The sequence below is a fragment of the Lygodium microphyllum genome, chromosome 18, assembly GCF_053477565.2.
Source record: "Lygodium microphyllum isolate KBCC chromosome 18, Lygodium_microphyllum_v1.1.10, whole genome shotgun sequence".
Classification (NCBI taxonomy): Eukaryota; Viridiplantae; Streptophyta; class Polypodiopsida; order Schizaeales; family Lygodiaceae; genus Lygodium; species Lygodium microphyllum.
Genome location: NC_141152.1, coordinates 53,251,128 through 53,323,216, shown reverse-complemented (window position 1 = coordinate 53,323,216; position 72,089 = coordinate 53,251,128). Strand labels below are relative to the sequence as shown.

The 72,089-nt window shown below is 40.5% G+C and overlaps 1 protein-coding gene across 2 annotated transcripts; it reads left to right on the top strand.

Moving 5' to 3' along the window:
- Positions 1-24,990: 24,990 nt before the first annotated feature.
- On the top strand, positions 24,991-33,964 carry LOC148020890 (glucomannan 4-beta-mannosyltransferase 9-like). Of its 2 annotated transcripts, XM_087698700.1 has the most exons (10): positions 24,991-25,372; positions 25,488-26,176; positions 26,716-26,814; positions 27,354-27,606; positions 30,122-30,232; positions 31,569-31,705; positions 32,026-32,139; positions 32,971-33,170; positions 33,431-33,622; positions 33,734-33,964. In XM_087698700.1, exons 2-10 carry the CDS (start codon positions 25,835-25,837, stop codon positions 33,891-33,893), a joined length of 1,608 nt encoding a protein of 535 aa, XP_087554826.1. In that variant the 5' UTR covers positions 24,991-25,372; positions 25,488-25,834; the 3' UTR covers positions 33,894-33,964. The 2 variants fall into 2 exon arrangements, with proteins under 2 accessions (XP_087554826.1, XP_087554825.1); XM_087698699.1 differs by having other exon boundaries at positions 24,991-26,176.
- Positions 33,965-72,089: the final 38,125 nt, after the last annotated feature.

The window sequence follows — 72,089 nt, the reverse complement described above, 5'->3', positions numbered from 1 at the left end:
TACAATTCAATCACACTCCTCACCTCTTTTTTTTATGAGTACCGCAATCTCCTACCTTGTGAGACAATGTAGAGAGTCCAAATGGATGGATCTAGTGTAGATCAAATGCACTATTTGAAAATGAATGTCTTGGGGATGACCTAAGAAAGGATTGGATGGGTGGGTGGATGAGCATCTGTGACCAATGCAACCTACAATTGACAAGTAGGCATATATTTTGATCATATGAAAAAACTATATATATTCCTCAAATGAAAGAGAATAGACAACCATTTTGCTTTACCCTATCCAAGCTTTCCTTGAGACAATCTCCTTGTTGGCTTGCATACTAGCCTTAAATGGGTGATTTCTCCATCAATTTATATGTTTGGTATCCTTTTAGCACAAAACATGCATGGTAAATATTCACAAGTGTGACAGTTGGGTCATGTGTAGGGTTTTGGGTACCTCATACATTTTCCTACATTGGATGTGTCAAATACTTGTTTACATGATAAATCCAAAATATTGTACTTTGAGATGTGAAAAAGTAATCGATTTGTAGCTTTCATCTTATGGCTCTGTGTGTGTGTGTGTGTGTGTGTGTGTGTGTGTGTGTGTGTGTGTGTGTGAACAAGTGGCTATTGAGAGGGAAGCAATGGTGAAATGCGAGGTAGAAGTTATGGAGTGCACAAAGGTTGAGAGAGAGAACATAAGAGAGTTATGTGGTTACAAAATGAATAGTACCCTTATTCTTTATTATCTTGACTTATATATGATTGTACAGTGTTTACATATACAAGGGATGCCTACCCGGCTATTGGCCACCATTGGCCTTTACCCCAACAACCTCCCAGTTAAAGGCCAATGTGCCTTTATGAGAGTATAAGAGGAAAGTGAATCTACTATCCAATGCCCATCAATACTCTATAATATGCAAAGTGCTTAGAAGGTAAACTCTTCATGAGAATTTCTATAGGGTTATCATCTATATGGATCTTGAGAAGCTCAATTTGCTTGTCCTCAAGCATCTCCCTAATGAAGTGATACTTCATCTCAATGTGCTTTGTCTTTGCATGAAATACAAGGTTCCTTGCCAGCTAACTGGTACTCTAATTATCACAATGTAAGGTAGATGCCTCTTTTCCAATGTCCAAGTATCCCACTAGATGAGTAAGTCATATAGCTTCCTTGCATACCTCAATGGCTACAACATATTCTAGCACAATGGTAGATAAAGCCGTACATGGCTGCAATTGAGAGATCCAAGATCTTGACAAGCTCAATTCGCTTAGCCTCAAGCATCTCCCTAATGAAGTAATACTTCACCTCAATATGCTTTGTCTTTGCATGAAAGACAAGGTTCCGTGCCAACTGAATGGCACTCTAACTATCACAATGTAAGGTAGGTGCCTCTTTTGCAATGTCCAAGTATCCCACTAGATGAGTAAGCCATATAGATTCCTTTCAGACCTCAATGGCTACAACATACTCTAGCTCAATGGTAGATAAAGATGTACATGGCTGCAATTGAGAGATCCAAGAGACTATACCACCTATGAAAGTAAAGACAAAACCTATAGTAAACCTCCTAGAGATAGTCCCTGCAAAATCAGCATTTACATGTACAAAGACAAATGCATCCTTCCTTTCAAAGTATATCCACATAGACAAAGTTCCATTCAAGTATCTCATGATCCTTTTGATAGCCTCCTAATGCTTCTTGCTACTTGTTAACTACTCCCACTACATAAGCAATGTCTGGATGTGTAATAATCATGGCATACATCAAGCTACTAACTGCAAATGCATAAGAAACCTTGGCCATTTCAGCCTTTGCTCATTTGACTTGGAGCTATTCTCTTGTCTGAGTTTCAAATATGGAGGCAATAGGACACTTATAGCCTTCCTTCTCTCCATATTGAAAAGCTCTAATACCTTCCCAATGTATTCTTTCTAAGACAAATAGAGTATTTTTTAATCTTGATTTCACATAATGCATATACCAAGAATGTGACTAGTGTTCCCCAAGTACTTTATGTCAAAGGTCTCATTCAATCTTTTCTTTAAAGATCTACATCCATACCTAACTTTCTAACAATCAACATGTCATCCACATAAAGAATCAATATCATAAGGCTATCATTCCTAGACTTCTTGGAGTATAGGTAGTAATCGATCTTACTCCTAGTGTACCCTTGATACTGCATAAAGGAATTGAACTTATGACATCATTCCCTAGGAGCCTATTTCAAACCATATAAGCTCTTATACATCTTACATATCAATTGCTCCTTGCCTTCCACAACAACAAACTCCTTAGATTGTTGCATGTAAACATCCTCATGCAAACCATCTTGACTACTGGTGGGAATATCTCATCAAAGTTAAATCCCTTCTCTTGCTTGAATCATTTGGCCACCAATCTCACATTATACTTAAACAATATGTCAGATAGAGATACCTTCTCGATACCTTTAACTTGTAAACCTAGTTGCATAGCAATTGATGTTTACCCTTAGGCAAAGAAACTAACTCCAAGTAGCATTCTTTCCAAAGAATCTATCTTTGACTACATAGCCTCTTTTAGTTACAACTTTTATCCCTAGTCATAGTATGTGTATAACAAGAAGGCTCAAGATAATTTGTGACCACGACATAGTCTATAGACAAAGTATATCCGCGTAAAATTGGCTCAACTAGAGCCTTGGGTTGTCCCATCTATCTATCTTGTAAAACATGAGACTATCCACCATATTGTGGCACTCCCACCTCAGCATTTGTTGGCTCTCCAAGCACTACATCATGTGAAACAAGTCATACAATCTATTCATGTATTGGCTGCCCATCCTCCTGAAATACCACTTTATGAATCTCAACCATTTTGATAGGTTTCTTATGCATCTTATCCTTGTTAAAGGTAACATCATGGCTACATACCATCTTCTTTGATTCAAGATCCCATAAGCTATAGGCCATTTCACTTGGCTCTCCATACCCAAAGAAAATACATTTCTTAGACTTATGATTAAGCTTATTTTACTTGTCCCTAGGTATATGCATAAATGCCTCATAGCGGTCAAAAACACGCAAGTGATCATAACTAGGTCTCTTGCTAGACCATAACTCCTCTAGTATCTTGCTATCCAGTGGCTCGCTAGTGAAGAGAAAAGCCTAAATTGGAGCATGAGCAAGTGGAAGAAAGGGAGATGCAAGCTATGGAGTAAGAGAGCAAGAGAGAGAGATTCAAGATGTGGGAACTTCAACAATCATAATGTGTGACCAGTCTTTTCTTATTCCATTAGTCACTAAAAAATAAAGAATGAAGTAATAGTGATAGGCACCTACCACCTATAGTATATAAGTGTGCAAGTATTATAAGCGTAGTGAATATACGATAACATAGGCACATGCACCTTTACCTCTAACAACCTCCCGCTTAAAGGTAAATATACCTTTAGTGATAATGAGAGAATAAGGAGAAAGTGACAAAGTACAAATGTACATAAAGTGCAATAGGATGAGAAAAGACATCATCTCATCCAATGCCCATCATCCATCTAAGAAAGGCAAAACACTTAGATGAGTCTTTTAATGAGCAAATTGACATGATTTTGAGATCTTAACAAGCTCAATGAATGTGTCATCAATGACCTCTATGATAAAGTGGTAATGTACCTCAATGTACTTTAGCTTCGTATACGGAAGACTAAATTCTTGGTCAACTAAATAGCACTCATAGAATCCGAATGCAGTATATAGACTACATCAGTAATACAAGGTCTACCACAGATGGCCTAACCAAAGAGCCTCCTTACAAGTCTTAGTATGGTTGTAATATGTTTTGCCTCTATAGTAGATAGGCCATGCATTTTTGCACCCTGGGCTTCCAAGAAATAGTACTTCTAGCAAATGTGAAGGCATAGCTAGAGGTGGACTTTCTACTATCTACATATCCTATAGAATCAAAGTTAGTGTATCCCGCAACTCCTATATCTTGGCCACCATAATATATACACATATCTATAGAACCCTTAAGGTACCTCATGATACCCTTCATGGTATCCCAATGCCACCTGCTAGGTATAGCCATATGGCATGCCATAACTCCCACTACAAATGTTGTGTCATGATGAGTGGCCAAGATATGGAGTTGCGCGGGATACACTAACTTTGATTCTAGGATATGTAGATAGTAGAAAGTCCACACTACAAATGCTATGTCAGGATGAGTGGCTATTGTGGCATACATCAAAGTATCCACTACAGATGTATAAGGGATCTTGGTCATCTCGGCCTTCTACTCATCAAACTACAGACAATCAACCTGACTAACCTTCACATGAAGATAAAGAATAGCCAATAGCTTAACATCATGCATAAAAATTGCTCAAGGATGTTCTAGATGTACTCCTTCTATGACAAGTAAAGAAACCCCTTAGAGCAATTGCACGTGCAGCCTACCTGGCTAAAGCATACTATAGACTCTCTCTTAAATCATCATGTTAATGTGCTCCGCCATACCATTCTTGCATGGGATGTACATGGCGGTAAATTGACACTTAATGTCCTTATCATCACAAAACTCCTCAAAGGCTTTAGATACATACTCAACCCCCATTGTCAAATAGGCATTGCCTAGTGTTGGAGGAGCCTTGCTTATGAAGGGAGTGAGCCCTAATATGGAAGCACAGTGAAACCAAGAGCTATGGTGGAAGGAACAAGGGTAAGAGAGAGAGATCCACAAGATGTGGAAACTCCAATAGTCATAATGTGTGACCAGCCTTCCCTTTATTCAAATGTCACTAAAATAATAAATAATAAATAATGAAGTGATAGTGATGGATGCTCGCTATGTGCGATGTATAGGTGTGCGAATATGCGGGTACTATTAGTGTAACTATTACATGGGCAACTAGGCATGGACACCTATACCCCTCCCCCCCCAATAACCTCTTACTTAAAGGTGAATGTGCCCCTAATAAGAAGAGAATAAGAAAAAATGACAAATTATAGTAGGATAAAGCAAGATGTCATCTCATTCAATGCCCATCAACTTTCTAAGGAAGGAAAAATGCTTCGTTGAGAGACTTTTAGTGAGCAGATCTATAGGATTCTGGTCAATTGGGATCTTAATAAGCTTAATGGACTTGTCCTCAATGACCCCTCGAATGAAGTGGTAGTGCACCTCAATATACTTTGTCTTCGCATGGAAGACCGGATTCTTGGCCAACTAAATAGCACTCATAGAATTCAATGTAGTGTAGGGACCACATCAATAAGGCAAAGGTATACCACTAGATGGCCTAACCAAAGAGCCTCCTTGTAATCCTCAATAGTGGTTGCAACATACTCTACCTCTATAGTACACATGGCCATGTATTTCTACACCCTCGACATCCAAGAAACAATACCTCTAGCAAAGCTCAAGACATAGCCAAAGGTGAAATTTCTCTATTGTCTACATGTCCTACATAATCAGAGTCGGTGTATCCCACAACTTCTATATCCTAGCCACCATAACAAATTTACATAGCTATTGTGTCTTTCAGGTACCTCATGATACCCTTGATGGCATCCTAATGCCATCGATCAAGAATAGCCATATAGCATGCCATAACTCCCATTGTAAATGTTATGTTAGGATGAGTGGCTATCATGGCATACATTAAGTTATACACTACGGATATATAGGGGATCTTTGCCATCTCGGCCTTGTGCTCATCAAGCTGCGGACAATCGACTTGACTAACCTTCACATGAGAAGGTAAAGGATAGCCAATAGGCTTAATATCCTGTAGATGAAGCCACTAAAGGATCCTCTAGATGTACTCCTTCTATTATGATAAGTAGAGGAGCCCCTTAGAGAGCTCACATGTAATGTGCATCCCAAGAATATGTGAGGCATGTTCTATGTCCTTCATCCCAAAGCTCTTCTTGAGCTGGCCTTTCAAGGCATCCAGCACATCATAAGCATTCCTAGCACAATCAACATATCATCCACATAGAGGATCAAAATCATAAGGCTGCCATCACGAGCCTTCTTCATGTATAAACACAGATCCATATCACTGTGGAAATATCCTTGTGAATGCATAAAGGCATCAAACTTATGATACCATTCCTTGGTGCCTAGTTAAGACCATGAAGGCTCTCTCTCAATTTGTACACTATGTATTTCCTACCATGTTTTGCAAAGCCCTTAGGCTGCTCCATGTAAATCTCATTAGAAAGTCCCCATGAAGAAAAGTCATCTTGACATCCATCTGAGAAAAATCCAAGTCAAGCTAAGCAACCAAAGCCAATGTGGGAACTCTCCCTTAACCGCCAAGACCCACGGACCGCTTATTGTTTCAAGCGTTCCAAGCCAATAAGCACTAATGGCTACCTCTCACATAGCCGATGTGCTACCTATCCATGAGTGTAGTGAGCTTACCTCCATGCTAATTGAGTTACCTCCTCTCTCGCGCACTTGGGTAGCTCCACGATCCAAGTGCAAGCTTCAAGCAAGCTCCATCCTCAAGCTCCATGCTCCAAGCTCCATTGCCGCAAGCAAGAGAAGAGAAGAGAAGAGAAGAGAAGAGAAGAGAAGAGAAGAAGAGAGGAGAAGATGGAGAGCTTCTCCTCCCCGATCCCTCACCCTCACACACTCACTCCCTCACACTCTCACACTCTCACTCTCAAGCACAAGCTCAAGCTAGCAAGAAGAAGAAGAAGAAGAAGAAGAAGAGGAGAGCCACTTTTGGCCACACACAAGAATGAGCTTCTCATTCACTTTTCAACTTTATATACAAAACCCTAAATCCCTTTTGGGCAGTCATCCCCTTATCCCCTTTTTTACATGGCCAGTCGTGACCTAGGCCCTTTTTCCCATTGTCCTCCTATCTTCCTAGCTTCCTTCCTACCGCCCATCTACCTTTACAAATTGCACCGGTGAGATCCCGGTACTCTTAAAATCATGGTGCACCTTGCGCTTTTTTTAAAAAGTATAGACTCACACTTTTTCTCATACTCATTTTTCCTTGATTTAGGACTTTTTTGCACTTCTTGTGTTTTCAGATTCTTCTTGGCATGCCTTCGTCTTCTGTTTCACTTTTTCCTTGGCCTTGTCTTCTGCTTTAGATTTTCCAGCTTTTCCACCTTGTTCATTTGAGGGTTAACAGCCAATACCAAGTAGTGTAGGGTAGTCATTTTCACAACAAGAGAAAAGACTTCATTGAAGTCCACACCATGTTTCTACTCGAAACTGTTAGTAACCAATCTGCCTTGTATCCAAACTTGGGGTGTCTATGGGGTACTTTTCAGCTTATACACCCATTTTCATAGCAAAACATGCTTGCCACTAAGCAAAGGAACCAAATCCCACGTATGATTTTTTTGCCGTGAGTCATACTCTGACTGCATGGCCCTCTCCCAAGAGTAACTATCACTTTTTCCCATGGCCTCATCATAAGTAAGAGACTCACTAACATCTGTCACTATAACATAATCCATAGAGGACTCAAACTGCACATGCTACCATCTATCTCTAGTAAATCGACTCAAAGTTGGCTATGGGGCTTGTACATCCTGTGGAGCATTAGGGACCTGGGCCACTGGGGCCTCAACTACAGTTGCAAGCTGTCTAGCTAGTTGTATAGTAACAAGAGGCTCCTCCTGAAATATCACCCTACGTACCTCAACAACATACTCATGCCGCTTATCCATTTTCTTCTCATGGAAAACAACATCATGGCTACATATAATCTTTTGAGCCTGCAGGTCTCATAAGCGATAGCCCGTCTCACCTACATTCCCATAACCAAGAAAGATGCATTCCTAAACTTAGGATCCAAAATATTGCACTTGTCCTTGGCTACATGGTAGAAAGCCACACAACTAAAGACATGAAAATGAGCATATGAGGAAGGTTTTCCATATCATACCTCCTTTGCAACCTGATAGTCAACAATAGTATATGGGGATCAATTGATCAAATGTACGTTAGTAGTAAAACTGCCTCAATCCAAAAATGCTATGGTAAGTCTATCTAACTAAGAATACTACGAACTCACTCCTGAATTGTCCTATTCATGCGCTTAGCCATACCATTCTAGAGTGAGGTGTATAGGGTGATCAACTAATAATTAATACCCCTCTTGTCACAAAACTACTCAAAGGCTTTAGAGACATACTCACCTCCATTATCTGACCTTAGGCATTACAGCCTATACCCAAACTCATTCTCATCCAAAGTAAGCCAACATTGAGATGTAGCCAAGACTTTCAGTTTTTTCTTTATAGGATATGCCCAAACCTTATGCGTATAGTCATAAATGAAAGTAACAAAATACTTCACTCCACCTAATGACTTGCAGGGCATGGGACCACATACATACAAATGAACAAGAGCTAATGGCTCATCCATGTGTGTCATACCAGACTTTTTATGTGTATTATGTGTCTTCATGCCATATAAACAATGATCACAAGACTCAAAGCGCTTATAGTCAAGAGGCGGAAGATACTACAAATGAGTAAGCATTTTCATTCCTTTCAAGGACATGTGCCCAAGGCAATGATGCATAGATATACATGTGGAATTGCATCCATTGCCAAAATATGTTTAACTGATCCAAATAAATGCAAGGAATAGAGACTATTAGACTTAACACCACGTGCAATGACAAGATTCCCACTAATAATCTTTCATGAGGAATCACCAAAGGAAACCAAATAACCTGTATCATCCAAAGTGCTAGCAAAGATATGGCTCTTCATAAGAGCCGGTACATTACATACATCATGAAGAGTAAACATGCAACCTGAACCAAACTGCAATTGGGCATCACTAATACCAGCTATCACCCAAACATACAGATCTAGTCAAGTGGTGATAGGAGTGAAACCACTCTCTATGAGGGGTCACATGGAAAGAAGCCTTTGAATCTATCAACCAACATTGAGTATACCTTGACAAAGTATCAATCAGCTATGATATATCAAGAGAAGAAGTTGCAAGTATGAAATCATCATCAAAATCAGTCCTGCACAATATTAATCTCTTCAATCTTAACACTAGACCTTTTCTTTGTGCTTGTCCTTGTGCATCTTATAGAACCGTGGCTAAATATGCCCTACTTTTCCACAATAATGACAAGTCAATGAGGACTCATGACCAAGGAACTTACTGCAAGTCCATATGACTGAGAGTGAGACTTCAGAAAGTTGGCCAATATAGGACCTAAGAGGGTACCTCTTAAGAGTTCAAGAGTTAAGATGGAGAGAGTGTGTGCAATGGATTTGTATGTGCATGTGAATGAGTGAATGGATGTGTATACGCATGTGCATCTGCTTACATATGCACAAAGGAAGAGCAACTCTACCAAGAACATGATGATACATGTGTTGCCCCAAAATTTTCCAACAAGTAGTCCTCACATAGCTAGGAGTGAGCACCAACGATGTGGATTGCATAGTGAGTGCCTTCTCTTAGGCCACAAATATATGAGATATGGAATTTGGATTGATATGAGAGCCAAGAGGGTTGGTCACATATATTGCACCAAATGCATCCCTAGAGGAGGACAAGAGAATCATGTATGAATGCCTCCCCAAAAATGCCCCTAAAGCACTCTTATGAGAAGCATGAATATTTCTAGCATGCCTACTTGATGTTGTGAGGACTTTTCCTAAGGGCCTAAGCTAGAAGGATGGATAGTGTCACATGGTTTTGCTATAATGAATTATGAAAATATTGATTTTGTGCCTTTTGGTAGGATGAATAAGTTATTATATTTTGGTAGTGATGTGTATGAACACACTTAGGACTATCGTGGCACCTTTTTTCCTTTTTAGGAGGTTTTTTTTCCTAGCCTTATATATGCCAATCCACTTTTAGGGCATACTTAGTATTGTAGCTCTTCTTTATTAACACCACTCAATACACTTTGAGTTATGCACTATCAAGCTTCTTCTTCTCCAAGCTGTATACTTGCATTCCTACAACCCTAAAACCAACAAAGTGGGATTTGATCTCTTGGGCAGAGTCATCAATAGCCTCCACTTGATTTCCTCAAATTGGAATGAGATTTGATGAGTGTTCACATGTAAACAAATATTGTGGATAATCCAATAAGGACTTGGCATCCTCATATTTTTTTATTTTGGTTCATTTTGGCCTCCATTTGCACTATTGCCTATGCTACGCAGTCCATTTTATCCTTTTGTGTAGAAATTTTGACATCGGTCATTTCTGTAGATAAGAACCCATACAATCTCCTTTATATTGTGGTGTACACCTCAACCAAGCCACCCATGCATTTCTTGGTCCAACTCGATCGTTGTGATCTTGGCACAGCATATCGGGTCACTCTACTTAAGCAGCCCTCATGCAAATGTGAAGGGGGGGTTCAGTCCACAGAGCCAACCTATTCTGTAGCACCATACTCTCTTGTTTCATCTTGTACGCTATACATTTAGGTACATTACATTGGTGGATACGGCGGGCTTCTTCCCTCTCCACAAACATCAGCGAGCCGCCCTTTCATCATGAGTTGTCCTACATCCCCACGTCAAGCACCTGGGTCTCCTCTTTATGAGGATGCAAACATGCAGCCCGATTTCATAGCTCCTCCCGACCCCCTAGAACACATGTTCTCTACTATTTCACATATTCTTTAGCAAGTTAATCAGACAAAATCAAACCCTCATAGGCTACTTATCCTTAGTACACAATTTCGAGCACCAATCAGACGCTAAAGTTAGGCCACTCTCATTCTCTAGTTTGCCCTCTTAGAAGATGTCCTCACATGGCTTGATCATCTTGAGAATGTTTCTGAATACCGTCTATGGGATGACAGATGCAAAGCCTCAAAAATCGAAACTTTACTGGATGGGGTCGCAACTACATGGTTCACACAACCACCTCCGAAACTCAAAGGTAACTAGTCTGAAATAAAGCAACATCTGGTACAAAGTTTCTCACACTAGAGTATTACACAATCCGCATTACAACAACTAAGTTCACTCAAACAACATCAGAATGAGCCGATTGCACATTTCCCTTGTCAAATTGAATCAGTTATTGCTTCATGCAGACCCTTCGATGTCGGAGGACATGAAGCTTTATTTTCTCTGGCCATGGATGTAGCATGACATTTCACGCTGGGCTAAAGATCAAGGTCCAACAAGTTTCCATGAAGCAATTCAGGTAGCTCAGCGCATTGAAGGTAGCTCACTTAGTGAACTACTTCATACTTCAGTTCCTCCTCCACCAAACACCCAATCCCATCCCCATCTTGACCATCCAACACTAATGGAGATTGATGTGCAGAACACCCAATTTCAATCCCAACGAACCCTACTAGAGAACATGATAGCCAGGGTCGTCCCAAATGTTTTTATTGTAACAATTATGGGCACGTGCAAAAACACTGCAAAAAACTCAAAGCTTACAATAGCTAGTGGCAAATCCAACAAGCTCAAGTACCAATTCATGAAGTGGCCAATCTCGTCGAACTGTCAAAAAACATATGAGTGAATGATTGGTGGAAGGGCACCATTCACAACACTTTCAAGCCGTCACCTCTTCCGACCACATGGTGTGCTCAACACTAGTCCATTTTCAACACACATCTCAAGAAGCTCTTTTAGATTCTGGTAGCACGATTTCTTTTATTAGCGAGCACATAGTTAAAAATTTTCAAATTCCCACGATCCCGGCACCTCCTATATATGTACTTTTTGGGGATAGTCAAAAACTCTATCACTCCACTCATGTAGTCACTTTAAATTTTTCAATTGCACCTCAAAAATTTTAGCACAAATTCTACGTCTTACATTGTCAACTGTTTCCTCTTACTTTGGGATGTGATTGGTTTGTTCACATTAGGGCACATTTGAATTTTGATAACTAGGCCTTCCGAATAGCTTACCGATTCCTTTCATTTCATCATGTAAAGGTCCTAATTTTTCACAAGCACAACACGAGATAGCCACCACACAACACTGCATGCAAGATCTTAGGAATCTTTTGATGCAATTTCAGCATTTTCTCACACATATAGGGACTCCATCCGTCATTAGCCTACCCATTTCCCATTCCATCAAAACAGGGGATGCCTCTCCAATTCAAGATGCCAATAAGACAATTGTGGGAAGTAGAAAAAATCAATCAAGTTGTCAAGGAAATGCTTCAAAAAGGGGTCATTACACATTCTCATAGTGATTGGGTTTCCAAACCACATCTAGTCAAAAAGGACGATGGCTCCTATCGATTTTGCATTGATTTTCGCCCACTCAATAAGGTCATGCAACATGACGTATACCCCTTACCACAACTGGATGACCTACTTGACCAATTAGGAAAGCCAACTTGGATTTAAATGCAGGTTATTGGCAGGTCCCCCCAACCCAAAAGATGCTCACAAAACCGCATTCCACACACCCAAATACCTATTTCAATTTTCTCACATGACGTTTGGCCTCTCAAATGCATGTAGTACCTTCGAGAGAATGGCCATTCATATTTTTCAAGACCTCATCAACCAAAAAGTCTCGGTAGTCTACCTTGATGACATCCTGATTCACACACAATCTTGGGAAGCACACCTCACAGTATTACATGAAGTGTTGTACAGGATATAGAAATATAACCTCCAACTTCAACTGCGCAAATGCAAGTGTGGAGCAACAAAGCTAAAATTCTTGGGGTACATCATTTATGCCTTAGGAGTACAAATGGACCCAACAAAGATATTAGCCATATCAGCTTATCCATCTCTAGCCAATGTGAAGGCCCTCCAAAGCTTCTTAGGCATGGCCACATTCTCTCTACGATTTGTCCCAAATTTGGCCCAGATAGCCTAGCCGCTCCGAACACTCCTAAAAAAAGGCACCAAATTCCATTGGACTACTGAATGTCAAATCAGTTTTAGCCAAATCAAGAACACTATCCAAACTGCCACCATGCTCGCACACCAAGATTTTCAAAAGCCTTTTCTACTCTATAGACTGATGCTCCCAATTTAGGATTAGGCGCAACTCTGTTACAAAAAGATACATCTGGCCTGGCACCCAATTTTCTTCATCAGTCGGTCTCTCACAAAATCTGAGCTCAACTATTCCACAATAGAAAATGGGCTATTAGATGTGGTATGGGCATTTGCAGAATTCCATCATTACCTACATGGCACTCAAGTCAGGGTCGAAACAGACCACCAATCAATCATCCCTCTACTACACAAGGCCCATCCCCCAGGCTGCCTTCTCTGATGGGCACTTGCACTTCAGGAACATCAATTCACCATCTAGTATAGAAAAGGATCAACCAATTACCTTGTAGATGGATTGTCCCATTCCCTTCCATCCCCACACATGCAGCAAATGCAGGTAATTCCCCAACCCTTAGATATCCAATCCCTTCGACCCCTTCAACAATAAGACCTATCCATGCAAAGCATCATTCACCATCTTCGATCCTCCCAATTCCACACAAATCACAAGGTATTCATCATCATTGATGACCTCTTGTACTACATACATCAAGGTCAAAAACCCCGAATTTACACTCCCAAAGCCCTCCAATATCACTTTGTGGAATACATTCACAATCATCCACTTTTTGGGCATCTTGGATTCCACAAAGCTCTAACTAACCTTCACTTAAAATACTATTGGCCTCGCATGCGTCAAACAGTTTCAGAACAGTTGTAGCAATGTCAAACATGCCAGAGCATGAAGTCGCCTAATCAGAAGATGGGTCACTTACCTCCAATACACGTCAACACTCCATTCGAGCTCATTGAATGGGACATAATGGGTCCTTTTCCATCAACAATTGATGGCAGCTGATACATCATTCTTATCCACTGATTACCTAACAAGGCGGTGTGAGGCTCAAGCCCTTCCTAATGCAACTACATAGAATGGGGGACCCTAGGATTGTTAGAGTCAATCACTTGCACAACTTGCATAGAATGGGGGACCCTAGGATCCATTGCTTGTGTGATTTGTGGATGGACAAGACTATGGCAAGTTTATCTAATTGCATGCACAAGTTGCATGTGTTAGTAATCATTCGAGGTCATTAACATGCAAAATCCCTATAGTGTAAAGGGGCCAATTGTAGAACAACTAACTAGTTGTAAGATTGAGCGACTTTTGGCATGAAGAAAACTCTGAGTTTTGTCTCGTCCTATAGCTATTGTGGTATGCCTCCTAGGTTGCATGCAATCCAAGCATGGTGAAGAGGAAGTTGCAACTAGGGAGCCTTCCAAGGTTTAGAAGGTAGGAAGAGATGGGGGTATGGAGGTAGACTCATACACCTTTCATGCAAAGGAGAAGGGCCCCAATCCACAAGCAATAGCAAATATGTTTGCTTTTGATATGCTTAAGATCAACAATATAGGAAGCAAGCTCTCTCTACCGATGCTAAGAAAGTGCATAAGGTTGAAACAGAGCTTCCAATGGAGAGTCTACACCAAAGATAGTTTGGTTTTGCTTCTTCTAGTTTATTCCTATACTTCATGGGTCAATCAATTCTCTTGCTAATTTGTTAGCACTTACCAGGCACATTGCAACCCCATCTATTTCAAGTCCATCAACAAGGGCTTTTATCAAGTCCTTGTTGGATCCCACACCTAAAGGAACTAGATCTTAGCTTGTTCTATTGGTTTTTGAGGAAATTTGGTTCACCACGTCTCATTCAATGCTTTCACCTAGGGATGTGTTATTAATTGAATTGCCTAGTATGGGTTCCCTTCCCTCATTTGCATACAATATTTGAAATTAAGGTGCAAACTATTGCATCTACCCTTGGCAAAGGCACTCAATGTCCATCCCCTACCCTCTAACCCTAAGGGTGAAAGTCCTGCATGTATTCTAAGAGATAGGAGGGTTGAGCCTTTTGATGTCCTTGAAGTACATGACAAAAGGGACTTTGACCCATATGTGAAGTTACATTCTCAAACGTCCCAAATGTTTTCTATATGTCATTAATTTGGGCACTTTGCATAGGTACCCATAGAGTTCTAATGAAGAGAATGGCTTTGAGGATCTCATATCTATCAAGGACATAAGCTCAAATGATTCCAAGACTTAGAATGAAGCTCAAAAGGTTTATGAGAAGCGAGTTGCTAGTAAACCTACTCAAGTTTTTTCTCCTAGCTTAGATAAGACAAGGAATCCCTTCACCTCAACATTAGGGGAGAAAGCTAAAACTATTGATTCAATGTCTAATAATAGGGTATTACAGGATTTGGATTCTCACAAAGAGAAGCACGTTAGGACTAATAAAGCTAGTGGTGGTAAGGAGAATCAAGCGAACAATTTTGCATTGGATGCTAAGTATGAGAATGCTAAGATAAAGGTGTCTCTTAAGACACTTGCAAGGGGAAGGCAACCTATTACTACTCTTTATGTTTCCCTTACTTCTAGTCAATAAGAGATATATGGATCGAATCTTATGAGGGTATCAATTCTTACCCGGCATGCTTGTGGCCTTTATTCTAAAGACATGCAATGTGCACTTTGTGCATTGGTACAAATGTGCAAGCTCGATGTGGTCTATGTCTAGGAAGTTAAGTTGGATGAACATGATGCTTCTACAATTAGTATTCTTGGCTATCTGTGCATTTTGAATGTGTGTCCCCACCCTAGTGTACCTTGGGAAGAAATATTTTGAAGAGAAAGCATCTATGTGGGATGCTTGTGTTCTAAAAGGCCCAATGGTTTTACTATCGGGTTTTTTATTGTTATGTGGGATGCTTATGTAGATGATGCATATAGTATGCTTAATCATTTTAGAACATTTGAGTCTATATCCTCCTTACGAATGAAGGTATTATTGATGCCAGGAGGCATATTCCACGGTGGATTCCATGAGGTTTTTCGGTGGATTCCGTAAAACTATTTATTTGTCAGGACTCATATACAAGGTGGATTCCTTGTGTGAGAAGTTGACGGGGACACCTATCCTTTTTGGGCATCAAATTAATTTAATGTGCATGTGGGTGATTTCACAACAGGTGATTCCGCAAAATACATATCAAATTAATAGACATTTATGAGTTTAGAGTGCGCACTCGAATTAAATTAAGGTTAGGACATAGTTCCAACCTATTTAATTATTTTGTTAGCTGAAGACTGCTAGGTATTCACTTTTGTTGGGTTTTATCTTATTATTTTCTAACAATTGTGAATGCTTCAATTGATGTGTAGAGCAGACGACGAAGGCGTTGGATAGCACACCAGACGATGACATGAATCCAAGTGCCTAGAAGAATTACTATTTTTTAGGGGTGTGCATCTTATCACTAAAGGCATGGCGCCAATATTTATTTAAGCGCACTTATTTATTAAAGCGCTTGACAAAACACTTATTATCTTGTATGTGCATAGGCGTTTGGTTAAATATTTCATTATCTGATATTTGTATTTGGGCACAGCCGCCCAAACACCTTACTCTATATTTGGGCAAAAGCAAACACAAAAGCCAAAAAACATGCTATTTGTAAAGTGGCTATTTTTTAGCTTAAATATAAATAAATCTATAGATACATGTCTTCTCACACAAGGCATGGGGGGAGATTGCACCCACTTTGTCTTTTTGGTCTCATGTCGTGCAAATCCTCTTTTTCTTTTATGAAAGTTTTGTATAGTTCTTTGTTCTTGGGGACCTTCCGGCATTCACTACGCACGCATACAACATCCGATCTGCGCATTAGTGGTATTCAGAGCGAAGCTGAGATCAAGAGCTTCCAATCACTTACCATCTTGCACGAAGGCGAAGCTCTTGGAACGAACGGGCTCTAGCGGAGAATTGACAATACAGGCGTGTTCCTGGCGGTGAAGAACCCCCTACTATACAAAGGACCTCTCCCAGGAGGCGGAGGACCATTTTTGAAGTTCCTTTGCAAGTCATTTTTGTTGGCAGAGAAACAGACAAGGAGTTTTATGAAGTTTGAGGTTAGAAGCTTGAGAGGCTTAAAGGGAACTTAGGCTTCCCAAAATTTGATGATTCGTGGCAGAAGGATGAATTCGTCAAGAAGATGCCGCAGTCCTATCACTGATCCCATGAATTAGTTAAGATTTTAGTTTAAAGCTTAAAGTTATTAAAGCTTTACTAAAGCTTAAACATTCAATTATTAATCTCCTCCATAGCGGGTGTTTGCACTGTGGTATCCTGAACCAATGTCTAAGTTCTAACAAGCCTTTGTTTCCCACCTGCAACTTGGCAAAGCTGATTTACAACAAGAAGGCTGTCATGCTTTAAGCCACTAGAAGCACGTCATTATGATAGACTGGTATGCGCTGAGCTACCTGATAAGGAAAGGTTTTTGGATTTGTATCGAATTATTACTAAATGTAATATACATGGTCCGTGTGGTGAGTTCAATCCAAAAAGTGCTTGCATGGTGGACGAAAAGTGTTTAAAGGATTATCCAAAAAACTTTATACATACAACTACAGTTGATAAAACTGGTTATCCTTTATACAGACGTCGAGAGGATGGAAGGACTCATAATGCTAATGGTAACCTCTTGGATAACCAATGGATAGTGCCTTACAATCCTTATTTGAGTTCCAAGTATAGTGCTCACATAAATGTTCAGGTTTGCTCGACAATTGCAACTGTCAAATATTTTTATAAATATGTATATAAGGGCCTTGATCGAGCAACCATTCGGTTTACAAGTACGTGTGATTCCGGATCCAATGATATTGACACAGAAAATATTGATGCACAAAATATTGATGAGATTGAGAGGTACTTAGATGCACGATATATTTCAGCTTCTGTTGGCGAATATTTGAATTCAAACTTCATGATGAGAAACCCGATATTCAATAATTGCAAATACATTTACCTGGAGAGAATACTGTTTCCTTTCATGACTCTGATAGGTGCAAAATGAAAATGCTCAAAAAACAACTCTCACAGAATGGTTTACATGCAATCGTTTGCACCCTTATGCTAACACAGTTCTCTATCAAGACTTTCCAATGTTTTGGGTTTGGAATGCACACAAAAAAATGTGGACAAAGAGAAAGCAAGGAAACACATGTGGTCGAATATACTTTGTTTCACCTACGTGTGGAGAAAAATACTATTTGCGCTTACTACTCACTGTATGCAAGGGGTGCACATCCTTTGAGGCATTGCGTACAGTTGATAATGTGGTATATTCAACTTTTAAGGAGGCTTGCATTGCAAAAGGAATGTTGGAAACATATGATGAATGGCAAATGTGTTTGCATGAAGCTGCATTGATGCAAACCGGTGCTCAATTAAGAAAATTTTTTGCATCCATCTTGGTATTTTGTTCGCCTGCCCGACCTGGGGCTCTATGGGAAGAGTTCTTAGGTCCGCTGCTGACAGAGGATATAAAACATTGATTCTCCTTGCAAAATAGGCGAAATGTTGATATGCAAGATGAGGGCAATAATCATGCATTGATGCATATTCAAAAACTTTTAGATCAACATGGACGCAATTTGGCAGAGTATCATGGATTGCCTGAGGTGACAATGCAAGAGTACACAAATCCTTTGATCCTTGATGAACAACTATATGATAAGGTAGAACAAGAGAATACCTTCTTAACAATGCAAGCTTTGTTGAATGATGGACAAAGAAATTATTTTATGGCAATAATGAATGCTATTGATAGTGGTTTGGGTAAACCATTTTTCTTAGATGGCCCAGGCGGTTCTGGAAAAACATTCCTATACAAATGTTTGCTTGCAAAGCTTCGCAGTCAAGGTCGCATTGCAATAGCTACAGGATCCTCTGGTATTACTGCATTGCTTTTGCCACATGGTCGTACTGCCCATTCAAAGTTCAAAATCCCATTGCAGGCAGATAATAATTCTACATGCAATATACCTGTTCAAAGTCACCTTGCAACACTGTTAAAAGAGGTAAGTCTTATTTTGTGAGATGAAGCTCCTATGTTGCATCATAATACCTTTGAGGCATTGGACAGAACTTTAAAGGATATAATGCAGTGTGATATGCCATTTGGTGGTAAAGTTATTCTACTAGGTGGAGATTTTAGGCAAATATTACATGTTGTACCAAAGGGTACGCGTGAGGATATTGTCAGTGCTGCTATATGTTGTTCCAATTTGTGGCAATATTTCAATGTTTTGAAACTTACACAGAATATACGGGTCGCATCAGATCAGGATTAGTTTGTTGCATGGTTGCAAGACATTGGAGATGGAAAATATTTGACACATACTAATAATATATTGCAAATTCCACCTGCATTGTTGTTAAAGGGAGGATCTATGCAAGACTTGATCAATTTTTTCTATTGTGAAATGAATTGTATAATTGATTACAAAACGTTCTTTAGTGGACGTGCCATTCTTGCACCTCGAAACAATGATGTGGAAATGATAAACAATCATGCATTGCAACTGATGCCGGGAGAGGTTAAACAATACTACAGTGCTAATTTTGTGGATAGAACCGAGGAGAACTCATTCCTCTATTCTGTGGAATATCTAAATTCCCTTGACCTCGGTGGAGGTATTCCTCCTCATATCTTGCTGCTCAAAGTAAATGCTCCAATAATGCTCAGGAACTTGAATCCATCTAAAGGTTTATGCAATGGTACTAGGCTGGTATGCAAGGCTTTCAACAACAAGGTCATTGATGCACAGATAATTACAGGGACCAATATTGGTGACAGAGTTCTTATCCCGAGGATAATTTTCATCCCAACTACACTGGAACTTCCTTTCTCAATGAAACGCTTGCAATTCCCAGTCCGTTTGGCGTTTGCAATGACAATCAACAAATCTCAAGGCCAAATGTTATCATGTTTGGGGATATATCTAAAAACCCCAGTCTTTACTCATGGTCAACTCTATGTTGCTTTCTCAAGAGTAAAGTCTCCGGACAGATTGAAAGTCTTGATTAATGAGAAAGAGGACATTGTAAATGGTACCATCAATATTGTATATAATGAAGTTTTACAGAAAGTATTGTAACCTCTATTTTTTCAAAAGTGTAATGTTTGTTCTCTCATATTATATTTGCATAAAATTTTTGGTGCAATATCATCAAAGTTTATTTATTCTTTTTTAATCGTATATTTTCAGAAAATGAACTATTTTACTGTCTCCTGTTCTTTTTAAGTATTAAGGTTTTCAAAGAAAGGTAAGTTCAACTTTTTTCCTTTAACAAAAAATGAAATGTTTCAATCTCTCATGCTCTTTTGAAATATTATATTCATTGAATAGAACCATGTTTGACTTATTTTCTATGAAATTTTGTTTGCATTTATACAAAAGTAAGTTTTGAGAAATTATCATGTATAAAGCTCTTTTATACAATATGCATTACAAACTCTTTTTCTCTTCTAAATTGGTCTTCTAATTTCAATATTGTAAAGTCATTTTTTTTCTTTTTTAAAAATTTGATCAATATTACTAATTTTTATGTTTTCTAAATTTTATTGATAGATGGCCCAAACAGTATTTGAATATTATCGTGCCTCTCCTTATCAAATGAGACTTCAAGAAGCATTGCGAACTATTGCTACGTATGATATTATCCATAGAACTTTGGCTAGGGTAATCGAAAGATTACCCAATGATAGATTTACTAATGGAAACACTCCTTTATATGTAGAAATTTTATATTTTGGATGGATCTAATGCTACTATGTTGGACAAACAGATGTTGAGTACTTCATATCTCGGTCCCACACTAGACACATACCGAATGACTAGAGTAAATGGGAGTTTCAAGATTTATCATGTTTTGTAACTTTGCATCAGTTTCATCCAAATTCCACCGACTGCTCTACTAACGTTAGAGCCAATCATATCACATCCCCAGGTAATACTTACTCACCATTTTCATTAATGTTTTGCTTTATAAATTTAATATTGTTATTTCTAAAGTCTTTTTTTTTTTCATTTTTAGATGTTGCAGCGCAATCTGGGGCGGGGCGTGTCACAACTTCACCCACACATGTTCCCCGTGCTAGATCCACTGTTGATAATTCATCTAAGAAGAGAAAGCTTTCTTTTCGATAGTTGATTTTCGACAGTACAACTAACTTTTTGAAAACATTATATACTTTCTTTTCCATTTACCTGTTGTTATAGTTGGAATTCTTTCAGTGATATTTAAAAATCACTTTTGCTTCAGTTATGTTTTCCAATTATTATGGTTGAGATAATCAATGTTATTGTATTGAATTGTTAGATTTTATAATGAAGTTTAAAAATTGCAAGACTATTTGATTCATTACTAAGTGGAAGAATGTGTGAACAAATTAAAACATTTGTGCTTCACATCCCGACATGAAGCGCCGTGAGAAAGCTGGCGCGTAGCGCCAGCCCCGATGCGAAGTGCCGTGCTGAGTCTAGGCGCGGAGTGCCTAGTGCATAGTTTAGAAGTAGCATTCCCAAATAAAGCTCATGACCATATTGCAAAAAATACTTCCAAAACCCATTTTTACAAAGTCAAAATAATGAAATCCCACTGAATACTTTCGTAAGATTTATCAAGATCAAGGTAAACCAAAACAAAGTCTTTTTCCAAAACCAATGCGTAATCCATAGATAGAACCAAACTCAATGTGGCTTCATGAATATTCTGTTGATAGATACACCCAAATTGCATTTTGTGAATCCCTTTGGCCAAAAGACGTTTCACCCCGAGAGCCAAAGCTTTGGCTAGAACCTTGTAAAAAGCAATGAGTAAGTAATAGGATGCTAGTCTTTGAAAGTCTAGCCTCTTTGGGTTCTTTGAAATTAATTCAATTATCCCCTTCTTCATGAGTTTAGATAGCACATCCCCCCTTGTGGATCTTATCCAATTCAACAAAGCACACATATCACTTTTGCAAGCCTTCCAAAATTGTTGAAAAAAATTCAATAGGAAGCCCATCACCCCCAGGTGATCTCTCCTCCTTTATTTGAAAAAGAACATCATGTACTTCATTCACTATGAAAGGCCTATCCAGTTGTAGTTCTTTATCCTTAGAGAGAAAACAAGGTAGACGTTAAAGAAACTCCAAAGCTTTCTTATGATATTGAGCATCTATACACGTTCTATCAACCACAATACTACACAAAAAATAGCCAAATACATTTGCAATCCCTTTATCATTGGTGATAATAGTCCCTTCTTGATCCACAACTTTGAACAATCAAGTCTTGTACATGCTTCTATTTCACTGCCTTAAAAAAGTATGTAGATGAGAGCATGAGCCACATGTTACGAGCTTGAACTTGCAAGGCCTCAATTCTCTTCTCCTCACAAGCTTGCAAGAAACCTTTAGCTTCATCCAAAATAGTCCTAACTATCTCATCATTAGGATGCTCTTGTACATAGCATTAATAAGGCAATCCTCACTTTAACTATGATGTAAGCATCTTGCTTAGAAAAAAAAGTTGAAGAATTTGAGATTACCCAACCCAAACACATTTTATGCATAAATTTGAGATGCTGCCACAAAATAGACATAACATGTTGACCCTTTGTCTATCACACAAATAATGCCATTTATTTTGCAAAATTTATGCATCGATATGCTTTCATGGTTCATTTTACAAAAATCTTTATTATTGTATACATGTCTCCAAGAGAAGGATGACTTGAAGGGAATTGCATCCACAAACAAGCAAAATGGTGTGCACTCCAAAAGGCATATCCTAAATGACCAAGGGGTCTATTTGTCCAGTATCCTTTGACCAATCTCTCTCAATCTCATTAATAAACCTGGGGTTCTTTAGAAAATATAGATTTAGTTTGAAAGGTAGAGGGATAGATCTTCTAACAAAATCATACAAGATCCCCAAAGACACCAAATGGAAAAATGATCATAAAGATTAATGGAACTACACATACCAAAAAGAGAATTGAGGTGAACCCACCAAGCACCATTCGAGAAGTAAAACCTATCCAATCGTGCTGCCCACCTTAACTCATTTAAATGCTTGTTTCTCCAAGTAAAATGGCTTAACTCACCTTCTGTAGCCATCTCCTTGGCATCAATAAGCTCATGAGAGAGAGAGAGATATATATATATATAACCGATCTCATGAAAACATCTCTCAAGCCCCCTCACGACAGAATCATGTGAGCGATCATCAAGCTAAATGACCCTATTCCAATCACCAAGATAAATGTCTGTGATACCAGAATCGATTTGAGCCAACTACTCCCACACTTTGAGCTCTCATCAGTGAGAGATTAGGCACATTAACATAAATAATTGCTATCTCCACTCCTCCATACTTCATTTTGATAGCTACAAAAGTACCTTCCCCACTATTAGTAATGAGGTAGGATTTTGAGAGTTCCTACAAAGGATGATTGTACTAGTAGACCCACAAATAGGAGCATTAGAGTACACTTGAAAATCTTTCACCCCCTAAGAGGGAAATCCATGCCATGTTTCACTTCTTCTAGAGAAGGGCATCCATTTTTTGACTTTTGATCAAATTTAGCACCTAAAATCTTTTGGGATTCCCACCTAGACCACACACATTCCATGACGTGATGTTGAACTTTCTCATAAAAAGATTAAACATTAGAATCCAATTCGCCCAAAGGGGCATACACATTTACAAAGCTTTTGCTTACACCTTGCCATCTTCTTGAGAGATGAAAAATTTTCCCCTTTAACCTTAGCAAATCCATCAAAGCGTGGTTGAGCTAGAATAGTAACCAAAGGCATAACATTCTCCTTACTTGGAAGATTTGAATGGGGAGGGGGTCTCAACCCTCAATTTTGCTTTAGATATGGCCTTCATCTAAGCCAAGTTACTAGAACCATTGATGGAGCTAATACTAGAGCCCAAAGGGCTAGAAGAAACAATTTCCTTGCCTTTGTCAAGTGATCTTTAAGATGCTTCAATCTGCTTGGGGCCTTTCTCCACCACCATCCCATCTTTCTCATCAGGTTTCTTACTAGTCTTTTTATGATAGTTCTTTGCAAAATTGTAGTTCTCTCTACACACATAGCAAGAATCTCGGAAGGTTAGACAACTTAATAGCACATACCACTTCAATACCCATAGAGTCCACTAGGTCCAAGACCTTGGGAGGCTGCACCTGATGATCCCAAAGAATGCGAGACTTCTTTTACCTAGACATGCCACCATGGTCTTGACTTCATCTTCAAGAAGTGCATGTAACCTTGGAAAAGAAATCCAAGCGAACATTCCAAAAGGAGAACACCTTCATGTGCATTGATATTAGTAGAAGCCATAACTTTAAACATCGTGTTCGCATCATATGATGGGCGTTTCATCTATTCAGCATAGGATTGCATGCAAGAGGAGAGGAGATGAGATTCAATGTGTATAAGGATTCCCACCAAGGGCACTCAGAACACCATGGAAACTCCTTAGCTTTGATCCTTCTCAAATAAAAGCAGTTGTTTCTTTGTGTATTGTAAATAAGTTGAAAATGTTTTATCACATTGATCGTCCACAGTAGCTCGTGCGTGTCTCGCCAGCCTTCCTATCATACCTGGGAACATGCACACCTCCTTAATAAAATAGCCTAATGGTGATACCAATGCCCTTAATGCAATGTGAGAAGTAGTAATCATGGAAGACAATTTTGGGGCCAACACAAAAGCCTTCAACCTTGATGATTTGTAGGTCTAATTTTTTGCAAGTCTTTTGTCCTATCATGATTGAATTGACTGTAGAGGTTAAAGTTAAGAACTCTCTCTCTCTCTCAATTTCATATGGACATGTTTTTAGAGGATAATTTTTCATGCCAAATTAAGTTTGAATATTTGAGTTTACACCGGCGGTGAATATTTATGTTCACACGGTCGGTGACTTCTCTGCCTTTTATCTACCTAGGCTTCTCTCTCTCTCTCTCAATCTCTCTCTCTCCGTGTCGTCCATCTTATTAAGAAAATGCGAATTCCACATCTCACAATCAAGGCTGCTCTTTCTGTCTCTCTTCGGGTCCCAGAGTAAACAAGCTTTGCTGTCATCCTCTCCTTTCTCTCTCTCTCTCTCTCTCTCTCTCTGCCAAGCTTAGTGTCTGTCACTTCGTTTTCACTTAACTATCGTTAAAGGTCCCATAGAAGCCAGGAGTGGGCAACCTAGGAATATCTTGTCTTCCTTTGTTGCTCTCTTCACAGTTCTCTGGAGAGAGAGAGAGAGAGAGAGAGAGAGAGAGGGGTCCGTTTGTGTCCATGTTCGTTTGAGACACAAAGAAGAGAAGTGTGAGTGAACAAGCGTCAATCTCACCCATATAGTAGCCAAGCTAGAGAAAGACAGAAGGAGAGAGACCTCATAACAACCCTTTAAGACAATTTCTTCATGGCCTCTCAGCTTGGTGACAAGGACCTCCAAACGACACTGCAATGCACTATAGACTACTGCCCACAGATGTTCGGAGCAGGAGAGGTCTCAGGTTTGTGCCAGTCTCAGCACAATGCACTTGTGAGTGTGGCTGCCCTTTCAGCTTCTTAAGGTTTGGCTGCATTGAACTCAGACATCGGTCCCATTTCTGGCTGCATTGGATGCAGAGGTTGGGTGCATCTGTCCATTGAGTGCAGTGTACATATGATTCGCGGCTTCCTCTTGATTGATGCAAAAACCCCTCCTTGGCAGCCTTCTGGAGCCTGTTCAGTTCACTCTTCCCTCTTGTCATCCATGCAAAGGGGGCTCCAACTGTAGATAACTCTAGCTGGTTCACACTGTGGTTGCATCGGCTTAACAGAAGTTCTCTGCAATCCAAAGAGGGTCTCTGCAGTAATTTTCAGTAATGCACCGTTTCGCATAGGTCCCCTTGTGCTGACAGAGCTGCAGCAGGGTTCTTATCTGGTCTGTGTCGACAAAGCTATCCCTTGCTCTTGCGTACATTGCATCCACCATGGTTCGGTCTTCAGGGAGCTTGATGGCCTCATCAAAGCTTGTTGCAGGGCAAGCACAACTGGACAACAGCATGATTGGGCAGCTTGTGGGTGCCTGGTTGCAGATCAGGGCACCCATAGTGGCTCCTCTCCTACAGATAGCTGTGTACATTTGCCTCATCATGGTGACAATGATGTTTGTAGAAAGGGTCTACATGTGCATTGTCATTGTGCTTGTGAAGGTACTCCGCCGGAAGCCTGAGAAGCGCTATAAATGGGAGCCTATCAAGGATGATATGGAGCTTGGGAACTCTACCTATCCGATGGTCCTAGTCCAGATACCAATGTACAATGAAAGAGAGGTACACATTGTTGATTGAATAAGCCTTTGTATTGTGTATTGTGTACTGTACAGTGGCATCTGTATGAGCGCTACCTTTACTGTGCAATGTGGACGGTATGCTTGTGAGCAGTGTTGGCATGAAGAAAGGGATGGCTTAGTAGTTCTAGCTTGGTCTATGCTTGAGAGAGATGTTATGAGCACCAGAATCTCTTATCTTCCTTATAGGGAAGTATTCAGTTTTCTACTCTTCAGTCGTGATGTTATTGAAATTCAGTCTAGATTGAGATTCTTAGGTTCACGGGTTGGCTTTCATTCAATGGGTGTCAATCTTTATTTAGTTCCATCTTTCTTGAGAACTTGCGCAATACTGTAATGACTATTGGTGAGCTTGTAAGCAGCACCTTCGCATTGATAGTCCTGTCTGTAGAAGCTTGGAGTAAGGATATGCTTGGTCCTGAGAGCTGGAACTTGCCATATTGCTATGTACTGTGTTTAAGTCACTCGAGCTTGCACAGGTGTGTATGTTATCGTAGCTTTGATGGTGGATTGGCAATGCAGGTCTATCAGTTATCGATTGGGGCAGTATGTGGACTGTCATGGCCATCTGATAGGATAATAGTGCAGGTGTTGGACGACTCGACGGATCAGACAATCAAGGTATGGGAACACGGGCAGCTCTATATCACAAGAAGTTTTAGACAAATTCTCAGTTTCATTCCCCGCATTGTGAATTATGACGACAACATCATGAGCTTTTGTGAGGGAGGGAGTGCATATCTAGCTAGGTGCTGCTGCGCATCCCTGCCCCCAGCCGCACCTAGCTATATATGCAGTGCCTCCTGAGGAGATCTGATGTTGAACACCATACCTGCCCCAATCGCACCTAAGAAGGCACGGGAACATGGCCAGTTCAGCTCTATCGCAAGAAGTTTTAGACAAATTGTCACTATCATTCCCCACATTGTGAATTATGACAACAAAATCATAAGTTTCTGCGAGGGAGGGACTCCATGTCTTACTAGGTACGGTTAAGGAGGGCACGGGGCCTGCTGCCCCAACCGCACCTCGCTAGATATGAGGTGCCTCCTGAGGGGACGCCATGATGCTGAACACTACACATAAATATCGATATAAATAGACAGGGAAAATTAACGAAGGGTTGTGGTGGGGGGTTTCACACGCACGCACACGTGCAGGAGCTGGTGCAGATAGAGTGTGGTCGGTGGGCGAGCAAGGGGATCAACATAAAGTATGAGGTGCGGGACAACCGGAACGGCTACAAGGCCGGGGCGCTGCGGGAGGGCATGAAGCGGGCGTACGTGCGCCAGTGCGACTACGTGGCCATCTTCGACGCCGACTTCCAGCCGGAGCCCGACTTCCTTTGGCGCACCGTCCCTTTCCTCGTCCACAACCCTGACCTCGCCCTCGTCCAGGCCAGGTGGAAATTCGGTAAATGTTACAAATATTTTCCCCCTCTTTCCCTCCGTCACTTTTAAAGCGCTTTTCTTTATTTAAAAAAAACTTTGCTTTGAGAGTAAGGTTGAGATGGGGGGGTGCGTGTGCGGATGTGTGGGTTAGCTTAGCCACATAGTACCTATTCCCACCAGGCCCTAATTTGTAGGTTGGGAAGCCCTCCGAGAATCCACAAGGGTGCATGGCTAGAGAGATTCACAATGGGAGGGTGGGGATGCGTGGGTTAGATTCCCTCTATAGTAAGTAGAGATCGTGGGGTTAGAGATTCACAATTTGTTTGCGAACTAGGAACTGCAAACCATGGACAAGGATATGGCCTAGAGTGAGTGGTTTCTGGTCCATTTTGACTCCAATAGTATACATGAATCATCTCAAAGCTTCTCAATTGCGTGACATGTGGCTATTGAGTCTCATCAAAGGCTTTTTTTTTTCTTTTGAGATTCAAAATTCTTTGGTTCTTTTCCAACAGCTCTGAGTCACCATCTCAAAGTATGTGGCTTAAGATCATTTGGGGGTGTTGAACCAATTTGGTCCTTAGTTTAGCACTCCAAACCTAGTGCCACTAGGTCCTTAGAAAAGTGGCATTAACATGTCACCAACACTTGTCTATTGTCTATGTTGAATTAGGAGGAGAGCCTTTTGGTTAGGCTCACAAGTGTTCAAACTTGCCCTCAATATTGTTATGCATCTCTTTAGCAAGCATTTTTCCCTAGCTTAACATAGATTATATATTACAAACACACTAGTCCCTTTACGCTAGTTCCTTATGGTATGTTGGATATGCTTGTCTACACGACCTCTTGCTAGTGTTTTGAAACAATCCTTTGAACTCAACCCTATCAAATTGTGTTGAAACAATCCCTAAAGGACAAGTCCAAGGCTTGTTGGTCAAGTGTTCACGAGGCTGATTTGTAAAAGAAAGTGTTCACGAGGCAAAATTTGCTGAATGTAACCTCATCTTCCTAAAAGTTATGGGATTTGAATCTATGAGCCTCTAAATGTTGGTCAAACCATCACACCATCTTGCCCATACACACTTCATGAATGGAAAAAGAGTTTGCTTTTTAATGGAGAATGTCCATTGAGTGTGAAAAGCCATCTGCCCATTAATTTCCGATCTTGCTTGTTTGTCCGGACCTATTGTGTAAAGGGCCTTAGTAATGAGTTTGAACATTGCAGTTTGTCATGCCTTAAGTGAGGAATCCGGTGAGGATTGCAAGATTTATTATGTAACTATAACAATACTAAATGCAAATCAACCCAAGACTAAAGGACAAAATACTAACCCTACCTACCCTTTAGTTTAATCGACAGTACTTTAAGTCTTATTTGCTCCTTTGCTACAATTCTCAACAAGTATTTCCCCTATTTTTGTTTTAGACGTTAGGAGAAGAGGCCAATGGTTGGTGCGTAAGGAAATCACCTCATGTGGACTATATTTAATGCCTAGATAGAATATAGGCCTTCCTCTTTGTCTTTCTTTTCTCTCATGTATTGAAGGCTGCCTGGGCGCATTTATATTTATGTAGGAGATTAAAAGATTATTGTCCTTATAAAGTCACAAAAAACAGCTGGTGCATCACATAATTGACCATCATATTCTCATACGAGCAAAAATAACGAAAGAAAGAAGGCAAAGGGAAAGGATCGTAGTTTTCATTGAAAGGGACGCGAAATGATGGACGAAGGTCCGTGAGATCGTTTGTGTATATATGAACACTATGGTGATTGTGAGGCGTCTCACCTTTGCGGGACAGGCGTAATATGGTCTACCGAAAGGATGTGTACTGTATAGTAGATCGTAAGGCATAATATTTACAGCAGGAAAAGAAACGAAAAGCACAGTTCTAGAATTGCCTGTTGTTGCTTGCATGACAGTGGAACACATGCAAAAGTAAGCCTTCTGAGGTGTCACAAAGGTTTTCCTTGTTGCTGAAATGCTTTCAGGCTGCGTGATCCGCTCAGAGGCTTTATATTTTACCCTTTTGTTTTCTCCACGGTTTCCTCCGCTTTTTAACCTACCTCCACTCTGCTTCTCGAAACATTACCCAAATGGTACAGTTACGGACTTTTTTTGAGACGAGAGAGAGGGGGCCCGGGGGGGGGGGGGGGGGGGGGGGAGCCGGGGAGGGGGACGACAAAGCCAATGGTGTGAATGTCAGTGTAAATAGGCAAATGAGCTTTACAAAGAAAAAGTTAACCCCAGGATTATATTAAGTCAGTCTCCACAAACCCGGGCTTCCAAAGTCAAATATCGAATGTTCAAATCTCGACACAATCTTGATTTTTAGGGATTGCATGATGGTTAAGCCCGGACGAGTATGACGTCTAAGTGCTGGTTTCCTTATTCGGGAATAATAATAACAATAAACAACTCCCCCAATAAGGGTACCTGTTTTCCAAATACGGTGTTATTATTATTATTGTCATTATTCAATTGGGCGATTAAAGTCACTATCGTTTCTTTGTTCTTTTTTTAAAAAATGTGCAGTGAACGCCGACGAGTGCTTGATGACGAGGATGCAGGAGATGTCCCTGCACTATCATTTCTCGGTGGAGCAGGAAGTGGGCTCCACCAGGCACGCCTTCTTTGGCTTCAACGGTATTTAATCGTTATCTTTTTTTGTCGCGCCCTTAACACTCGAGCCCTGACTGAGCCCCGTTTCAATAACATTTCCACCTTACTATTTTTATTTTGAAACCAATCCCTTCCCTCCATTAAAGCAATACCCAACCCAAAAGACAAAGACATCACAAAATGATCATGATTGCAAAGAAATCCAAGCTCTCCACCAAAAAATAGAAAAAAAAAAAAGAAAAGAAAAGGAATCAAAACTCTTTTCCCTTAGAGTTACCAGATATTCCTATCGAATGCTTTCACCTTATAAGATATAATTTTCCTTTTCCAAGAGGCATTAGAACAAAAGATAGAGCTTTCTTTTTTTAATTAAAAAAATAGGGGGATAGAATTTTCCTTGAGGTATTAAAGCAAAAGTTAGAGCCTTCCTTTTCCTTTTTTATTTTTTTTGGGGGGGGGGGGGGGGAGGTGAGCTAGCACTTGATGTGACGGAATTGGATCTTTTCATATCGAAATTTGATCTTTAAAGTGATAAGTATATGTAGATTCAAGATTGTCAAACACTTGTCACACATACACTCATCCCTCATCATTATTGACTCCACCATTACCCCCATACTTGTACTAATGTCCCACAATGTGAGCAAACTTTTTTTAAGGTGCCATAAGAAAGTGCTAGTCTACAACCATGGAATTTACTTTTTCTCAATAGCGTTTGGCTGATGAGAAGCAACATGGTGAATTGACACCTCCCTCTGGGGCCTCTTAATTGGCCTTTCAAGCTAGAATTGCTTTTCATTCTTGTAAGGTGGGAGTAGGCAGCTCAAATACCCTTTTTACAATGAAATGCTAAACAACGGAAATCACTAGAAGTGACTTGATGAGATGTGGTGAAGTTACTATCCCTTTAAAGATACATAATATAAATATAAATGCACGCGTGCACGCGCGCGTGTGTGTGTACTAACATATTCTTGGCCGACATATATATCCTCTTATGTTTGCATGTGCGTAATAGTATCACACATACAAAACAAATGTATACTTGCATAACATGCACACATACATAATACAAACATAGCTAGCGTCTGTGCATATGTGCATGCTCATTACACACACATACATAAACATACTCTACACGTGGACCAGGCACGTGTGAGAGATGTAATTATAATGACAAGTAGATGACAAGTAGGAAAGCTACCAGTCTTTTAAAGTGGGAAATTTGATATAATCGAAGGCTTAACAGGGCGTGTATTTAGGAAGTTAATGGATGAGTACTGTGATTGGTTAAATAATTAAACCTGTGGCCGGGTTGGGTTGGTTGTGTTACAAAAAAAAAAAAAAAAAACCCATTTAGGCACGGCGGGGGTGTGGCGAATAAGTGCAATAAACGAGGCGGGCGGGTGGAAGGACCGGACCACCGTGGAGGACATGGATCTGGCCGTGCGTGCGGGCCTCAAAGGCTGGAAATTCGTCTATCTCAACGACCTCTCGGTAAACAAATAAAAATAATTAATCGATAGATTATCATCATATACTTTCCAATGCCATCACATTTTAAGAAAAAGGAAATAATAACATGCGCGCACACACATCTCTCTCCCCGCGCGCGTGCTGGTAATCAGTGATAAGTGGATAACCAATGATAATCACACCCGTGTAATCTACGTTTAGAAGCGGAAGGCATTTTAAATTAAAAAAAAAATTGTAGTTAACAAGAGCCACCTGACCAGCACACAAGTTATTTTCCTTTTTTTCTGTTTGTTTAAAGAAGAAAGAATTTAAAAATGTTGGGTTGGGTGGCTTTTTGGCAGGTCAAGAACGAGCTTCCCAGCACTTTCAAGGCTTTCAGGTACCAGCAGCACCGTTGGTCTTGCGGGCCTGCCAATTTGTTCCGCAAGATGGTTCCGGATATCATCAACAATAAGGTGGCTATTACTATTATTTGTAAATGTTACGGATAATATCTAATTATTGTAAAGTTGTTGCGAAGTAATTTGGCGTTTTTTGCGTACTATTATTATTTGTGAAAAGGTAGTATTGTAAATCTTAAAAAAAGAGAAGTAGTTACAGACAGTAACTGGCTAGCTAGCCAGTAAGGCTATCCTTCATATAAATTTACCCATACATATTTTATATGTACACATGTAAATAAATACACACACGCCCAAAACTTTTCCTTGCTACACTTCCTACATCTTTCTCGCGGAAATAACATCAAGTAAAGGCTCCCCTGCATCATCTATCAGCTGTAAAGGATGCACTTTCTTACCCTTGTATGGATGGATATATATGAAGCTAAGTGCCAATTAAGCATGTGCTTTGCATGTCCTGATCTGTAGTGGAAGAATTAGACGATCGGAATAGATTTCGGGTGTTGTATTTTCTGTTCCATCACCTCAGCTGCAAAGGATACACTTAGCTACACTTGTGATCACATTCCTCGAACAGCTCAAAGGGAAGGATGGGTTGCAGTGGCATGGTGCTAGATTTGTTGAGCTTTCCCAATGAAAGCGTATGCTCTGAGGTCAGCATGTCCTAATCTACATGAGAGATCTAATAGGTAATGGGAGCCATGGCAGTACAGAACATTGGAGGTCCTTGATTTTTGTTCTCAGTGGATATATCAGAGTGTTGCCAACAGATATCGAGTCACACCATTGGAGTGGAAAAAGAAAGTCATTCACCACCACTTATATTACTTACAGGCACACTGGTACATTTGAAGCCTCTGACAGTAGGGTGCCATTGTTTTGCAGAAAGTCAAGTTTTGGAAGAAGTTCCATGTTCTTTATGCATTCTTCTTCGTGCGCAAGATCGTTGCTCACATTGTCACCTTTGTCTTCTACTGCATGGTCATCCCCACCACTGTGCTAGTGCCAGAGGTCCACTTACCCAAGTGGGGTGCTATCTACATGCCTTCTGTCATCACCATTCTCAATGCTGTGTGTACTCTCAGGTATGTTCTTATTAGGTAGACTGCATAATCTTTATCTACAAATCTTGGGTACTACAGGGTTGATCTCATTAGGCTAAACATATGTTTAAATTCATTCAACTTGCTTGAAACCAAATTTCTGACATCATTAATGCTTGCTGTAAGAATGACTTGATGACCTGGTTACCTGTATTATGTATGTTGCAGTGCTTACAAATTTGTGTGTACTTTGCAGTTGTATGCTGAATGATTAGCTCTGGCATGTGTGGGTTTATGCACAGGTCTCTTCATCTTCTTGTCTTCTGGATTCTCTTCGAGAATGTCATGTCCCTCCACCGCACAAAGGCGACTTTTGTGGGGCTTTTTGATCTTCAAAGAGTAAATGAATGGATTGTGACAGAAAAGCTTGGGGATGCCTTCAAAAGCAGGCTATCAAAGCTAGGCAAGAAGTCAAGAATGAAATTTGGAGAAAGGTATGTATGGGTTTGAACATGTCAGCAGCAGAGAGCACATGGAAGCAATTGGATGTGATGTATATCTGTTTTGGTACCTGTCTGAATTTGTGTGTCAAATGTATGTGCCAGGATGCATGTGCTTGAACTACTTGCTGGCCTCTACATCTTCTTTTGTGCTGTGTATGATTTCAATTTTGGGCACAACCATTTCTACATATACCTCTTTCTGCAAGCTGCAGCATTCTTCATCATGGGTTTTGGCTACATTGGTACCTTTGTCCCTACCTGAGGCCTCCTCTCAGAGCCCAAAGGGCAGAAGGTATGATATGATTAACTATTTTCCCTCCCTCCCTCCCTCACTCCATCCCTCTTGGATGCTCCTCTTTCTGAGTCTGGTTGGCAGTTTCCATGCCTTGAGACTTGCAGAGAGAAGATGGAGATTTGTGCTATTTTTTTCTGTAATCAAAATGCCAAATAAGATAATTGATTCATCTCTATGTCCTTGCCAAAATGAGAAGGACATGAAGTGTACCACAAGGGACTCAAATTTGTTTTGTTTTTCCTCACCCCTTCGATTCCAATTAGAAAATGGAATTCTGTGCCTGGTACTCTGTAGAGCAAAGAAAACTCACATGTGTATAGCACACTTCTGATCTTTAATTTCTGAAGGTCAAAGGTTTTGAGTTATTACGTGGAAATAGTACAATTCTTGTGGTTGGAACTACCCAACCCATCTTATGGCTCATCGTACAAGCACGGGGATCGATAAGGATCATTCATACCTCTCTCTCTCTCTCTCTCTCTCTCTCTCTCTCTCTCTCTCTCTCTCTCTCGTGTAACGGACCACGCCGTGCCAAAGCTTGATTGAGGAACAGGTTTGCCCTCGTCAACGGAAATAAAAGGCCTTGATGCAGAGATCCTATAAGGCTGATGACTAAGGCTGTCGAGTATAGTCCAAGGTGACTAAGTGTAGTCATACAACAGGATAATATCCCTCCTTAACTATTACAAATCGGTAATCCCCTTTGTTTCTCGGAAAATTATGAACTTGGAACGAGATAAGGCAGTAAAGCAGCTAAATGTTGTCCTTGGTGATACTGTCATTTGAACATGTCGAATTTCAAGTGGGTCCGACACTCTTATAATTTGTCAAAGAAATTTGAACCCCCCCTGCCCATGATATTCATTTTTTAATGTATTACGGCACACTTTTTGGGTTATGTGTTGGGAAATACAAAGCATCCAAGGGGACAAGTGCTAGCTAGGTGCATTGCTGCGGGTTTTGAACTAAGTGAGCTCTTATAAGTAATTTATACACGCTTCAAATCAATGCTCTTGTTTATTGGTAACACCCAATATTTTATTAAAACTATTGTATATCACCCACCTATGATGCTACACTGTACTTAGGCTACCACATCTTTATCAAGATCAAAAATTTAAAGGTCAAAGCAAAATAATGCTCTATTACAATCTTTCATTGTCCCACAAATTGAAAGGTCAAAGCAAAATAATGCTCTATTACATTCTTTCATTGTCCCTTAGACTGATTAAAAGTCCCACATGAAGCTTTCAATGGCGTTAATGAAATTGGGGTGTTTATGTATGTCATTTTCTTCCCTCTAGCACAGGCATGCATCCACGAAAGTACATTGTCTACATATTGCATTCCCAATAAATTCTTTCTTCCCTCTAGCTTAAGTTTGTGTCAACAATTATGAATGGAGAGAGTACCTTGACTAGGCAAAAAGATGGAAGTGACCTAAGGGAAGGTTGATGTGCCAATGATTAGTATCTAGAAGAAACAACAATGCTTTAAATTGTTGAAGTGTGGATAATTCAAAGTTCTTTTAATTGGATTTAGTTTACTAGACTAAAGGAGTATATACATAAATCATGTATTAGGGGTTAACACGTATACATAAATCATGTATTAGGGGTTAACACGTAGACATATCAATATGCAAACTTTGACTTTTTCCCTAAAAAAAGTGCTTTCACCCTCTTCAAAGCTTCCTTCCAATATAAAATTTTAAGTTATTGTAAAGTGCCTCAAAATGATCATCCTTTTTATCATTGTGCCCTCATTTCTCTTTTGAGCATTGTGTTTCGGAGGATATAAGTATCATATCACTACTATAACCTTTCTCTTGAACTTAGTTTGATAGACAATTTGAATGTGGTTGTGTTGGTATGAAACAATAATATCTACATAGTGAAGAAGACATCATCTTAGTATGCATTCTCTTCATAGCTCGAAAGAGCTTGAGTTTCTCTCCAAAAGGCCAATTAAAAGCACACACACATCTAAGACTCAATTAAAAGCTAAATTGACGAGGCCAATGTTATTGCATTGTTGGTTAATCATATTGCCCTACACAAGATAACCCTAATATTAGCCCAAGGTTTCTATGATTCATTGTTCTTAGCACCCTTATCACCTAAAAATGCCATCTCTAGCTTATCATGTGATGCATGCCAGTTCTCTCCATGCAATTGTAAAGTTTCCTATGGCATCTCCTAACCTCTTGAAAATATTGAAAAATGTGTCACCTATTTTATCTTACATTTTTACAAAAGGGGCATAAACGGGAAACCCCCCAATGCTTCTTCATCTTGCACTTCATCGATACCTTTGCAATAATCCTCCACATTAGTAGGTTCAACGTGAAGGGTGGGGAAGCCACACACATTTTAGATGCTTCTTCCATGTGTGGGGCACACCCCTTGATTCTTTCTCCAACTCTCAATTGCCTCGTTGCCTTGAGATCGTTATATGCAAAACAATCCTCCCCCCATCTTAGGTGATTTCTTGATATGTCCTTCTTAGATACCTACCATTTGAGTGGGTTCCCTAGCTCAATAGTTCTCGCATTAAGTTTGCTTTCTCTCTTTGTTAATAGAATTGTCTATAGCCAATCAACTTCCTCTATATTTAGTTGGAATCTAGTCCATAAGGTTTCCACATGTAGAAGCCTTAACTTGCTAGGATCCTACATGTCTCTCCATCTAGTGATTCCATTATCATTGGTGGACTTGGATAAACCTAGCTATATTACTGCATGATTTAAATTTTGCTCAAAAGCCACACTTTGTTGTCAAATATATTGGTATAGGGAACCATCTCTTCAAATATGGGAACCTTTCCATTGTAATTTATCTATCATGTTTTTCCATGTGTACCATATCTTTTAGGCAACTTCAAACTACAACTTAATCCTAACCCTGTTACATAATATTGGATCCTAAATGCTTTGATCCTTCCAAACATTATTGTCCACCTTTGCTTCCAATATCTATTGTCTCATAATGACCTCCCATGAATTGAAGCCTCTTTCATTGATTAGAACAAGAAAACATCCATCTTCTCCTTTGTTGACTCTAAGCCCAATCTCCCTTAACCTCTTCACTTTGTTAACTAGTCCAAAGAAAATAGAAGTTGAGAACTTGAAGCCCTTAAATGACCAATAGTTGCTTCTAAAGTAGCTTCAATTTTCAACCATGAAGTCTTAAGAACGGGCATGATTGACGCATGAAAGTAAATAACTGGAGTAAGGATGTTGTGTTGTTAATCATTGCTACTTTTTCCATTGGCTCTAGTGTTGGATTGCTCCATTACTTTTTCTACATGCCACTTTCTTCAACGATTTGAGTTGTTGAGCTAGGGTAAGACCACATCCAATTGGAGCACCAAGGTGCCTCATTACTTTACCTCTAGGTATAATCTAAAACCTATGCGATTGCAATATCTTTGCATCATCTTTCCAATCCAACATGAGGGTTGCAATTTTGTCCTTATTTTTGACCCTAAGAGAGTTGAGAATTCCTCACAAACTTCCAAGGTTTTAGTTTGACAATGCTAGGATTGTCATTTGTGAACATTTGCATAGTGAGCTATTGTTCATTTGGCAATGTGAGGCCATGGATAGAACTAGTTTCTATTGTATGGTCAATGTGATCCAAGAGCACCCATGTTTCTGGGGCAAAAAGCAGTGACCAAACTTGGTACTAGCTTGGTATTCTCCACACCTTTCTCTTTGTGATGACTTTAATAAGACCCACACTTTGGTCCTTCGAAATCTCCCCCTTCTCCCTAATGTGATGGGCCATGGCGCCATGCACATACTTCCCATATGGTTGCTAGAACTTTAGTTGAAATGCCCCTTTTCATTTTCCTCGAAGCAAATATGAGCCATCCTTGGGGTAAAGGGGTCGATTTAATGATAGCTATTGGATCCAACTTGATTGAAGGTCAGATATGGTGTATTCTTGGACCCCCACTAATAGATCCTTGTGAGCTTTAACTTGAATAGAAAAAAAAAGAGGATGATTTTGGAAACATTTTTGGCTCATGATTTTTTGCATGACTTTTTTGTGTTGTAAAAAGAGCCCACAATTTTGTGATAGTAGGAGGCCTTGCAAAAAGTGTAGAGGGCTAATAATATGATACTTTTTTAGAAATTTTCCCAAACGAATGAATAGCACGTCATCTACTTTGTATCTTGGTGTGCTTCACTTTGTAATTAAATTGGGGAGTTAATGTGGCAACAAAGTACCACCACAAGGGGTTGCCACTTTTTTTGGCCCCCCTTATCCTAATAAACAGTTATGGAGTAGCAATGTTGTTTTGGCATTAATGTTGCATGCTTTCATTGGACCCAAAAAAATCTAGAGTCTTCCTTCATAATCTTATAGACTTGTAGAGGCATAATGCCACAACGATGGACAAGAGATAAAAAGCCACAAAAACATTAGTAATCTCTTCTTCATCTTTGATAAGCTTCTCCTCATTGTTCTCGATGGCATTTATGGTGTCTCTCCTTTATTCATTTTTGAGGGCTTTAAAGAAGTATCGATGACTTGGCTCTACCAAGACTATATCCTAGGTTGTCAACTATACTTGACAAGTTGAAATTCTATCACTTTGTTTGCACCTTAATGCAATCTTCAATAATTTGTAATAGACATTGAAGATAAGGATCATTAGGATTAAACAAAATGCAATCAACAATGTGGCTCCTAAATTGAATGAATGCATCGATTCTCAAACAAACTCTCGCACTATGAGATCTTCCATGTCCTTGCACACAGTTGTTATAGCTTGGATGTAGTGCCTTCACTTTTTCACCAGGTTGCCACCACTAGGAGCATTGTTTTGCCATATGTAAGCTTCATGCAATCAACAAAGTTGGTATTCTACCAGAAGGATATATAAAACTTGAAGGGTGGGCAATCTTTGGACATTCTCCTAACACATTTACTCCTACATGCCATGTAATAATGGTATAAATTTGCATACTCAATCACCTACCCTCTTGTTGTGCCATGTAAGTTCCCTCTTGGGATACTCTACAAAATCAATCACATCAACTAACTCAAGTTCCTCCTACTTGAAACTCAAACTAACCTTTTCATTTCCAATCGTACATCTAGTGCCATGAGAATTCTCTTGCATGCATTGTCATGTTTTAGTCTCCTCCCATAATATCTACACATCCCTTTGTGCCAACCATTTTAAGCATTTGGCTCTTCTTGCAAAATAATTTGGGGCACAAATAGACATGACATGAATCTCCTTTTCATCTAGCTAGATGCAAGCCGTGCCTAGTGAGCTTTCCTCATTAATCATCATTCTCTCACGTTTAAGAGTATTCAACAAATAGTAAGATATTCCCTCAAAGTTTATAGGTTACTCGCATTAGGAAAAAAAAGAAGGAAGAATGGGCCTTTTAGGCCCCCCCCTCTCCTCCTTAGAACATGGAAAAGTGGAGAGAAAAATAGTAAAATAATCCTCTTTTCTCTCCATTTTTGAATCTCATTTTGTCTTTTTTATATTATTCACAAAGGATTTGGTCAGATTCATTCTCTCTCTTCATTCAAGAACCCTTTTTAAACTAAATTTTAAATTAAAAATAAGTAAGTTATAGGAGTGTAATACTTGGTTTTCAATGCACAATGATGATTAAAAATGAAGTAATTCCTTTTATTATCGAAAATGAGAAAAAGAAAAATTTGAGAATTTCTTAAGATATTTTGGAGATTCTTTATAGTATGGATTTTAGTAAAAAAACAAACTTACTGATCAAATTTTCTATTTTTTGGAAATGTTTTTGGAGGTAAAGTTAAAATTTCTAAAATTTGAAAGCTTTTGAACATCCCTTCTCTCTAAGCTATTTTGTTTCATTTCATTACTCTCTCATATCTTTATTATGACCTATTCTCTATGTCTATGCAACTTTTCTCACATAGTAAACTACCTTGACCTCTCTTGCTCATAATGGGCCATCAATAACCACTATATGCAATCTATATGTATCTGTGCACTCTGCAATGTCTATCCATCCTCCCTCATACACTAAGCTACTTGCTTTCCTTTGATATCTCTGTGTCTATTTGTGTATCTTAAGTCCACCTCTTGAGATATCTAACTCTCTATTTTCATTGACATCTTTGTGTATCCCCTTAAGCCTACCTTCATAGATACCAAATTTACTATTTTAAAAACCTCTTTGTTTGTCTATCTCAGTGTGTTTATCTATGCCTCTCCAGTTTATCTTCATAGACTCATAGTCCTATTTAAATTAGCAAATGTGTGTGGCGATTTATTCCTTTCCAATCTAACTCCATAGATATTAGACCCCTTGTTCTCATAAGTATCTTGTGTGTTTCTGTAAAGTATCTTCACACACTCAATATACATCAGACTAAATCGTGTAATCATTTCATATACTTGTGACAGGGGTATAAGCAATAAGTAGAATGAATACAAGCAAAAAGGAGATGTACATTGAGATAGAGTTGGAATATGCCATGTTATTCAAAGGACAGAGTGTACCAGTGTTAATCCTCAAGTTCTACAAAGTTATAGGCAAATGGGATTAAAGCACATGGACTTGTGGGTTGATGGGAGAATCTACCCAATTGATCCCCTAACCAATAAAACTTTGGTTTTCTCAGGAATCACAAACTTGTTGAAATATGTATGTGAGGGTGAAAATAGATTGCTTGGTTCCATTAAGCAGTGTTGATCAAGCATTCAAAGTATTCACCAAGGAGCTGTAAAAAACTATCATGATGTGATCACTGGCACATAAGTTCAAATACAAGGGCTCACAAGAGAAGTGAATCATTTGAATGAAATTATAACTAAAAAAAAAAAGATTATCATAATGTAGGACACTATTCATGACATTTACATCTTGTATGAGGAGGCAAAGCTACAATTGCGTGACCTTTGAAAAATCAATAACAATCTAAGATAGGAGCCTAAATGAAAGAAAAAGGTAATTAATGAGCTAGTTGTGCATAGAGGTTAAGTAAAGCGACATATCAAAGCATGCAAGGTAGCTCAAAATGAAAACCTAGACGAGGGTGAGCTTGGATCATCCATTCGAAGATTGCTAAAGGTAAGAACATTGGAAAATGCTTTGAGTAATTCAAAGTTGAAGGATGTGAAGGAGAAGGTGATTGAGTGCACTCTAAAAGAAGACTCCAACGAGTTTAGAGCTGTGGATACACAATCTATTTATGATACGATTGGTATTAGTATAGGGGCTTACTTGAAAATATTCAAGGGTGTGAAGGTTAGGTTTGGTCGTGTGTTGAAGAGAAATAGAATCATGCCTCTTTCTAGACCTTCAAAGTTAATAGAGGCCTGATGGCTACTTAAAACAAAGGTTTTGGAGATGATAGGAGATCCTATACATGTTCTTAGCATGGAAATACTAAAATTTGGGACATAAAGTTCATATGAGATTAACTTTACTAAACTCAATAATTACTATGTAGATCTATACACAAAAGCAGTGGTAATGTATTATGATATGTTCGTTGAGAAATGCAACGGTAAATTAAAATTTGTCATCAAATTGGATGAAAGTGAGGTCATCAAGGGAGTAAAGCTTGAAAGAGTTAGTGTAACTTTAATGAATAGAGCCTTACGATTCGATAAGGACAACCCAAGGCACTTTAGTATTCAATCAAAGCACCATGTGTGGTGGCTTACTACAATTGGAGTTTCTAAGGAAACATTTGAGGTGCTACAACTATTCTTTATACACACAAGCATGCCAAACATCATACATCATCTCAAGAACATGGCAATCGATACTCTCAATTGAAGGGTATGGTGAATACTTGGTTGAATCGCATCCTATAGGAGGCTTTAAAACTTTAAAATGCATGTGTGGAATCTCGAATGGTGCAAATACAAAATATCCATGCCTATATTTCTTGATGGAGAAGGTGGAATGAAAAAATGTGAAGAAGAATTGGCAAAGTGTAACAATTGCTGCACTCACATGTGATAAAGAAGATCCCACTTGAAAGCTCATCTTCAACATCCCAGTGGATTGTGTTCACAATTGTTTGCTACGTGCTTTTGTTAGAATTATGAAAAAAATCATATATGAATATATTTTCTTTGCTTGTAGGATATAACTGGAAAAAGACGCCATTGCAACATCAAGAATATGGAGCAAGTGCTATTGGAGATTGGGCTTACAAGCATCAAGTAACAATTGAAAAGGATAAAAAGAGATTAAGAAAATTTAGTAACTTTCCAAAAAAGCCTCACTTTGGATGAGCAAAGGCTAGGGAGTTTCTTTCAGCACTTGTCAATGAGGAAGGGAATGTCATAGTTCTTAGGCCACAACACTGTGATGGGTGGAAAAAGGTGCATACTGTGATTCTTAATCAAAGTAATGGAGAAAAACAAGGTTGATAAAAGCCAAGGTTTGGATTATTCTCAAGATATTGGCTCCCTTACTTCGAAAGGTGGTATTTGAAAATGAAGATAAACAATAATTTATTGATGCTGTATATAGCTTCTATGAAATATGGTGCAAGTATGGGGTAAAAGTTCTATCACACATTATATGGTACATACTAAGTTAATATTTTAGAACTGTATAAATTATGTAAATTATTGAGCATAGTTTTATTCATGTATGTTATGTGCCTTTGTAGCACCTCCTTGAGGTGTATGGGCTATACTTTGCAGAAAAGGGAAGCATCGGAGTTAGGTCCATAATAAGTGATGGTAAATTCACATCGGATACCACATGGTGCATACCAAAGAAAAACCAATCATGGTGAAGGGGCAATTGGTAGAAATCTAATGATCCAATTGCTATCTTGGTGGTATAGAATCATAGTGGCAGATAAATCTTAACTCTCACAGAAGAAATCAAATGAAAGTGTTAATGAATTGGCTATTGATATGATTGAATCATATCGTGTCATTAAAAGAATGCATTATGATACCTCAAGTGCCAAAGAAAACCATGCCAACTAGCTAAAAACAAGGCTTTAAGAAGACATCAAATGGATTTGAAAAGAGCTAAGATAGTAAGATGAAGAATGCATCAATGTGAATGTATTTCATTATTTAAGAGAGAAAGAGAGAGAGTGTGTATCTATGTGAAGGAGTCTTAAAGTTTAAGCACTATATATAAGGGTTTCACTCTCTCTTATTCATTGAGTTTTTAGATCTCTTGTTGTGTAGAAAAGATGGCTAGGTCTAAGGTAGCGCATATAAGCTTCTTGTCAAAGCTCCATATTGTGTTTAGCTCAATGGCATCTATTGGTTCATATGTGTTGGGGGTAAAGGAGCTTGTGCCTAACTACCCACATTTACTCACCGCACATTATACATGCATACTTGCACATTATAGGTGGTGGGCACCTATCACTATTATTCTATTCTTGAATAATAAAAATAGACAAGAGGAGAGAGAGATGAAGGACTCAAGAGCACACACACAAAAGCAATGGAGACTTGAGAACACGGATAGATAGGGCTAAAATATTTTTCTTCTTCTTTCTTCTTCTTCTTCCACATAAAAGAGCTAAGTCTATAACAAGATAAAAAACTAATATGAAAGTATCACAACGTATGTATAAGCAGTCACTAAGTGTGAACCCGCCAATAAAAGAAGAGGTGGCACAATAATGTACCATAACTAGGGGTGGACTATGTGGGTATAGTAGTCCAATTATAGAATCATTGGTGTATCATTATGTTAGTTACCTAATATGCTAGTGGGTAATATCCTACCATGTTACCAAGGCATGTAGTGTATGCCAACTCATATAGAGCTCGACATCTCAATACTTCTTCTCAAGCTTAGCATGAGCTCATGCACTCCAAGCATAGTCCTGAAATGTTGAAGCTTCTCAACTTCCAAGGCCTTGGTCAAAATGTTGGTAGCTTGATCCTCTGTGTTGATATAAACCAAGTCAATATCACTTGCTAGAGCACGCTCCTCCCAAATGAAATGGTAATGGATCTCTATGTGTTTGGTCTATGCATGATACACTGGATTCCTAGCCAATTGATACTACTAAGGTTATCACAATAGATGATAACCTTTGCATCCCCAAATCACCAAGTAGCTTGTATAACCAACCAGGCTACCTTACATGCTGCGTAGCACCTCTGTACTCTGCCTTTGTTACTAGATAAGGCAAGTGTCTCGACTATTTCTTGCTGCTCCAAGTAGCAACAACACTTTCAAAGGAAAGCATAAAACTACTAGTACATCTATCTAAAATACCACCAACCTAATCTACATCTATGTAAACCATCCAAGTCCAATGGTAGATCTACTAGGGCTCCATGTCCATCAAATACTTTACAATGTTCGACCGCATGCTTCGTTTTATAGGTTCGCCCTCTTCTAGACTGATGCATTTTACCATTCTTCCATTCATCTTCTTTTTATGACGATATCCCTAACTATAGGATAAGGCATAGTCCAATGTGGACTTGACATAGCACAATGTGTGCCACATTGCATCCAAATGTGGCTTCCTTAGAAGTTTTATAAATAGAATCTCCAAACCAACAATGTAGTTTAGGTTTGGCCTAGTGATCGTCAAATATATAAGTTTTCCCACAATATTCTCATACATGGTGACATTCTCAATCAAGTCACCCTTATGTGCACTAAGCTTAGCATTAACATCCAAAGATATAGAAATAGACTTGCAATTAGCCATACCATACTTCTTCAACATATTCAATGCATACTTTCTCTGTGACAACCCTATGGAGTCCTGATTATCTCTATGCTAAGAAAATAACGTAGCTCTCCCAAATCCTTTGTCTCAAATTCAATCTTGAGGAGACCCTTCACATGGCCAATCTCTATCTCACTATCACCCACAATAATCAAATTATCCACATATATAGTAATGACCACAATTCCTGTATCAATCTTGCATACATAGAGTGAGTGATCGACCCATGCTTTGCAAAATCCAATACTGACAAGGTATTCTGCAATCCTATCATACCATAACATGGGTGCTTTCTTTACCTATACAAGGCCTTATGAAGCCTATATACATAATGTGGATGACTCTCATCTACATCACTAGGTGGTTGCTTCACATAAACTTGGTCTTGTGACTCCCCTTGCAAGAAGGCATGCTTAACATCCATTTGATGTAGCCATTGCTATGATAGCCCTTATAGTGGCCATTTTAGCCACAAGAGAAAATGTATCCTCATAATGAATACAATGAGTCTACGTATACCTTTCGCAACTAGTCATGCCTTATAGCACTCAATAGATCCATCAAACTTGTACTTAACCTTGTAAACCCATTTGCAACCAATAGCTTTCTTGCCTTCAAGTAAGGGCACCAACTTCCATGCATCATTATCCATAAGTGCAACCATTTCTTCATTCATAGCATGATTCCAATATTCATTACCAATTGCATTCTCAAAACAAGTGGGTTCCATATCCTACACAACCTTAGCCATGTATGCACAGTGATGAGCTACATAGCTATCATATGTTAATCATTTCATTGGATTTCTTACTCTTCTTGACTTGCGTGAACCTGGATCACTACTAGGTCCTTTAGCATCCTCTCATGCCTTTCTTACACTAGGTGTTTTAATAGATGGAATTCCAAACTTATCCAAGCTCTACTCAGAGCTCTCGAAATTAGCATCAACATGAGGAAAACCTGGTGGTACATTTGTCATAGTAGGTGAGTCTCCAACTTTCTCTTATTTTTTTGGCATTTGTGATATACTTGGTGAAGTAAACTCTGACCTCAATATGCCACTCCAAGGTCTATCAATAGAACCATGACTAGGAGACTCTTGTGGTCCACTCAATGTCTATGATTGCTAACTTGTTTTCTACACAGCCACACTCTCATGCTCATCAATCCCAACTACATCTTGCACATTACTATAGTGGCTACTCATTTAATTAAAAACATCCATGTTAACTCTCAACTCACGTATAATAGCGTTATAACATCTATATACCTTCTATTCAAGAGAATATCCAAAAAATATGCATTTTTAAACTTTGGGATCCAATTTACTACGCAACTTATCAAGAGTATGTACCAATACATCCAAACACTTTTAGATGGAACAGATTTGACTTTTTATGTGTAAACTTCTCTTCGGGTGTGATACCATGTACACAACAGTGGGTGTCATGTTCATAATGTATATAGTAGTACTAACTTCTTTAGTCTCTTATAGTAGTATGAACCACCTCTACAATATGCCTATTTTTTTGCTCAGCAACTCCTTTGTTGCGTAGTATATCTACATGTATACTATCTCTGCATACCATTTTTTTGTAAAAAATCAGAAAACTCATTGGAGAGATATTCTTCCCTTGCATACAGCCTTAGATATTTAATGTGCAACCCTGTCTCCCTCTCAACCAAAGCCTTAAAGCTCTTAAAGTGAGTGAATACCTCACTTTTCTCATGCATAAAGTAAACCCATACTTTGCAAGTATGATCATCAATGAAGGAAATATAATACCTACAACTACACAAAGTTGTAGTCCTTGTAGGATCCCACATATCAATTCAAGTGGCTTCTCGCATACATGCTTTTCATGTGGAAACACATGGCTTTCTTGTTGGGGGTAAAGACGCCTTCGCCTAGCTGCCCGTGTATTACTACACTGACAATCACCGCCACTGCACACTGCAGGTGGCGGCGGGTGCTCGTCATCATCACTTTATTCTTTATTATTTTAGTGACAGTTTGAATAAAGGAAGGCCCGGACACACATTGTGACTGTTGGAGTTCCCATTTCTTGTCTCTCTCTTTCTTGCTCTTGCTCTCCCGCCATAGCTCTCGAGTGCAAGTTTCGATCCTTCTCACATTTTAACTGGTATCAGAGCACAGCTTCCCAACTCTTGAGCTTGGCTTGTGGCATTCTCAGCTTCCCATCGACTCCACACTCACATTGGGTCTCCTTCCTGGCAGCCATAGCTCATTCTCTTGAGCTCCCGTCACTCCCCGGCTTCCCGAGCTTCTTCCCAGACTATTGAGGCACCATCAGGGCATTGACATTGAGGTATTGCTTCATTATTTCAGAGACTTATCTCAGTCCATAGGTCTAGGTAAACAGGCTTTTCATAGGTTGTGGGCAGCCATAGCTTACACCTCTTGGAGCTTCCTTCACCTGGATCTTGCTTCCAGCCTATCAAGGCTTGCTGAGGCTTGGTGTAGGCCTTCTTTCGACCCCATTTGTGCCCTGTTTGGGCCCCATTGTTGACACGTGGGACAACAGAACCCCCCCCCCCCCCCCCCCCCAGCCAGCTCACGTTTTTTTTTTTGCATGTTTCAAAATCTGGCCCAAAAATCACTTTTTTTGTCATATCTCGGGCATTCGGAACCCGATTCAGGCAAGGTAAGAGTCTAAGTTGGGGTTTTGGCACACTGCAAACGCGATGGTGATGTTGGAATTTCCAAATTTTGATGATAAAATATTCTGCAATAGATTTCAGGTCTAAGACAATATGTATTTGTATGCCTATGGCTTATGTGATGCTTCTACTGATGTTTATTGATACCGGATCACTTGTGGATGTTATGCCTCTTATGTGAGATGCATTTGGAGCTGATTTAGCTCAGCCATTGACTATTTTGAACAATCCCAGATCTTTTCAAAACAGGACAGCCACCTGTTACTTCAATTTTATGCTTACGAGTCTTGGCATTTGATGCCTGATTATGCCCGGTTGGTATCTATACATACGGAAATGTATGCCTATGGATTTGAGCTTGGATTGAGCACTGATTTGCTCAGTTTACAGAGGTTATATGCTGCTGGAAACTTGAGGGCTGAAGCTATTTATACTACAGTTGAGTTATGCCTATTGGTCACGGGGTGCTCCTGGCTGCTCGGTATGATGCCATGATGTATTTGGACTATGCCACATGTCTTGTTTATGCTCTGAAATGCTTTTGAGATGAAAGTAGAGCTCGATTTGGATTTGATCGTCACTTCTTTGTAGTTGGCAGTTCATCTATGACATGGTTTATGCCTAGGCTACCCAGTACGGGTTATGATGTCTTGGTGAATGCTTTATGCTTTGGCTGTGGGTGGCAGTTGTTTGAGCTTGTCTTGACATTCATTTGAGTATTCCCTTGAGTAGTTGGACATTGACTTGGATTTTTCCGTTATGACTTGGCTTTTTCTATTACGACCTTGGATGCTATTGAGGCATTGTCTTGGTTACCTGTCTTTGGTACTTTGACTTGGTTTTCTTGAGTTGTTGAGATCGTTTATCCGCCTTTTGAGGTAGTGGGAGCATCTTGTATGCTTGACTGACATTGAGCAGGAGGTTTATGCTATTTGAGCATTTTGCAGATACTTGAGACTTTGGGATCTCTTACACTTACATGTTGCATGGTTCATGCACTGATATCTTGGAGTTGCTTTTGACCTGAGCTTGGGCTTTGCACTCTTATGAGCATATACCTACTAGTGTGAGGTCTTGACAGTGTTATGTATACTTTGCCTTATTGTCCAGGGGGTATGCCTACTCACACTGACGGATGCTTTGGTGACATGTTTGGGTGTTTGCTCAGGGTCTTGATGACTGTTTGGTGCTGATTTATGCCTGTTTATGGCTGGTCATGTATTGGCTGTCATTTCTTGACTTGGTGCAGTGATTTGGTCAGCAATTGCCTCTCACAGTACCCTGCTGTCATTTACAACAAGCATGTAACTCCAGGCTGATATGGATTTTTCATGCTGAAATATTCTAAAATGATGTGCTTTCACTAGTACTTGGTGGGTAGCAGCTTTGGTTACACTTTTTTCGACATTTTTCTCTCGATTTTGGTAAAATTTTGGTCATTTTTTTATAGTAAACAACAAGTAGTATTAAATTGTCTGCAGTCTTCCAGCTTGCATTATGGTGAGTTCATCCACTGATCATGCTATTTTCAACATCACTAAGCTTGATGGTACGAATTACTCTTATTGGAAGAGCCAGATTTGGCAGGTGCTAGTGCAGAAATCGTAAATCAAACCTTTGAGGTTGAGCAAGCATCCCCCTGCAACTATGCTAGATGAGGAATGGCTTGAGCTTGATGAGTTATGCAAGTCCACTATTGTATTATCTCTCAAAGAACAGGTTCATTACAATGTATTTGAGAAAGAACAGAGTGCATGGCAGTTGTGGGATAAAATTAAGAATCTCTATGACAAGAGAAGTCCAATGAGTCATATGTATTGGCTGAAGTAGCTTATGGATCTGCGCATGAAGGAGAATGTGACTATGTCTGCTCACTTGAGCCAGTTCCATGCTATACTCAAGAACTTGACTTCGAAGGACATCACTTTTGTAGAGGATGTCACTCCTCTTTTCTTGCTTGGTACTCTTAATGAGTCATGGGATGTATTCCACACTGCATTATGCACCTCTACTGCTACCTTGAAATTATCTGATGTTGAGAGTCCTCTTCTGCAGGAAGAGGTTAACCGTAAGAATTTGGATACCTCTTGTGTGTCACATGCTATGACAATTAGAGGCAGGAATGATGGATATGGAAAGCATGGCAATGGCAGTGGGCTGTGGACAAGATTCTCAGAAATCTCGGTCCAAGTCTCGTGGGAAGTCACGTAGCAAATCCCATGGCAGGAATGCAGATGTTACTTGTCACCATTGTGGGAAAAAGGGCCATATTAGGCCACAATGCCATGAACTGCGCAATGAAAGGTGCAAAGATAAGGGGAAAGACAAAGTGCAGAATAAGTTTTTTGATCGCAACATAGTGCATACAAAGTCCAGTGTTAAAATTGAAGAGATCAATGTTATGATTCCTGAGGATGTTGATGATGATTATATCCTTGCAGCTTCTTCTAGCGCTTTGCAGATGATAGAGATACACTCTATGTATGCACAGTGTTGGCTATTGGACTCAGGTGCGTTCTGTCATGTGACACCTTGCCGAGAGTGGTTTCATTCATACCATACTATTTCGGGTTCTATGCACTTGGGTGATGACAGCTCTCTTGATATTGTAGGCATTGGTGATGTTAGGCTGCAGTTTTCTTCAGGCAGCAGTTTTGTTATGCAGGATGTACATCATGTACCTGCTTTGACATGCAGTCTCATGTTAGCTGGACAGCTTGATGACGCACATTATCATGTATCTTTTGGAGACTATGTATAGAAGATCACTCGTGGGAGGCCTTGTGATTGCGAGAGGTGCCAAGGCTGGCAGTCTCTATCCCTTGATAGTATCCACTTCTTCCCTTGATCATGTTTTGTCTTTGGGTTCTATCTCACATGTATCTCTTTGGCATGCCCGTTTGGGCCATATGTCTTTGAAGGGAATGAAAATGCTTTCTGGTTTGCAATATTTACCGCCCCTTGATTATGCATGTTTTAATTCATGTGAGCATTGTCTTTATGGTAGGCAGACAAGGTCTATGCATAAGAAGTCTGGTAGGCCACGCATGAGTGAGCCCTTAGCATTGGTACATTCGGATGTCTGTTTGGGCCCATGCCTTGTTAGTCTATGGGTGGTGCAAAGTATTTTGTTACATTCATAGATGATTTTTCACGAAAAGTTTGGGCTTATCCCATTAAGCTGAAATTCGATGTCTTGGCTATGTTTCAAAGATGGCTTGCATTAGTTGAGAACTAGTCTGGGTATAGGCTAAAATACCTAAGAACAGATAATGGGGGTGAGTATGTCTTACGTGCTTTTGAGCAGTTATGTGATGAGAGGGGTATTAAGCATCAATTGACCGCCCCCTACACTCCCCCAGAATGGTTTGGTTGAGCGGATGAATAGAACCATCCAGGAGCATGTACGCAATATGCTTAGCCATGCAGGCCTACCACAGAGCTTTTGCACTGAGGCAGTTAGTACAGCTATGTATTCATAAACAGATCACCTTCTAGTGGTTTGGATTTCCAGGTTGCAGAGGAGGTATGGATTGGAAAACCTCCCTCTTATGCGCATCTCCGTGTCTTTGGATGTGAGGCATTTTGCCATGTGCCCAGGGACAAGAGAAGTAAGCTGGATCCTAAGAGTGTCAAATGCATTTTCCTTGGTTATGGGGATGTAGGCGAGATGGGTTACCGTCTCTGGGATCCTCAAGCGCGGAAAGTCATCCGCAGTCATGATATAGTCTTCCATGAAGACAAGATGCATCGACAGCTTGAGAGAGTTGTTGAGATCCGTAGGGTCATATTTCAGGAGGAGCCGAGAGCTCCCGCACAGCCAGTTGGACAGCCTACGGCTGTAGCAGATGCTCATGGTCAGGGTGTTGGACAGGCAGTTGGGCAGGCATCAGAGCCTGCCGTGAGACGGTCTACTAGAGACAGACGTCCACCTGACAGATTTCAGCCCTCAATGCATTTTGTCTTGGTTACAGATGCAGGAGAGCCCTTCACTTATGAAGAGGCTATACGCGAGGGTGACAGTCACTCCTGGGAGAGGGCTATGCAGTCTGAGATAGAATCCTTGCATAAGAATGACACTTGGGATTTGGTTTCCTTGCCTACGGGCAAGAAGGCTTTGCCATGCAGGTGGGTGTACAAGTTGAAAAGTACCCTTGGACACCCCAAGTCGGCATACAAGGCTAGATTGGTAGCAAAGGGTTTTAAGCAAGAGCATGGTGTGGACTTTGATGAGGTATTTTCTCCTGTGGTTAAGATGACCACCCTGCGTTTAGTCTTGGCTTTGGTTGCTCAGCTTGACTTGGATTTATACTAGATGGATGTCAAGACGACTTTCTTACATGGAGACTTACATGATGAGATTTATATGGAGCAGCCTAAGGACTTTGCAGAACTTGGCAAGGAGCACCTAGTGTGCAAATTGAAGAAAAGTCTTTATGGCTTGAAGCAGGCACCTAGGGAGTGGTATCATAAGTTTGATGACTTTAGGTAGTCATAGGGCTATAGCAGGAGTGCTATGAATCCGTGTCTTTACACGAAGAAAGCCCGTGATGGTTCTTTATTGATTTTGGTACTCTATGTGGATGATATGTTGATAGCAGGGAAAGCTCATGATGAGCTAGATGCTCTCAAGGCTCAGCTCAAGAAGAGCTTTGAGATGAAAGATCTGGGATAGGCCGCTTACATACTTGGTATGCACATTAGATGCGACACGCATCAGGGACTCTTCTACTTGTCACAGATGGAGTACATTTATAAAGTCCTTGAGTGCTTCCGCATGCAGGACGTAAAGCCTATTGGCTGTCCATTGCCTTCTTATGTGAAGGTATCATAGGTTGATTGTCCGCAGACAGATGAGTAGAGGGCCGAGATGGAAAAGATTCCCCATGCATCTGTAGTAGGCAATCTTATATATGCCATGATCGCTACTCGTCCAGATATTGCCTTTGCAGTCGGTATTGTGGCACGCTATATGGCTACACCTGGCAAGAAGCATTGGGATGCCGTGAAGGGTATCATGAGGTACCTGAAGGGCACTGCCGATATGTGCATATGCTATGCCAGCTAGGATACATGAGTCATGGGGTACACGGACTTTGATTATGCAGGACATGTAGATAGTAGGAAGTCCACTTCCGGCTATGTATTCACCTATGCTGGAGGTGCTGTTTCTTGGATGTCTAGGGTGCAGAAATGCACGGCCCTTTCTACTACAGAGGCAGAATATGTTGCAGCCACTGAGATTTGCAAGGAGGCCATTTGGTTGGGTTGTTTGGTTGCTGACCTTGGTATTGGTGCTACCCCTACACTACATTCGGATTCTATGAGTGTTATTCAGTTAACCAAGAATCTGGTCTTCCATGCGAAGACAAAACACATTGAGGCGAGGTATCACTTCATACGTGGGGTCATTGAGGACAAGTCTGTTGATCTTGTCAAGATCTCAACTGACCAAAATCCTGCAGATCTACTCACGAAAAGCCTCTCTATAGAGCACTTTGCCTTCCTCAGGAGGTTGATGGGCGTGGGATGAGATGATGTCTTTCCTCATCCTGTTATACATGTGTACATGTTGTACTATCTTTATTTTCCTTTTCTTTTCACTCCTCACTAGGGCTATCTCTCTCTTTCTTGCTCTTGCTCTCTCGCCATAGCTCTCGAGTGCAAGCTTCGATCCTTCTCACCTTTCATTTCTTACTTTCCAAGTTGATATGCTTCACATAGTTTATGTATCCCATCAACTCTAAACTTAGGTAAGCCATCCACAATTTGTTTTGATTGCATGTCTTTTAGCAATCACTACACATTCACATGACCAATTCTCTTATGCCAAATTTCAATATCACTTACAACACCCGAATCTTGTGCAAACATGGTAGCATCCATTTTAGGCAGATTTACATCAAGAGTAAACAATTTGCTAGTATGTTTTCCATTTGCAATCATCCTATAGTCATTTTTGAGATCTTCTACATAACAACCATGAGATGTGAAATAAATTTGCAATCCCTATTTTACCATTTGATAAACAAAAACCAAGTTTTTAATAATATTTGGTATGTGTAGCACATCAACCAAGTACTTAGTTGATGTGCTGCACATGTACCAAATAGCGTGGATTATTCATCTCTAAGTCCATCTAACCATATATGCACAACGTCATCATCATTATCAACTACTACATTGATAGATCCAAGAGCTTCCACAATACTCTTGATCTTTAAGACATAATCATTAATGGGGATATGTTCCCTCTTTTCACTTGGTTCAACTCTACTGACTTGATTGTAGCTTTCTGGCCTTTTTGTGTTTAATTTGAAAAGCCTAACCAAATTCTTTCATGTAGCAATAGTGGGGATATCAGATTCTTGTAAATAGCCCATCATTCTATTTACGATACTAACATTTATAGCCAATATATGACTTTACTCTGTGTTAGCTTCTTTCTTTCTTAGCCTTTACTAGCTCTATAGTAGCATTTTGCACAAGAACTTCAGGTTCTATTGCCATGTCTCCTTCAATGTAATTCGAAACACCTTTGCCCTTCAAGAAATTTGTCATTTTGAACTTCCATGAAGGATAATTGTTTTTATTAAGCTTCTTGCTAACAAAGACACTTATACTTCCTTGGTAGAGCTTGGTTATTTGAGACAATGAAACTCATGGTTCATGTATGTGCTCTCTTGTATATATTGGACGTAGTTACCTCTACTTGTGGGCTGATTTGATTTTGTATGCTTTGGACACCAACACTTCCTTTGTCAATAGTTTGTTAGTGATGTATACATGCATATTGGTTATGTCTTAAGCACCATTGTGTTGTGCTAAGTCATTTGTGCATTTGATTGTTTTTTGTAGTAGATGCTCTTGAGATCTTCTATATGCATGATATATATGCCTATGGGATATATGGTTTACTGAGACTTTGAGTTCGTGATGACAGTCTTTGGTGTGAGTGGTCTATGCTTAGTCACTACTAGCTGCATTCTTTGTATCCTAGTTGCTATATGGATATTCTTGGTAGTGGGAGCTTGCTTTCTTAGCTATTTGCCTATAGTTGGATTGACACATACAATTGCCTTTGTTTTAGCATTGTTATAATTATAGTTTTAGTATTCTTTTAAAGAGTAGATAGTTTGTTTTGGCACTCAATTAATTACATTTTGTGGATAGCCATACCCTCATTTGTTCTCATTCTTTTGCCTACTCCTTTACATATGTTTTGGGACTGTCTTTTTGAATTTGCAGTAGCTTATCCTCTTATCATTTGTAGAAATTTGTAATGATTATGGCTCGTTCATCACTAGATAGTGCTATTTTCAACATTAAAAAGCTTGATGGTAATAACTTTCAATATTGGAAGACAGAAATATGGCAACTCTTGGTGTAGAAGAGACAAGTTAAGCCATTGAAGTTAGAGGTCATAAAGCCTAAGCTTTATGATATAGAGGATTGGGCAGAACATGATGAGCTATGCAAATCCACTATCATTCCATTATTATCAAATCATATGTATTTTAATATCATTGATACTAAGGGTGATATTTATGCATTATGAAAAAAAAATTGTGATCTTATGAAAAACAAAGTCTTGAATCTTAGTTATACTAGTTGAAGAATTTTGTGGACTTCACATGAAGGATGGGATGACTATATCTACTTATTTGAATGAGTTTCATGTCATTTTCAATCAACTTATATTGCAATGTATTTGGTTTGAAGATAATATCGTCTTTGTTTTTACTTGTTACATTGCTTGAGACATGGGACACCTTCTATACTGTTATGAGTGCTCATCCCCTTCAGGGTGGTTTTAAATGTAATGATGTAGAGAGTGCTATATTGATAAAAGAAGTAAATAGGAAGAATATTAGGCCATAGTGTCATAAAATGCGCAATGATAAAGTGCAATGAGAAATACAAGGGGAAAGTGCATGATAATACAAATTTTGATGGTTGTAGCATTGTCCCTAGTAAGTCCATTATGAAGACTAAAGAGATAAAGATCGTGTAGCTTGAGTTTGATGACGAATACATCTTAGCTACTTTGTCTCTTGATGCTACTCAATTGACTAATGCTTCATCTACTTGCTCTCAGTATTGGATGCTTGATTCGCAAGCTTCTTTCCATGTTACCATGTATCGGGATTAGTTGCATACCTATTGTAGCATTACAAGTTTAGTGAGACATGTTAATGATACTACATTGGATATTATTGGCATTGTGGATGTTGGATTGTAGTTTGCTTCAAGCAACTAATTTGTTTTGCATAATGTATATCATATACAACTTTGACCGAAAGCCTATTGTCTGTTGGATAATTGGATGATGTAGGCCCTATCATGTCTCTTTTGATGATGATTTCGTACGGAAGATTACTCGTGGTCACCTTGTTTTCACTTGAGGTACCAAGGTTGGCAACATATATCCTTTTTTTATAGCTAGGTTTGTTGACCATGCATTGGTTATTATCGATTTACCACATATATCTTCATATATTTTTTTCCTTGGACACATGTCTTTGAAAGGAAGGAAAGTACTTACTCATTTGCAATATCTTTCGACTCTTACTTGTATTTTGATTCATGTGATCATTATCTTTATAGTAGGTAGACATGCCGAGACTCATAAAAAGTCTAGCTCTATGTGTATGGGTGAGTCTTTGACTCTTGTGCATTCTAATGTATATGGTCCCATGCCCTATTAGTCATTGGTGGGTGGCACGAAGTACTTTGTGATATTTATTGATGATTATTTGCGTAAGATTTGGGATTATTCTATTAAGTAAAAATAAGATATTCTTACTACATTTCAACACTTTGTTGCTCTAGTTTAGAATCAGTCTTGGTATAGGCTAAAATACTTAAGGTTTGACAATGGGGGTGAATATGTCTCTAAGGCATTTGAGTAGTTTTGCAATCAACGGATATTAAGCGTTAGTTGACCGCCCTATACATTACGCCCTAGAATGCTATTGCAGAGTGCATGAATAGGACTATTCTTGAAAGAGTTTGCAATATGCTTAGTTAGGCAGGCTTACCATGGTAAATTTGGATTGAGGTAGTTACTACACTTGTTGTGCATTTTCCATGCATTTCTCTTAGTTGTTAGGTTATAGAGGAGGTATGGTCTTGAAAACTTGCATCATATGCTTATTCGAGGGTCTTTGGATATCAGGATTTTTGCCATGTTCCCAAAGACAAGTGTAATAAGGTGTGTCAAATGCATCTTTCTTGGATATGATATAGGTGAGATGATGGGCTATCACCTTTGGGATTTGCATGCCAAAGTTTACCTATGCCATGATATATTGTGTTTCATGAAGAGAGAATGCATAAGCAACTTGAAAAAATAGTTGAGTTACACAGGGTGGTCTTTTAGGAGGAGCCTCCTGTTACAATACAACTAGCTAGTCAACTTGTAGCTAATAATGTGGTGGCCCAAGATATGCCTATTATGTAGGATAAATACTATTAGATAGAGAGGATATGTCATACATGTCCGATAGCTAGCTTTGAGGTGCTTTGCTAGAGCTTCATGTCCTCCTAATTTCTATGAGTCCTCTATGGATTACACCATGGTGATTGACTCTATTGAGCCACTTACCTATGAGGAGGCTATGCACAGAGGTGATTCTCATTCTTGGAAGAGGGCTATGTGGTCTAAGATTGATTTGCTATAGAAGAATCATACATGAAACTTATTTTTCTTACTTGATGAAAAATGTATATTGCCATTCAAGTGGGTGTACAATAAAGAGCACCCTTGGTCACCTAAGACAACATATAAGTCTAGATTGGTTGTTGGAAAGAGTTTTAAGTAAGAGCATGGTTTAGACTTCGATGAAGTTTTTTCTCGTATAGTTAAGACAACTTTTAGTCTAGGCATTGGTTGCTCAATTGGATTTGGATCTTTATTAGATGGATGTGAAGATGGATTTCTTATATGGGGACTTTGCATAATGAGATTTATATTATAATAACCTAAGAAATTTGTAGAGAAAGGGAGGAAACACCTAGTGTGCAAATTAAAGAAGAGTTTTTATGGGCTTAAGCAAGCACCTAGATAGTGGTACCATAAATTTGATGCTTTCATACATTCGCATGGGTGTTTCCACAGTGATATAGATATGTGTTTATATAAGAAGAAGGCCCGTGATGGTAGCCTTATTATCTTGGTGCTTTATGTTGATGATATGCTTATAATTGAGTGTACCCATGTTGAGTTGGATACTTTAAAGACTTAGATCTAGAAATTCTTAGAGATAAAGGACATTGGACAAGCCTAACACATAGTAGTATGTGCATTACGTGCAATCACTTTAAGTGACTTCTCTACTTGTCCTGGAAAGAGTACATAAAAAAAGTCATTGAGCGGTTTCATATGTAGGATGGCAAGCCTATTGGTTGTCTACCTTCTCATGTGAAGATTAGTGATATCAATTATCCACAATAAAAAAATTATGAAAGGGTCAAGATAGCAAAGGTCTTGTATGCATCAACTATGGGTTGTTTAATGTATGCCATGATAGCCATCCATCCTGACATAGCATCTATAGTGGGAGTTATAGCATGCCATATAGTTACACCTAGGAATCGACATTGAGACACCATGAAGGGTATCATGAAATACCTAAAATGCACAACATATATGTGCATTTGCTATGGTAGCCATTTCTTGAATGTTCAGGTTGCTAAAATACACAACCTTATCTATTACCGACGTATAGTATATTGCAGCTACTAAGGCTTGTAAGGAGACCTTATGGATAAGCCATTTGGTGATAACTCCTATACTACATTCAGATTCTATGAGTACCATTTCGTCAGCCCATAATCCAGTCTTCCATAGAAGACTAAGTACATTGAGATGAACTATTACTTCATTAGAGAGGTAGCAGAGGACAAGTATATTGAGCTTATCAAGATCTTGATTGACAAGAATCATGTAGATATTCTCACTATTCCCAACAAAAATTTTTTCCTTTCTTAGGTGTTGACAGGTGTATTATGAGATGATGTCTTTTCTCATCCTTTTGTACTATGTGGACATTTTGTGTGTTTTTTTTTTCTTTTAGTTCTCACTAAGGCACATTCATCTTTAAGTGGGATGTTGTTGAGGGTAAAGGTTCTTGTGCCTAATTGTCCACATTTACTCATTATACATTGTACTTGCATACTTGTACATTGCAAATACTTGGTGGGTGCCTCACTGTAACTTTATTTTTTATTCTTTTAGTGACTATTGAATAAGGGAAGGCTAGTCACACATTGTGACAATTGAGTTTCCACTTATGGTGTCTCTCTCTCTTACTCTCTTGCTCCGTTTGCCATAGCTCTTACTTTTGCTTGTGTGCTTCTATTTGGGCTCTATATTTCAAGATGCAACCTTGGACAATGATACTTCACAGCTTGCCAATGGATCACTCCTTTCTCAACCTAACCTAGCTTCCTCAAGCTAGCCTGGGAGGAGTCCTCCTCTACATTCCCATAAGAAACAAAAGTGGCGACTAAATATAGTGGCCCTAAGATAAATAAAAAAGTATCAACACTCTTTTTATCTCATCATTCCAAAGGCTCTTTCTTGAGACTTGTTCATGAGATTGTGTAAGACCTTTATTGAACAAAAAGCATAAGGTGTGTTAATTGCAAGAAGTAGGCAACATGCAATGTACAAGCAAGTACAAAAAAGAATCCTAAGTTTTAGGTTATTAGCTATAACATAATGTGCATGAAGTGCTTGCACATTTGCATTGCCAAAAGATTGCAACAATTGTATTAATTTATGACGTAAATAAACTGAAAAGAGTAAAAGAGGATGTGCAACAGAAGGAGCTATGGCACAAGATATGGAGGCTTAAGAGATTTTCTTCTTCATCTTCATTCTTCTCATTCTCTCATTGTCAACCAGTACTCACAAAGTATCCCCAAAAGTGATAGATACCTCTATACTTAGCTTTTGTACTAGATAAAGCAATTGTGGATTGCTTCTTGCTGCTCCAACTCAGCATGATTGAACCAAATGAAAATGCATAACCATTGGTGGATCTCCTATCCATGATACTTCATGCCTAGTTTGCATCTGTGTATCCAAATAATTTAGGCTTGATACCTTTCTCATAAAACAAGCCAAAGCCGACTGTCTTCTTCACATATCTCAAAACTCTTCTCATTGCATCCAAATGTAACTTGCATGGTTTTTGCACGAAGTGACTAATAAATCCCATTGAATAACTCAAGTCTAATCTTTTTACAATTAAGTAGATTAAGCTACCAAACTTTTCTAAATATAGTAAAATCCTCCACATGTTGTCCATAATCCATTATCTTAATGTTTTGATTCAATGGTGTATCCACTAGCTTACATGTCATTTCATACTTCTCTAGCATCTTCGATGAGTATGCAGCAAGATTGACCAAACTTCGTATGAAGTGTCAATCACCTCAATGTCGAGAAAGTACCTCAATAAACCAAGGTCCTTTATGTCAATCTCCTTGTGTAGCCCATGCTTTACTTCAGTAATCTCTCTTTCAAGAGTACATATATAATGATGAGAACATTGACATAGATGACCACAACAACCATTCCATCTTCTCTATGTTAGACATAAAGTGAATATACAATCATGATTTGGTGAAATGCTATGCTACATAAGAACTTGTTGATCCTCTCACACCAAGCTCTAGGTGCTTACTTCAATCCATACAATGCTTTCCTTAACCTGCATACATAATGTGGATTATTTATGGTATACATATTCTTTTGGCTGATCCATGTATAATTCTTCTTTCAATGTACCATTTATGAAGGCATTTTTCATCCATTTGGTACAATTTCCAACCATAGATAGAAGCTAATGCAATCACCAATCTCATTGTAGTCATCTTAGCAATTGTAATAAATCTCTCTTCATGATCCAAACCATATGTTTGTGTATAACCCTTTGCAACCAATCTTACGTTGTATATTTTAAATGAGCCACAAGATTTGCACTTGACTTTATACACCCACGTGCATCTTCATCAATGCCTCCATTTTTTCATCCATAGCATTCTTCCAATATTTGTTTCCAACTGCCTCTTTAAAAGCTCTACATGTTGAACATACGATACCATATATGCATAATACATCTTCAAGAATTAGAGAATAAGTAGATGAGCTATAGTTGTTGATTTCATTGCTAGTAGTTGTATATATACATGGTACATTAAATGAGGTAGGTGAGCTCCTATTCTAAATATCTAGGATATTTACAATGAGAATAACTTTGGGATCCTTTTGTCCACATATTTGCATATCCTTATCTTATCTAGAATTTATTAACATCTCCTCTCAAAAGGATTCCATCAAGAGTACCATTGAAGATCATGACTTACATCCATTTATAATATCATCCCCCCCTCCCCCTCTTATGCATTGTAATTTTGTGCTTTAAGTGGGAAAATGATTTGGTGAGGAAATCAACAACATTGTCACATGAGGATATATAATCAAGGGTGATATGGGAATTCTCTACTAAATCTCGTACACAATGATATCTCATATAAATATGGCAGAGTTTAAGATTGAATTTGGGGCCTTGAACCATAGAGATACATGCTTTGTTTTTTGTGAAGATGGGAATTTGTTGAGGGTGGCATCCAAAATTGATGTCCTCCAAGATCTTCTTAATGTAAATAACTTATTGGATTGCCATGCTGCATGCAACATATTTGTCTTTTGTAGTAGAAAGTGCTATTGAGTGTTGCTACTTAGTTGTCCAAGAGATAGGACAACTCACTTGCTAGAATCACAATAAAACCTGTGAGAGATCTTTGGGTAGCAAGGTATCCACCCCAATCGGCATTCGAATAGGCCATTGAAAGAAAGTCATTATTGTCTTTAGAGAAACATAGCTCCACATGAGATGTGGCCTTGAGGCATCTAGACTCATTTTAGCTGCTTTCAATGCTTGTATGTGGGTTGATGCTGTAACATTCCACCCCCCTTTTTTTCTAATTTTCTTTCAATTTTTTTTCCCCTTTCCCTCCCCCCCCGACAATACGTCAGGGAGAGAGGGAGAGGGAGTGATGTGGAAGAAGGGGAGGGGCATGCAGCCCAGGTGGCAGTGGGTGTGGGAGCTTTCGCTCAACCGCCAAGACCCACGGACCGCTTATTGTTTCAAGCATTCCAAGCCGAGCACTAATGGCTACCTCTCACATAACCAACGCACCATCCATATCTACGGGTGTAGTGAGCTTACCTTCATGCCGTTCGAGTTACCTCCTCTCCCGCGCACTCCAGTAGCTCCACGATCCAAGTGCAAGCTTCAAGCAAGCTCGATCCTCCCGCTCCAAGCTCCAAGCTCCATTGCCGCGAGGAAGACAAGACAAGAGAAGAGAAGAGAAGAGAAGAAGAGAGGAGAAGATGGAGAGCTTCTCCACCCCACGGTCCCTCACCCTCACACGCTCACTCCCTCACACTCTCACACTCCCTCTCTCAAGCACAAGCTCAAGCAAGCAAGAAGAAGAAGAAGAAGAAGAAGAAGAAGAAGAGGAGAGCCACTTTTGGCCATACACAAGAATGAGCTTCTCATTCACTTTTCAATTTTATATACAAAACCCTAAATCCCTTTTGGGTGGTCATCCCCTTTTTCCCTTTTTTACATGGCCGGTCATAGCCTAGGCCCTTTTTCCCATTGTCCTTCTATCTTCCTAGCTTCCTTTCCATCGCCCGTCTACATTTACAAATTGCACGGGTGAGAGCCTGGCACTCCTTGAATTAAACCATGATGCGCTTGTGCTCTTTTACAAAAGTTTTGACTTGCGCTTTTCCTTGTGCGCCTTTCTCCCTTATTTAGGACTCTTCTCCTTGTGCGTCTTTGTCTTCCATTTCTCTTTGCCTTGGTCTTTGTCTTTGTCTTCTGCTTTAGCTTTTTCGTATTTTCCACCTTCGTTCGTTTGAGGGTTAACATTACCCCCCTCCTAGACGGGTGCCAGTCCCATGGCACTCATCGTTGTAGGTAACGGGCTGTAGCATGCACCGAAGACGTGGGTGAAAAGGACGCCTATGGTTTTCGTGGAGGAGTGTTGGTGGTGGTGTGGCAGAAGGTCCTGGGGGACCTGTTGGTGGCCAAGGTGGCTGGTGGAAGGTCGTTGGAGTTGGTGGTAGGGCTATTCTGTGTTGGGGATTGCATTGATGGCCAGCACAAGTGTCGGTTTGTTGGGGATTCTGCACATGACGATTCTTGGCAGGCTTACACGGTGATAATGATAGGAATTCAGAGTTGATTGTTGATGAAGAGCGAACAACACCTTATACCTGCAATTGGAAAACCTCGCATGTGGTCTCTCCTTAAGGGGTAGTGCTAGTCTTCTTATCGTGTACAAGACATATTTTGATTAGTTTGGGAGACAGGTCGAACTCTAAGCAAGCCTGGAGTATTGTCTTGCACTTGAGGACCCAAACTGTGGATATACTTTAGTGCAGATATTATGTGAGTGCTCGTGCATACTTAGATATTACGTAGTTAGAAGACCGCGGGTTAGTTTCTCATAACAATGCGTGGATGAAGCAAAGTTGTCCATGTGGAGAAGAAGTACATGTGAAGGTATATGAGACATCCTTTGCATTGTGACTGCACGATGTAGCATAATTGAATACAGGGACACCGCACTTTCAGTAGCTGGAAACTATTGGACTTGCTTGATGAGTACGGTGCACTTTTCATGGCCAATCGTGCAGTGCTTATCACCACTGATTGCAATGGTACTAAGGTAGAGTGCAAGAGAGAATTGTGCAAGTGGGTCAGGGTGAGAGGTCTAACCATAGGCGAGACAAGCTCCCCAGGTATGTCCTGCCCTTGATGCGCCCTGAACAATTGTGGGTGATGGTAAAGGGCTAGGGGACTAGGGACGGAGCCAGTCGACCAAGGTCACTGGACGTACCTAATTTGAGGACCCCTAGGTGCTGTGCTGTGATCGTGGGTACTTCTTATCTTTTTTCTTTTTTGGACTTGCCTGAGTACAACCATTACAATATGTTGAGGCTATCAACCTTTCAATGGGTTGGAAAATGTCAAGCTTCGAAGGCTCAGGAAATGGATATTACAATGATGATTGTGCCCTAGCCTCATTGTTAGAGAAGCAGTTGTTGAGATGGGGAGATACACTTGAGATATTGCAAAGCTCCTTGAGACACACGCGATGTTGGTATAATTGAGGTAACGATTGCCGTGAGCCAACTATAGAGCTTGACCCAGAAAGGAAGCGTGGCCCATGAATGTGCTTTGGGCCATGCGATGTGGGCGGTCGGCAAGGGTGATTCGTGCTTTCGACAGCGTGGCTTTGCCACGGCTCCTTGTGGGGTTGATGGTCTTGCGGTGATCGGTCATTGAACACTTTCGCACCAAGACCTATATCATTCTGCATCCACTTGTCACTTCGTGAGAGTATATGCTCGCTTGTGTTAAGTGCACCGAACAAATGCAATCATGATAAGACATAATTTTCCAGAATTCAATGATGTCTATTGGGATGCCTATTTCATTGCTTGTTAAGGTTGCATATATCAACAAGAAGTAACGGGAATGTGTACAAGTGGGAATCTTGCCCCCTTTACTCATCAAAAAACAAAATGTTATGGCATGCTAACTTGTCGAGCTACTTACACATCATAGGGATTTAGTCGATAGGTATGAGGTGGGGTGAGTTCGGTTGGCTAGGCGATTGGGGCGGTGCTAGTGTGGGGATGCCATGAGGCTGGGCAGGGAAAATGTCGGCCGGGACATGAATGGTGTAGTCCCGGGCCGCTATCGTTTCCAGAATGTCTTTAAACAATTCATTAAATTCTTCCCTATCCATGGCTGCCTTGTCACGTCGTGAGCACTGGTGCCCGAGCGTGCGTTGGGGATCTGTGCAACTGGCGTTGCCACATTTTGTGTGCCTCCTTGAGCGTCTGCTCCCATGGCTTGCGGATTCTTCGGCCTTCATCCGGGGAGGTGTTGCTTGGGGCCGCGTTTCTTGGCGTACCTTTTGAGAGTAGGCACGTAGCGCACCGGCAGAGGGGCGTGTGTTGCATGTTCCCGTCGGCTGCGAAGAGCATCCTTGCAAGCTAGCTGCCCTTGGTTCTCCATGCTTTCCTTGTAGGGGGACTTGTAAGATGCGAATCAAGGATTAGGATTTGTTACATGATAAGACCATTCATATGTAAGGGATTATAGAGTGGGTTATCAAGCACATAGGAAGAGAAGGGGAGGGGTGGGGCATGCAGTGTTGTTGTAGAGGGATGGCCCCCATGATCTATATTTAGCCTCCTGCCATTAGCAGATCTTGGTTTACGCCGAGTTACATTGGCTGGCGGTCATGGATTTAGGCAAGGCTCCTCATGGGAAGGATAGACCAGAAAGGGGGAAAGGTGTATAGAAAGGGATGGTACCCCATCTACACCATCAGAGTTGTTGGTCAAGGATTCCTATGGCGGTAATGTGGGTTGCATGCCCTTCACTTGGAGGTGGAGATGGTCACACGGCTTTTAAATGCGTGAAGAGAGGAGGATTTGAGGAGCTTAGCCTGTCAGACCCAACTCTTCTCCCTGTGCTTGACTATCATTGCTTGTGTGTGTTGATAGTATCTATACAGGGTGACACAAAAATCATTGTTTATATATACATTTATACATATACGAATCCATGTCACCTCACGAGGATAGAAACCAATTGTAGAACTCAGGATTGTACTGGAGCGTGGCACACGCATCTAGTATTCGTGGCAACTTACTCAATACCGATAGATATTTTGCCACATTGAGTAGCGTGGAACCTTGTCCGAGTCTACTGGCAATATGTAACTCCTCCTCAGTGAGAACCTTATCAAACAGAGCATTCTCTTGGCTAGTTCCAGCTAAGTCCGTACCCTGAATGGCAGTCAGCACACTCGAAGGGAAGTTGGTGCCACATAGGTTGGGTCCCTTTGGGATCGCCATTTGGCCAATCGCTCCTCAGAGACTGTCATGATCTGAGCCCCTAGTTCGGCCATTACAATGCGGCTTTCACACCAACGCTGCTCAAATCGACTCTAGCCTGTTGACAGTCGCTTTAGTTGCTCTATGTCTACGAGATTCGTCGGTAGAGCACTTCATTGAACGTGACGGTTAAGCACAGTTTGTCAGCCTCCTCGTCAGAGATGAGTCGCATCGTTCATGCAGGAGCCTGTCGTAGTGCTCGTTAAGATGTTCTTGCTCTTCCCAGGATAGAGGAAAAGGCAAGTAATCTCCAAGCTGCTCCTTGGGGATTGTGCCCATGTCCGCAAGGACATAGACACGTGCGACCACTTTGAGCTTAAGCATTCTGTGACACTTCTATATTCAACGAGGGCTTGCTTGGTTGCTATCTCATGCAAAGTTCTAAGAGTTTTCTTAGGCTTTAGTATGGCTGGGGGCTCAGGCCTATATGAGCAAGATTGGTCAACGCTAGGATTTCTTATGCTCTTGGGGTTCTCATGTTTCTCTTGAGGTTTTGCTGCTATTTCATCATGGTTTTTCTCGGATGTGACTGGTATAGATTTGTCACCCTGTTGTGATGACGTTGTATCCACTCTTGATTGGTCAATGCGAGTTCTGTTGTTGGTGGATTGAGTGTTGCAAGCAACTATTGATGGTAACAACTGCTTTGATTTTTCAGAACACACGGATGTGTCTGAGGTTTCACCGCTATAAGGAGAGGCATTAATGGGTTCATTGGTGGATGGACTCGATGTGTTATTCATGGTTCTCCGGTGCTCTTCGTCTCAATGTTCTTGGGGTCCACAACCACTTGCAATTGTTGCTGTTTTTGTTGTTTTCTCCTTTGTTTCCTGGTCCGTGAAGGTGCATCCCTCGTTGATTCAAAATTCTAGACTAGGCCAACTGGTGATGTGCTTGGTTGGGCCTCAGCATTTCCCTTCTCTAGTGTGTCCTCATGGGACATAGTCGTGGCCTGCTGAATAGTCTTACCAAGCTGTGAGGGCATTGCCTTCGTTTTCGGAGAGTCTAGCCCTTCAGCCAACTCCCTTGCATGTAACTCCTCCATCCTAGGCTTTAGGCACTTTGAAAGTGCTGGAGTTGTCGAGGAAGTTGGTTATGACACCTCCTCCACAGGTAAACTTCTAAGGACATGTTCCACAAGGGGCATTGTCACAGCCAAGGGCTGTGACTGCTGTGATCTCTGATTGGAAGTAGTAGCAACTAGTTTAGTGGGCTGGCTACCCTTAGTGGATTGCGGTGCCAAGTCCCTAGGGTGATCGGAAGTGGCCGTGTCTTTTGTTGCCCTTTGAGCACTCATATGTGTAGATCGAGCATGAGTTGATCTAGTCACATTAGGTTGCTCATGCATATCCTTGGGTCGAGAGCTACAAATGGCATCATATCCCACCTCTTGGTCATTTGGAAGCTTAGATGGAGATAGAGATTGGAATTGAGAAGTTTCCCTTGACAACCGTTGTTGTACTTTCTGTGTCCGTTTGGAAAAAGAGGATGTAGGAGATCTAGGACTCCTAGGTGGATGTGGCACTAGCTGAATGATTTTCTCAAGGCTATTAGACGATTGTGCCATTTGCTTTGTTGAGCAAGTAGCCTTGCTATGAGCAATGTTGTGCCTATGATGCTTATTCTCCCCTTGGGAAATCAAAGGCTCATTGGGCACTAATGGCTTTTGTGCATGCTCAATGGTTACATATGACATTTGCTTATTAAGCATGCTAGGTTGAGGCTCTTTCTTTCGAATACTCATGTCTGGTTTCTTGCCTCGAGACCTAGAGTTTCTCTTAGATTTCCTCCTGTGCTTCATTGCTTTTGATGCACTCTGGCCTTCAGCTGATAGAGGTGATGTAGCAGGGGATTTTGGTACCCAAATCCATCGGTTACCTGCATAGTATCCTTGAGCACGTAGCAACGCTTTGGATATCCATCGTGGCGTTGTGCTGACCCTCCATCGATGCCTGCGTCTATAAGGCTTGGGCTTCTTTTGAGGTCTTCTACGATATTTGTAAGTCCAAAGCCCGTCCTTGGCATTGTCTCTTGACCTTCTTTTGTCAAGCCTGGCCTCACTCACTGGTTCTCTTCGTTCAACCTGTGCTTGTATTAACTCCTCCAACAAGTCCTTGATCTCGTCAGCAAGCTTGACTATTATGTGAGAACCTTGCTTGCCTTTCCCTCGAGGTTTGATGAGGTCACCCTTGCTAAAGGTTATGACTATCCTCATACCTGGTAGTGTCAAGTGTATCCTCTGCGCTACATAGTCGGCCTCACACTTGGTCGCCCTTTTGAAGGGTCTTCCTAGGAGGGTTTCTTTCCTGTAGCTAGCACTTTTTGGAGGAACATGAAATAGGATAGGCAAGCTTTCCGTTTCAATTGTTGCAGGGATTTTGCACTTCCCTATGAGTGCTTGTGGGTGTTCCCCATAAGGGCTAAGAGTTGCACTAGTTGGTGTCACCTCTGGTTGGCCTAGTAGGGTCCATGATTCATAGGTCAAGATGTTAAAATCTGCTCCTTCTCAATCAGAGCATCAATAGTATGCTCTCTTTTCGCGGTGAGTTTGACCCTAAGATAAGCAGGTGGTACTATGTCTTCATCTTCCGGGTCTTGGCTTGTAAATTTAAGCCTTCTAATAGATTCCTTTGAGTCCCTAACTGCACAGTCAGACATGGATTCTCTACTGAGGTCTTGGGTCGTTTGTGTAGTGCTGCTCAAGGTACATCTCTCATCAAGAGTGTCATGTCTAGTCATCTTGGCATTTGTAGCTTGCTGATGTTGCATTTCACTCTGACTAGACATGGTATAAACACAATGTCTTTGTGTTCTCGTGATGTGGTCTTTTTGCCCTTGATGGCTAGATTGGCCCATTGCTATTGTAGGGTCTCTGTTTGTCTCTATTCGGGTACGGTATTTTGGTTTCTCTTTTGCAAGTGAGAATCCATGCTCGTGTAGAGCCATTACTACACTAGGGTCCAATTTGGAGGGTTGTCATGGCGCACGTTTTCCCTCCAACCTACTTGGGGGAGGTGCAGAGGGGGCAAAGCCCCCTCTGTGGGGGTCCGGGGGGGGGGGGCAGTCCCCCCCGACCCGCAGGGCCGTTACGATAAACACCATGCCCAATTTGGAGGACCGTTTATAGCCAAATTTTGAACTACTCGCTCTAAGTTTCAGCCTAGTGATTGATCTATGATATGGTTTCGGCTCTGTATGGTTTCTTGCTTAATTTCACTGTCTTCAGGTTAAAATTTGAGAAAATCTAAATTCGGCCCAACAGGTCCGAATTACAGGGGCCGAATGCCCGATTCGGACCGTCCGAGGGCCGAGTAGGAAGGGCTGAATGTGACTGGTCCGAATGTCAAATTCAGCCAGTTCGAGTCTAGATGTCTGAGGGCCGGTCGACTGGGACGAGTGGGTCGCTCGGACGGGCCGAATGAGTTTTTGGGCCGAGTCGGCCGTGGTTAAGGGCCAAATCAGGTGGGCTGAGTCAAGTGGTCCGAGTGGTAGTGGGCTGAGGGCCGATTCTGGGACTCGGCCCAGAATTGCCATCACTCGGACATGCTGAGCACGGTGTGTTTTTTGCCTGGCGCGATGATAAATCACCCGAATCACACGATTCAGGTCACGGCCTGTCATACATATCTCTAGATCAAAGCTATGGATGGAGGGGAAGAGTTGTATATACCTAGAATAGCCAATAAACTCCAAAATGCAAATCGGCAAGTAAATCAAACACTCTTTCCCTGTTTTGACACAGAAACCCTAATGCTGTTTTTCTTTGTTTTTCTTTGTTTTCTCCTACTCTAATGCATCCAAATCACAAAGTAAATACCTACACTACTCCATCTCACAACATAAATCTCGAGAAAAACAATGAACCTACTTGCCAAGGAGATCGAATACCATCTTCAACCCCCTCGCTTCCTACCTATCTCAAGCACCGGTTCGGGGCAAACCCTACTCTAATGCTCAATTCGAAGCGTGCAAGCGCTTAAGGCTTGAATCCGTTGGTCCCGGCAATGGAACCAAAATGTGGGAGCTTTCGCTCAACCGCCAAGACCCACGGACCGCTTATTGTTTCAAGCGTTCCAAGCCGAGCACTAATGGCTACCTCTCACATAATCGACGCGCCATCCATATCTACGGGTGTAGTGAGCTTACCTCCATGCCGTTTGAGTTACCTCCTCTCCCGCGCACTCTGGTAGCTTCACAATCCAAGTGTAGGCTTCAAGCAAGCTCGATCCTCCCACTCCAAGCTCCAAGCTCCATTGCCGCGAGCAAGAGAAGAGAAGAGAAGAGAAGAGAAGAAGAGAGGAGAAGATGGAGAGCTTCTCTACCCCACGGTCCCTCACCCTCACACGCTCACTCCCTCACACTCTCACACTCCCTCTCTCAAGCACAAGCTCAAGCAAGCAAGAAGAAGAAGAAGAAGAGGAGAGCCACTTTTGGCCATACACAAGAATGAGCTTCTCATTCACTTTTCAACTTTATATACAAAACCCTAAATCCCTTTTGGGTGGTCATTCCCTTTTTCCCTTTTTTACATGGCCGACCGTAGCCTAGGCCCTTTTTCCCATTGTCTTTCTATCTTCCTAGCTTCCTTTCCACCGCCCGTCTACATTTACAAATTGCACGGGTGAGAGCCTGGCGCTCCTTGAATTAAACAATGATGCGCTTGCACTCTTTTACAAAAGTTTTGACTTGCGCTTTTCCTTGTGCGCCTTTCTCTCTTATTTAGGACTCTTCTCCTTGTGCGTCTTTGTCTTCCATTTCTCTTTGCCTTGGCTTTTGTCTTTGTCTTCTACTTTAGCTTTTCCGAATTTTCCACCTTCGTTCATTTGAGGGTTAACAATGGGCCATTGCCCCCCCTCCTCCCCCCCCCCCCCCCCCCAATCGTTGTCAGCTGCACCATTTTCCCCCGTGGACAGTGTGAAGAGGAGGAGAAGAGGGAGAGAGAGGAGGGGAAGAGAGAGAAGAGGAGGAGAAGAGAAGGAAGAGAAGGAGAAGAGAAGAGGGAGAAGAGAAGAAGTGAAGAAGAAGGAGAGAGGAAGAAGGAGTGGGAGAGAGAAGGGAAGAAGAGGAAGAAGGAGAGAAGAGAAAAAAGAAGGAGAGAAGGGAGGAAGAGGGAGAAAAGGAGTGATGAGATAGAAGAAGAAGGAGTGAGGAGAGAAAAGAAGAGGGAGAGAAGGAGAAGGAGAAGGAGAGAAGAGAAAGAAGGAGGGGGAGAGAGAAGAGGAGAGAGAAGGAGAAGAAGAAGAAGGGGAAGAAGAGGGAATAGAGAGAAGAGGGAGAGAAGGGAAGGATAAGAAAAGAAGGAGAAGAGAAGAGGGAGAGAAGAGAGAAAGAGAAGAAGAAGAAGGGGAAGAAGAGGGAAGAGAGAGAAGAGGGAGAGAAGAAGGGAAGGATAAGAAAAGAAGGAGAAGAGAAGAGGTAGTAAGAGGAGGAGGAGAGGGAGAAGTAGAAGAGGAAGAAGAAAGAGTGGAAGGAGAGAGAAGAGAAGTAGTGGAAGAAGAAGAAGAAGAAGAGGTAGTAGGAGGAGAAGACGAGAGGGAGAGAGAGAGATAGAGTAGGAGAATAAGTGGAGAAAGAAGAGAGGGAGAGAGAGAGTAGGAGAAGAGAGAGAGGGAGAAAGAAAGAAGTGAGAGTCGGTAACTGCAAGTAGCCACGTCCAAACTACACTCTCGGAAAAGGACCCCATCCAGTGGCCTTTTCTTCCGAACCTGTCAACTCGAAACCTGTCAAGGTCCAAACTACCCAATCTCCGCGAGGCGAATGGCTCCCAAGAAGAAAGTTTCGGGAAGAAGCGTAGGCGCTCAAGCCACCGTTAATGCTGGAGGGGTGAGCGGAACGACCAATGTAGCATACACGAATCAAGCCCAGGTTCTAAGTGTTAAAAAATTAACTTAGGAAGTATTTCTCATGGAAGGGATGAAAGCATTGATGTCATGCATAGGGTTTTGTTTACTCTAAGAGCTAAGTTGCATGTGTGAAATGGTAGAGTTGGAATTCGCACAAGATTTTAGGTGCGAAATGATAGCTTTTACACACATAAAATGATAAAGTTATTGCCTTCACATAAAATGATAGCTTTTTAACCAGTTCAGTGCATGAATAGTCATTTAGAATTCATGTTTCGCAATCATGGTTAAAAGGAACACATGAAATGTTAATTTCTGTTCGTGAGATATACTTGCATCGTTAGACAAAACCCTAGACTTTCATAGATGCAAGTCACATGTGATCCGGTGCATTAGGAATGTGTGTAATTGCATGCGAATTGTCTTATTGATCTTGCTATGGACTATCGCAAATGGATACGCTCCTAGCTTAGTTAAAGCTGGTGACCTAACCCTAAATGGATTGTTGACCCAAGTTATGCTTGGTGGTTTGAAAAGGTTGTAAATTCCTTAAGCAAGTGATTTGATACATCCAGTTAGAATTCTGATTGTGCATGCAATGGGATTGCGATGCCTTGAAGCAAGAGGTTGGGCATTCAACTATTTGTTAATGAGGTTTTGGATGCTAACCCAAGTGGGGAGTGTTTGATGATTTCATGGCCGGGTCTGAGATGACTGATTGCCATGGAAACGAAAGGGATGTTTTCCCTAGCAATTGTTACTATGCTGGTTGCTTCAGCTATGGTTGATTTCCTAAGGAAATAATTAAGGAAGGATGGCGCTAACTACCCCTCGCGAGCCGCCAGACCCTAACCAAGGGGGTTTTGAATCCGCGTCGAGAATGTGGACCGAACCCACTGTGAGAGGTCTCTCTGTGGAAATTACTTGGCGTAGGAGG

Excerpts from the sequence above, each read along its gene's own strand:
- LOC148020890 (XM_087698700.1), top strand. The coding sequence starts at position 25,835 with ATGGTTCGGTCTTCAGGGAGCTTGATGGCCTCATCAAAGCTTGTTGCA. Across the intron at positions 30,233-31,568 it reads CGCCTTCTTTGGCTTCAACG|GCACGGCGGGGGTGTGGCGA; the intron begins GTATTTAATCGT and ends AAACCCATTTAG. Across the intron at positions 32,140-32,970 it reads CGGATATCATCAACAATAAG|AAAGTCAAGTTTTGGAAGAA; the intron begins GTGGCTATTACT and ends ATTGTTTTGCAG.